General features: G+C 35.6%; 6 protein-coding genes, 2 non-coding genes and 1 pseudogene across 13 annotated transcripts; 3 read left to right on the forward strand and 6 right to left on the reverse strand.

Annotated features, from left to right (window-relative positions):
- The first annotated feature begins 1377 nt into the window (after positions 1 to 1377).
- On the forward strand, positions 1378 to 6894 carry LOC113347461 (LRR receptor kinase BAK1-like). Its single transcript, XM_026591120.1, has 11 exons — positions 1378 to 1834; positions 2367 to 2499; positions 2628 to 2699; positions 3439 to 3582; positions 3980 to 4051; positions 4153 to 4224; positions 4317 to 4426; positions 4562 to 4696; positions 4779 to 5120; positions 5604 to 5998; positions 6342 to 6894. Exons 1-11 carry the CDS (start codon positions 1738 to 1740, stop codon positions 6654 to 6656), a joined length of 1887 nt encoding a protein of 628 aa, XP_026446905.1. The 5' UTR covers positions 1378 to 1737; the 3' UTR covers positions 6657 to 6894.
- Positions 6895 to 7288: 394 nt separating this feature from the next.
- On the reverse strand, positions 7289 to 10452 carry LOC113347463. Its single transcript, XM_026591121.1, has 6 exons — positions 10202 to 10452; positions 9788 to 9920; positions 9419 to 9522; positions 8922 to 9093; positions 8695 to 8835; positions 7289 to 8612 (listed from the first exon to the last, which is right to left on the reverse strand). Exons 1-6 carry the CDS (start codon positions 10249 to 10251, stop codon positions 7599 to 7601), a joined length of 1614 nt encoding a protein of 537 aa, XP_026446906.1. The 5' UTR covers positions 10252 to 10452; the 3' UTR covers positions 7289 to 7598.
- Positions 10453 to 17829: 7377 nt separating this feature from the next.
- LOC113347464 (transcription termination factor MTERF4, chloroplastic-like) lies at positions 17830 to 21145 on the reverse strand. 2 transcript variants are annotated; one of them, XR_003358986.1, is made up of 3 exons: positions 19423 to 21144; positions 18900 to 19325; positions 17830 to 18145 (listed from the first exon to the last, which is right to left on the reverse strand). XR_003358986.1 is itself a non-coding variant. In XM_026591122.1 (1 exon), exon 1 carries the CDS (start codon positions 21093 to 21095, stop codon positions 19422 to 19424), a length of 1674 nt encoding a protein of 557 aa, XP_026446907.1. In that variant the 5' UTR covers positions 21096 to 21145; the 3' UTR covers positions 19334 to 19421. The 2 variants fall into 2 exon arrangements, 1 of the variants encoding a protein (XP_026446907.1); XM_026591122.1 differs by lacking the exons at positions 17830 to 18145; positions 18900 to 19325 and having other exon boundaries at positions 19334 to 21145.
- Positions 21146 to 26074: 4929 nt separating this feature from the next.
- Positions 26075 to 33872, forward strand: LOC113347465 (phosphopantothenate--cysteine ligase 2-like). Of its 4 annotated transcripts, XM_026591127.1 has the most exons (12): positions 26075 to 26313; positions 29948 to 30022; positions 30845 to 31002; positions 31115 to 31238; positions 31327 to 31371; positions 31457 to 31545; positions 32004 to 32056; positions 32180 to 32239; positions 32415 to 32516; positions 32736 to 32855; positions 33185 to 33439; positions 33628 to 33872. In XM_026591127.1, exons 3-11 carry the CDS (start codon positions 30855 to 30857, stop codon positions 33419 to 33421), a joined length of 978 nt encoding a protein of 325 aa, XP_026446912.1. In that variant the 5' UTR covers positions 26075 to 26313; positions 29948 to 30022; positions 30845 to 30854; the 3' UTR covers positions 33422 to 33439; positions 33628 to 33872. The 4 variants fall into 4 exon arrangements, with proteins under 4 accessions (XP_026446912.1, XP_026446908.1, XP_026446911.1 ...); XM_026591123.1 differs by lacking the exon at positions 33628 to 33872 and having other exon boundaries at positions 33185 to 33614; XM_026591125.1 differs by lacking the exons at positions 26075 to 26313; positions 33628 to 33872 and adding an exon at positions 29165 to 29183 and having other exon boundaries at positions 33185 to 33614.
- An 8209-nt stretch (positions 33873 to 42081) lies between these two features.
- Positions 42082 to 45951, forward strand: LOC113347467 (annotated as a pseudogene).
- Positions 45952 to 46186: 235 nt separating this feature from the next.
- On the reverse strand, positions 46187 to 48682 carry LOC113347466 (pentatricopeptide repeat-containing protein At4g19191, mitochondrial-like). The gene has a single exon (XM_026591128.1). It carries the CDS (start codon positions 48504 to 48506, stop codon positions 46533 to 46535), a length of 1974 nt encoding a protein of 657 aa, XP_026446913.1. The 5' UTR covers positions 48507 to 48682; the 3' UTR covers positions 46187 to 46532.
- A 120-nt stretch (positions 48683 to 48802) lies between these two features.
- Positions 48803 to 54260, reverse strand: LOC113347468 (transcription factor TGA1-like). 2 transcript variants are annotated; one of them, XM_026591130.1, is made up of 10 exons: positions 53923 to 54260; positions 53448 to 53522; positions 52049 to 52229; positions 51874 to 51948; positions 51539 to 51598; positions 51372 to 51449; positions 51208 to 51262; positions 50441 to 50712; positions 50117 to 50344; positions 48803 to 49503 (listed from the first exon to the last, which is right to left on the reverse strand). In XM_026591130.1, the coding sequence occupies exons 3-10, from the start codon at positions 52208 to 52210 to the stop codon at positions 49351 to 49353; spliced, it is 1083 nt and encodes a 360-aa protein (XP_026446915.1). In that variant the 5' UTR covers positions 52211 to 52229; positions 53448 to 53522; positions 53923 to 54260; the 3' UTR covers positions 48803 to 49350. The 2 variants fall into 2 exon arrangements, with proteins under 2 accessions (XP_026446915.1, XP_026446914.1); XM_026591129.1 differs by lacking the exon at positions 53923 to 54260 and having other exon boundaries at positions 53448 to 53743.
- Positions 54261 to 66242: 11982 nt separating this feature from the next.
- TRNAI-UAU lies at positions 66243 to 66316 on the reverse strand. The gene has a single exon. It is a non-coding gene; the product is annotated as a tRNA-Ile (tRNA).
- A 412-nt stretch (positions 66317 to 66728) lies between these two features.
- On the reverse strand, positions 66729 to 66802 carry TRNAI-UAU. Its single transcript has one exon. It is a non-coding gene; the product is annotated as a tRNA-Ile (tRNA).
- Between the last annotated feature and the right edge of the window lie 3980 nt (positions 66803 to 70782).

The raw sequence follows: 70782 nt of genomic DNA on the forward strand, positions 1-70782 counted from the left end.
AAGCCCTAGAAATGAGATTTCTTTAGAATTAATGCTTACTAAGATGTACTTTATCTGGAAAAAGAGATGCAACATGGTTTTTGAAGATAAATCTAAAACAGTTAGGAATTTGGCTATAGAAATACAATGACATATTGTTTTCTGGTCCAAAAGAGTAGTAAACCCGACAAAACTAAGAAAAGGTAGAAGAAAACACCACAACATGTATAGCAGGCACCCTAGAAGGACACTTTCAAAATTAACACTGATGTTGCCTGGATCTCTGACATATTACCTTCAAGTTATGCTATAATTTTGAGAAATAATGCAGGAAATACAGGAGGAGGAAGAGCAGGACAATCACAAGCTCAAACCCAAATAAGCAGGCGCTATAGGAGTGCTGCAAGCAGCTGTTTGGGCACAGGAGAAAGGCGAGAAATTCAGTATAGAGGGAGACTGTGAAGGCCTTTTCAACTATCTTCATGGAAAGAACCGAGATATAGAGGGAGACCGTGAAAGACACTTTAACAAAGTTTGGAAGGAATTAAAAATCAACTCTTTCTTGAGAAACTATTCCTCCCCCATGTATTCAACATCATCTATCAGTAGATAAATCTAATATTCAGAGATCTCCCAGAAATCCATATTAGATGGCTCTACTTCATTTGTAATGCAAGCTCCATGTGAGTTTTAATTTGTTTTAATGAAATGCCTCATCTGAATAAATAAATAAAAATATCCTCACGTAATTCTTCGTATTCAAATCCAAACCAGATGTTCTTACAAAAACCCATTTTAATAAGTACCGGTTACACCCTACTGATCAGTGTTCAAACCTACTTTTAACTACTTATAATTTTCGATACCTTAACACCAAATTTTGTTTTTTTAAGGAGAAGAGCCTCTGCTCTACAGTTTGTATATATAAACAAATGTCTTAGAAAAGAAAAACCGAAGCTATTACACCATAAAGTGATGGATAACACAGTTTTAATGTTTCATTACTTGACAGCAACAGAAAGAAATATAAAGAGCCAAAGAAAAAAACATGTAAATTTCGTAACAGTACGTAAAAACGGACATATTATTCCTATTTAAATTCTGTCGGAAAATAGTAATCTAAAATTCTAACGTTCGCTTTTTTCCATAAGAAATAATATTCCACGTTGGAATTTAATAACATGGACCCCACTTTGACTGAAAACGGGGTTTCTGGGTTAGGTCCCTTTCCACGAGTAGAAGTGTTTAGTTTTGACTAGGGTTCGGTCAGCCGAGCAGACATTTTACGGGCAGCTGTAAACCCACTGCACGCCAGCCTCGCTATTCACAAACATCACTTAAGATCAACCCCTTCTTCATCACCAACAAATAAGATAATAAATAATAAAAATAATAATAATCAGAGAATTTTCTTCTTTTTTTTTTTCGGGGGATTTTTTTCTCTTTCTTTTTCAGAAGAAGAAAGGAAAAAGAAAAGTATAAAAATCGAACTGTATTGATGTAAATTTGGGGTTCTGAGTAGATCAGCTTTTTGAGTACTGATTCTATTGATGTTTTCTTTTTGAAAAATGGTGAAGATTTTGTGAAAAGTAAACTATAAAGTTAGGGTTTTACTGTGGAGTTTGTTTTCTTTTAGTGGATCTGAACAGCAAGAAGAAGAAGAAGATTGGACAGTTTGCTGATGATGAAGTAGCTGGAGTGTTGGACTTTTTTGTTTTTGTTTTTGTTTTGTTTTGTAAAGAGGAGAAATTTTGATTCATGAGAGTCATGGAGAGAAGAGAGATCATAACATCAGTATTAGTATGGTTGATCTTAGTTTTTCATCCATTATCCACGATTCATGCAAATATGGAAGGTTAGTCATCAGTTTTTGCCTCATTTTTGGATCTTCCTTTATTTGCTGTTGAATTGAAGAAATCTTGATAAATTTTCTCTTAAGATTTTCGAAATTTAAGGGAGGAGCTAAGTAAAATAAATGGTTGTTCTTATCACTTTGATTATTTTGTGAGCCTAGAAATTAGGGTTCCAGATAAGAACTGGATTAACTTGACTTTAATTGACTTGAGAAATTTGCTTATAACTTCATAGTTGGCAATCAGGGTTGTTATAGTTACTGTTAACAAATCAAGCTAAATGAAGTTTTGGATATTAGGATTTGTTTGATGGTGTCACCTATACAGTTGACTTCCCCGGGAGTTGATGAAATTTCTGATATTAGGTGGTGGTGCTGGTAATTTGAGCACCTTATGATAATATCTGTTGTAATCTGATCAATTTTATCACTTAATTATAGATTTTACCCTCAATACATCTTTAATGAGATGTGGGTTGGTGTTATCCATTTATGGAGAGGGAACCTGATGCTTGTTGTTAATTGCGGTTTGCAGGTGATGCTTTGCATGCGTTACGTCAAAATTTAGATGATCCTAGTAATGTCCTCCAGAGTTGGGATCCCACCCTTGTTAATCCTTGCACTTGGTTTCATGTTACCTGCAATACCGACAATAGTGTTATTAGAGTGTAAGTGAATATCCTTGCTAGTCATGTGTGCTTATGGTTCATTACTTAAATGGGCATGTTATTGCACTGCTGTTGTGATTGCTCGCCTTATAACAATGTTATTTGTCAATATGTCTTTTTACTTTCAGTGATCTTGGAAACGCAGCACTGTCAGGAACGCTGGTATCCCAACTCGGACAGCTTAAGAATTTACAGTACTTGTAAGTTTTGTAGTTTTAGTTTTGTGAAGTTGAACTGTTTTACTTGTTTCCGGGTCAAGGCGAGTTCTCTTGACTTTTTTTGTACAAGCTGGTATTCCTGTGTCAGATGCAATGCTAGGCAAGTTTACATTTGTGTACAGGCACACTTGGGGATCCTGATTATTTTTATTATGCTCTATATTGTTGATGTGGAATTCTGGTTATGAACACCTAATAGACTGGAACAGTTTGTGACTACTGTATATATGGAACCATTGTCGATTCAGGAATTTTAGGTAAAGACACATAAATATATGTGTCAATCAATCGTCTCCGAAATATGATAGGAGAATTGCAAATAATGATGAGGTACCCATGTTTTGTACCCAAGTTTTTCTGTAAGGAACATTGCTAGTTTTTTCTCCTAGGTAATAGGTAGTAGTTTCTGTGGGGCCTTTCTGCACTTACAATTCTATGGAATTTTCAGGAAGAATGTAATACCTGGCTGTTCAATTGGTTTACAGATGGCTAATGTGCATTCTGAAATCCTTTATTGTGGCTTGCTTTGACAACTTTCCTGTTAATTGACTGCATCGCTTGTCATTTTCCCCTCAGCTGGATGAATTTGTCGTCTGATCAATAACTGTTTTTTGCGTCTCCAGGAAAGCGAGTGTATATTCAATTGTTTATAAATAGTAATGTTGAGACTCTCACGTTATGACACCAATTTAATGATTTTTTTATTCTTACAATTTTTCAGGGAACTCTACAGCAATAACATAAGTGGGCAAATCCCTAGTGATCTTGGGAACCTTACAAGTTTAGTGAGCTTGGATCTTTACTTGAATGCTTTAAGTGGTTCCATTCCGGACACATTGGGAAAGCTGTCAAAGCTCCGTTTCCTGTATGATTACTTGTCCTTTCATCTCAGTTCGATAAATCTGTCCCACTCTATGTACTCAATTAACATCTATATGTATTCATGGATAGTTTTCATATATTAGAACCAAATGTTGCTAGAATGAATAACCAAAAGTTTGACATGTGCGACGACTTCCTTCTAGGCCGATCAAGTATATTAGTTTGTTTTTTATCTTGACACAAGTATATTGTAAGAGAGAAAAAGTTCTCCCCTTATAATCTAGGCATGTTGATGCATCTAACAAATCTCTAGTTGTTTTTTCTGCTTGATTGTATTCAACATCACTGTAACACATGCACATGCCCACTAAGTTAATACTTGAATCTAGTTGTAGTATGTTTTGGAACTTAACAGCCTGCCTGTATGTTTGCAAGGATAGTCGGCTAAACAACAACACCTTGTCGGGTAGCATTCCTATGTCCTTGACAAATGTTACCACTCTCCAAGTTCTGTAAGTATCAAAATGTCGCGATCTATTATAGTTTGTTACGTAGTTTCTTAAATAAATTTGTTGGTTCAAATTGGGATTAACATGTACAATGCGGCATGCAGTGACTTGTCGAACAATCATCTATCAGGACCTGTTCCAGACAATGGTTCTTTCTCACTTTTCACTCCCATCAGGTATGTTTCTCGTAAGCGTGTTATGAATGGTCATTGTTTTGGTTGTTTGACTTAGATAACACATCATACTGACTATTATTCCTGCTTTGCAGTTTTGCTAATAACATATATCTATGTGGACCTGTTACTGGAAAACCTTGCCCAGGATCTCCTCCATTTTCGCCTCCGCCGCCGTTTATAGCACCACCAACTCCAAGTCCTGGTGAGTTTTTATATTTGCTTTCCTAGTCTTATATCCTCACTGAAGTTAATATTGTATGTATTATCTTAGCTGTTCTTACCTCCAGTTTTAAGATTTCTGCTAAACTAGTTTTATGTTCATTGTTTTGAATGGCAGGAAGTAGTGCCACTAGCACTGGAGCGATTGCAGGAGGAGTGGCTGCTGGCGCTGCTTTATTGTTCGCTGCCCCTGCCATTGGGTTTGCATGGTGGCGTAGGAGGAAACCACAGGAACATTTCTTTGATGTTCCGGGTAAGTGTTCTAATATTCAATGGCATGACTATGTCGGAATGTGAGATCCTTGAAGCTTATATCTTGTTCCTCTCTTTTGCAGCTGAAGAGGACCCCGAAGTACACCTTGGGCAGCTCAAAAGATTTTCTTTGCGAGAGCTTCAGGTTGCTACTGATAGCTTTAGCAATAAAAACATTCTGGGTAGAGGTGGGTTTGGTAAGGTTTACAAGGGACGTCTAGCGGATGGTACACTAGTTGCTGTAAAGCGACTGAAAGAAGAGCGCACACCAGGTGGAGAACTGCAGTTTCAGACAGAGGTAGAGATGATTAGTATGGCTGTTCATCGTAACCTTCTACGTTTACGTGGTTTTTGCATGACGCCGACCGAGCGTTTACTTGTGTATCCATACATGGCCAATGGAAGTGTTGCATCATGTTTAAGAGGTATTGTTAGCTCGCTTCTAACATTTCATGTGCTTTTGATTAACTTCACAAGTGTTTGAATAGTGGATTGGGATCATGGTTGACCTAGAGTTGGGTCTTTGCTAACATGAAAGGGATAACTAACTTAGAACAGTATGAGCTTGGCTATTTTTGCCTCTTATGTTCATTTAAAGTTTTAATTCATGAAACGGTAACTTGAAATTTTATATTGCTGTTTGATTTTTCATCTCATTGAATTGAGAATTCTACGTATCTCGGTGCACTTGTAGTGAACTTCCCTTTCCAGGTAACCTTTCAATTAATATATAGAACCAGATGGACATAATTTTTTCAGCAAGGGGTCTGAAAAATAAAGTATGATATTACCCTAGCTTGGTTCATTAGTAGGTTGAAATTTTTCTGTGGGATGTTAATTTCCTAGCTTTGACTAACTAGTTCATTTTTTATGGGATTACTCATGGATGAATTGTTGCATGCTTGCAGAAAGACCGCCAAATGATCCTCCACTTAAGTGGGCTACAAGGAAACTTATTGCGTTGGGATCCGCTAGAGGGCTTTCTTATTTGCACGATCATTGTGACCCAAAGATTATCCACCGTGACGTGAAAGCTGCAAACATTTTGTTGGACGAGGACTTTGAGGCAGTTGTTGGGGACTTTGGCCTGGCAAAACTCATGGATTACAAAGATACCCATGTGACCACCGCCGTGCGTGGAACAATTGGGCATATAGCTCCCGAATACCTTTCCACGGGGAAGTCGTCAGAAAAAACTGATGTATTTGGGTATGGTATCATGCTTCTAGAGCTTATCACAGGGCAGCGAGCATTTGATCTTGCGCGGCTTGCAAATGATGATGATGTTATGTTGCTTGATTGGGTATGCGTCTAATTTGCTTATTTCTTTGGTTCTTTCATTTATTACTCGTGTTTTTCGTTGCATTTCTTTTAGTTATATTAGAGTCTGGTTCATCACTACTCTTTTTTCGTGAACCAAGCAAGTCTTAGGATTCAGTGTGTACTTAGCTGTAAGCAATACAAGGTTTTGTGGTTCGCGTTACCTTTTCTTGCAGCCATCCTTAATTTTAGCAATAGGAGCTCTACATCCATAAATTGGAAACCTTGTTTATCCAACCAATGAAACAAGCAAGAGAAAGCTGGCCTACTATAGAAGCTTACCCAGGAATCTGAAACTACGTGTACCCTCTTTTTTTTGACATCAGGTTAAGGGACTTTTGAAAGAGAAGAAGTTGGAAATGCTAGTAGATCCTGATCTTTCAAACAACTACATCGATGAGGAAGTGGAGCAATTAATACAGGTCGCTTTGCTCTGCACGCAAGGATCACCAATGGAAAGACCAAAGATGTCAGAAGTGGTGAGAATGCTTGAAGGTGATGGCTTGGCAGAAAGATGGGAAGAATGGCAAAAGGTGGAAGTGGTCCGCCAGGAGGTCGAGCATGCTCCCCACCGACACCATGAATGGGTTCCTGATTCTATTGACAACCTTCACGCAGTTGAATTGTCCGGCCCTAGATAAGTTAAAACTTGCCATGGCCATAGTAAAAAGAAGGAATTGAATCATTCACGACCCCCTATATTATTCTTTTTTTCCTTTTCATCCCCTTTTTTGTAAGCCTGTATCCAAAAGTGCATTTACCCCTTTTGTGCATATGATGAATTAGTTGTGCGAATTGAATCAATTTGTAACCTTCAGCAAAAGCTGTGTTTCTTGGCTGACTAGGGTTTCTTAAATGATCCAGTGTGCTTGCAGTTCATAAAAACATACCTAATCTTAGATGAAAGCTTAGGCAAGCCAACAGCCATAATCAGAGAATCTTTTCCTTTTCTTATTGTAAAAAAAATTAAAAAAAAAAAAGATTCGTGTTCTTAATACGTATTGGGTGGTAGGATTTACCCACCATGGTTTCTTCACGCTAACATTGTACGAGTACTTTGAGCTTCCACATTCAAAACACGCATGTCGCATCATTCTGTCACTGAGTTTTTAACTGTCTGTAGTTTGTAAATGTCCCCATCCCCAGATAATGCAAGCATCAGCTGCCACTTATTGTGTGAAAATCGGAATCACCATTAATCCAGTTTAAAGAACACATGATTGCAATTGAGGAAATATTCTGCACTTCCTTTGGAATTAGTAATGGCGGAAAATGGACAAGAAACAATAACGAAAATCAATTATTACTGCAAAGTATCAGGTTTATAAGTAGAACACATGAAAAGGGAACCCCCAACCTTTTAAAGTCCCAATACCAAGATTAGGCAAGTTTAGATTTTGAAAATCCTAACCGGTAAGGGGAACTGAGCTGAAAGTTAACACACCAAGTCGCCCGAAAAACATGAGCAAATTACACTTTTAGAACATCTGGAGTTTGTATTACTTACAAAAGATACATATAAAGTTTACTTGAAACAAGAAAATACCCTAACAAAAAGAAAACAGCGGCCTGGAATAACCGAGTTAGACATTACCATGAGTAGGAGAATTATCTGCTGCATGATTCCCAGATCCAGGGTTTGAAGAATGTGAGCTGAATAAGTTTGGGTATGAATAATACGGATCCTCATCCAGAGAAGTCAACCTTTTAGGCTGATGATGAGTTGAAGATTCATGTTGGAGGACATTGTCATCGCTACGAGGTGATTCAAAACCCAACTTAGGAGAGTCGTAAGCTGGAGGGTTTGGTGAATCTGATCTTACACTGAATTTGTCATCTGGAAGAGGGTGATCAAAGGAGTAAGACCTGATATCTGTATTGTCAAAGGAATTCTGATGATCAAAATATGGAGTCTCCATATTAGCTGATTGATCTGGCATGTTGGTGTAGGATATCCGTTCACTGCTTTCTGGGGATTTATCATCCCTTTTTTTGATGAGCTCCGAGATTCTGATTTGTGCAAGGCTAGCTGCTGATCTAGCTGCTGTTGCTGCACGTTCAGCAGACTCTGCAGCGGCCTGTGCAGCAGCTAATACATCCTGCAAATCCATGTTTACTTCACTCCTGATCTCACTTTTTGTTCTTGAGAGAGAAGCAACCGGTTCACAGTTCCTTGCAGGATAAGAAGCAGAAGACAGTGATGGGGAAGAAATGAATGGTAGAAATTGTTTTTCTTCTCTTCTATCTGTATTGGTGGGAAGCTCTTGCGGAGAAGCAACCAAATTCTCTGGTATGACTGTCTCAGGTTCCACATATGGTTCATGAATAGTCTCGTCACTAAATCCAGACGATCTAGGATGCTCATTTTCAAATCCCAGATCCAGAGCAGTCTGACCAGGTAGTGGTAACATCTGTAGGGTAGGAGGGCTTGGCCGTAATGATACTTTTGGTACTTCAGGGAAATCTAATGAATCTAATTCTGCATCTGAATCAGATTGTTCACTGGAAACTTCAACAGGGGTAGAGTGCAAAGGTTCATCGTGCTTCTCTTTAGGGAGAGGTAACTGAGACCCACTAACAAACTGGGTTGGCCCATTCTAGCAGATAAAAGATAAAGGAATTAGCACCAAGGAGTCCAACACTTTTATTAAACATTTAAGAGTCTGAAGAGTCTCTTACCAGTAGATCCTCATGTGATTTGAAGTATTCTGTTTCTGAAGCAGCCGGATCCCATTCTAAATTGTGTTCTTCTGCAATTTCTTTTAATAACTTCAACTTTTTTTCAGCTGGAGGGGCACGGACAGACAGAAGTTCGATAACCTGCAAGAAACATCAGATAAATCCTTAAAAGATGATTCAGACTAAATCCTTAAAACAATATGCACCAAAAGGTAAGATTAAGCTACCTGGCGATTAACACCACAATCTGGCATCAATTCTGCAGCAGCGGTAATGAATTCTTTTCCATATTTGGAAGCAAATAACATTTGAACTTGCAGAAGTTCTGGTAAGTCCGCACATCTTGGAGCAGCAAAGCAGATAGTGGAAATTGCTTCTTTCAAGTCCAAAGGACATTCTCTAAAAAATTGTAACAATCATAAGTACGGCAATATGCAGTAAATTTAAAGTTTGCAGCCCAATGTGGTGCAAGGTCCGCAGAGATGGCAATTCCCGATGGAGCAAATGATATAAATAACTCATCCAATATTTGGAAGCATAATGAATTTCGGAGGATATATGTATTGACTACAACGGAAACTTCGAAATTACTTCACAGAACAAATTCAATTCTGCTATTTATATACTTTTATGCTCATGTCAATCAGAAAGGCAAGCAAATGTCACTAACCAGAAATAAACAAGCGAAAAAAAATCAACAAAAGCGTTTGAGTTGGTAATTTACCTCTGTGTTTCAATAATTGGAAGACGCACTGCAACAAGTTCAGAAAACAGCTCAAGAATCTCTTGTGCAGCCATCATGTTCTCTTCCCGGATGATATGCTCGACCTAAAGAGGAATAAAAGAACATAACATACATGAGAACTCAATCAACATCTAAATTTGGTTTTCAACTACGCGTGTGAAATCCAGTAAGCTCCAAACTCCAACTTCTTCCAAATAATTTTACATTAAATGTTAAGAATCACCAAAATCAGAATATAATATCATTAAGAAACATCCCAAGTCAAAACCTCAACAATCAGCTATGCCATATGAATCCCTCACAAATACTCAAAATTCTATGCATCACCAAAATAAGCACTCTAATTACCCGTATACGAGCCGTCGCCTCTTGCCCATTCTCGAGTAGCTTAGCAATGTCTTTTCTCATTTGCTTTAACTGAATTTCCCTACGATTCCTTAGTAGCTTTACTCGCGGAATCGTCAGCTTAAGCAAAGTTTTACTGAAAAGTTAAAATCAAAGTCTAGTTAAGCTCCCGATCCAAATGATTATAGCAAAACTAGAATTTTAAAAAAGATGTACAAATTCTAGATATATGTTTTTTCAATTCTCATCAACCCTAAACTGATTAATCTGGTAACTCGATCATGCATCAACAAATTATACATAAACTAGAAAATCAAAGAGGTGTAATCGAGCAAAATGTCTGATCTCCATACAAAAAAAAAAACATTGAAGAAAGTTAACAAAGGAAACCATGGAAAAATGTTTTATATGTATTACCATTTAGCTCCATTGAATCTCTTGCTGAAAAAAGAATCAAGCATCGACATAGTTGTTACTTATGACTTGGTAATCAGAAAAACCCTAGCTTTGCAACCCACCAAAGGATCTGAAAATTGTTAAAAAGGAAAAATAATCCCGAACTTTATTAATAAAACCGTCGGAAGTACTTATAGAAAGGGGATTAGGTTGAATTTGAATCAAATAAAAATTCTACTCCTAGCATTTAGTTAGATTATTAATAATTAAGAGATGACGCAGGATGGGATACCAGTAGTACCCACTATCTGTCTCCTCCACCGCGTAGATTTGCTGCCTTCCTTCCTTAATTACGAAGTCTCCCCTTTTGTGTTACGTGGCTCACGACCAAGGTAGTTAATTTCGGATTTCGGATTGTCTCGGTCGACACCGAGATACTGGTACAACTTTGTCTCGGGGAAATTCCGTTTTAAAATCTCGGTTTCATATTTTATATCCTCGTATCGATAATCACTTAAAAGAAACATAGTATTAGTAAATCTGGTTGTGCACCTTCCTCATCATCAACACCAAATAATAATTTTAGCTCAAGAAATTCAAACACAGCAACAAGCAATAATACTAGTGAGTGAATTAATCTTTTTAATTTTTGTACGTGAGATTAGTCCACTCAATTTAAAAAGAAAAAAAAATTCCGGCCAAGACAAATCAATTCCGACCGAAAAACGCGTTTCCGGCCGAAATTTTCGCAAAGATTTCTTCCGACCGAAATTAACAAAATCGTGTCTTCTTGGACCGAAATCCGGATTTTTCCCAAAATTTCTGCCGAAATGACCGAAATCGACTACATAGCTCACGACGTATCTTTATTTACTTGTTACGAAATATGCTTACTGGTTTTTTGTGGTCTTAGGAACCTTGTTTCTATGGATTTATTTAGTGTATTAGTTATTTGATTAGTAGAAGTTTTAGGGGATAAGTTCGACCGCAGTTATGTTTAGATAGTTTGGTCGGTTATTTGGTTTTCCTTATCTTCTGTGTATATAAAATGTTGTCGATCAATCAATGAAGGGCAGAGAATTATTATGTTAAACAATTGTTAGTCTTCTAACAGAGGTATTAGTGTCCCTTCGACGATACTAGAGGTCCGGCGTCCCTCTAACGATACATCAACTCTTTTTCTATCAATCCATTAACAAAATAGGTAGGAAGAAGAACCCTGTTTCCATTACTTCAAATCCATCTTCATCATCAAAGCCAAGTAAAAGATCAGTTACGCAAGAACGTAACAACTGGTATCCAGAGCCAGCAATGGAGGACAACAATAGGTGACATAAATTGGAGGATGAAGTCAAAAAAATAACAACACAGTAAGAAAATATTATCAAGAGCATGAAAACACAGCAAGAATATACGCTCAAGAGCATGGAAGGATTTTTTGAAGACTTTAATTCTCGTCTAGATAAACTCGTTGACAAGGAAGGCAAGGAAGGTGATGATGAATCTAATAGTGTTAACCGTAATGTAAGTTCTGCACACAACTCTAAGAATTCTTCTGCTGCAAAATTGAAGTTTCCTGAATTTAATGGTACCGAAGACCCAACAAGTTGGATTTGTAGGGCGGAACAATTTTTCGATCTTCACCAAACTCCAAAAAAAGAAAAAGTTGCAATAGCCTCTTTTAATTTGCAAGATGATGCTCAACTATGGTTTCAGATACAAAAACAAGAAACTCTTGTTATTACATGGGAAGATTTGAAGAAGTGTGCTCTTAGTAGGTATGGTGCAACGCAATACCAAGATTTTTTTGGTGATTTAACCAAGTTGGAACAAACTGGTTCTGTAAGAGAGTATCAACTCCAGTTTGAGAGATTACTAATTCGTGCCGGTAAATTATCACAATCTCAACAGGTGGGTTGTTTTGTAAGTGGTTTAAAGGAAAGTATTAGAACATATGTTCAAGCTTGTAAGCCAGAGTGTTTGTCTGCTGCGATTGGATTGGCCAGATTATACGAGTCTCGCAATGGTCAAGCCCAATCAATATTAAAGAATAGTGAAAGTGCTCCACAAAGTCAAACTTCAGCAACTCCTGTAATCAAGAAACTACTGCCTCTTGAACTTAATGAACATCGCGCCAGAGGGTTGTGTTTTAATTGTGATGAAAAGTTTAAACCCTGACATCGTTGTAAAAAGCTATTTCTCATTGAAGGCATTTTTGAGGATGAAGATGATTTTGATGGAATAGGAACTTGAAAAAGAAATATAAAAGAAGCCCTCGAGGACAAGTGCTGTTTTTAAGGGGGATGGAGTGTTATGTGGCTCACGTATATTTATTTACTTGTTACGAAATATTCTTATTGGTGTTTTGTGGTCTTAGAAACCTTGTTTCTATGGATTTGTTTAGTGTATTAATTATTTGATTAATAGAAGTTTTGGGGGATAAGTTCGACCGCAGTTACGTTTAGATAGTTTGGTCGGTTATTTGCTTTGGTCAGTTATTTGCTTTTCCTTATCTTCTGTGTATATAAAATGTTGTCGATCAATCAATGAAGGGCAGAGAATTATTATGTTAAACAATTGTTAGTCTTCTAACAGAGGTATTAGTGTCCCTTTGACGATACTAGAGGTCTGGTGTCCCTCTAACGATACTGCAACTCTTTTTCTATCAATCCATTAACAAAATAGGTAGGAAGAAGAACCCTGTTTCCATTACTTCAAATCCATCTTCATCATCAAAGCCAAGTAAAAGATCAGTTAAGCAAGAATGTAACATTTTCTTCCGCTATATTGTGGACTAGGGAAAGTATTGGTATAAGACAAACAGTTGGTCTTTGCATTATTGCATCATCATATTAACTAGAAACATAAAAGGATTTGCAATCCATTTAAAGATCAACTAGAAACATAAAAAGATTTCTAATCCACACTTAGATACACATCCGATGTTGTAGATTTCTTAGCCTTCACGGTAGTGATGTGTGATGGTAATATCCCAAAGAAGCTTACCAAAACCCTACTCCCTCGGTCCCTAAGAGCATCTCCAGCGGGTGTTAAAATTCCTACGTGGAAATTTTATTTAGACCCTTGTTTAGGAGGATTTGCATATTATTATATATATAGTTTCAAGAGAAAATACTTTGTTATTGTTATAGAGCTTCTGGCCCACCAAAATTATTTAGACCAATAGGAACCTTTTCTTTTTTCACACCAGCAATCTTGCGGGTATTTTCAGCCCCGCTTCTTTCTCTTTTTGCTTTTCACACCACCAATCTTGCGTATATTTTCAGCCCCGCTTCTTTCTCTTTTCGCAATATCTTGCGTTTTCCCTCTACTACTACCGCCGATTTACATCAAACCGTAACTCTACACCTCCATTGCTCTTTGATCACCAAATCACCAATGGTAAACCACAACGGTGGAAGGAGATATAATGCAGATGTCAATCATAACTCTAAAAGAGTGTGTGATGAATACCGATTACTAACTTCAAAACCTTCATTCACAACCTTAATTTATCTTTTTTCTCTTTTAGTGTCGATTTTGGTTTCCCATGTTCTCATCCTCGATAACAACTTAATATTAAGATTGAATTCGCTCACTATTACATCTCTTCTTACTACAGTTTAATTGCAGGTGATTAGAGTTTCTTCTTTATTCCTCTCATCCTCTTCTCATAACCCTAAGGTATTATCTTAGTTTGTTATTCAACTGAAGCCAAAATTATTGAAAATCAATGATGTGGTTGTATTTTTCAAATCCCAAATTTATTAATTTTTTTTATTTTTATTTTGGGATTTTTCTGTTCTATTTTTTTTCAGCATCTTATTTTGATTTTGATTTTGCAGGTAATAAGCTTTGTTAACAGGACTATGCTTTAGTTTTGAAGGTCATGTTTTTATTAGTTGTTGATTTATTTTTGTTTTCATCTTGTAGGTCACCAGGACATTAACACTTTATGAATATTTTTCTCCCGATATAAACAATAAAATCCCATTTGGTGAAATTGAACGAAATTTCGTTTGGAATATACGTTTTAGGTTATGGGTTTATGTGGATTTCGCATAATTTGAGTTTGTTCATAATTTTGTTTGTTAAAATCTCTAAGAGATCTGAGTATGTGTCATCATGGAAGAGCTGAAACTTAGTACATATCTCCAACTTATATGAGGTATATGATTTCTTCTTTTTCAATGTTCAATGTGTCCATGGTACCTGAAATATGCATGAAAAACTCTTCCATAATATGTACGAGATATGTACATTATGTAGCTTAAAAGAACAAATCCCAAATGAAACCAAAAAATAACACAAAATTAGGTTGTACCCGGGAATTTTACAATTTTTGATATGCTTAGTTTGTTAATGTACACATTTCTGTTTGATGTGGTTTACCTATACATCCACGTGCTTGCCTCTTATCCATCTGTGTTGATCGCATACGGTTCTTACGAGGAAGTTGATAGAACCCATTGCAGGTATCAAACATAGGTTGTGGAGACAAGCATAGGAAGTTGATAGAGTCATTTTTGTTGCCCACCCGATGTAAGTCTTGGCTGTTTCAACAGAGACAAGCATGCACAGGCTGGAATAAATATATGGGTTTGACTGGGGAAATTGAACAAAATTTAGTTTTGAATATACGTTTTAGGTTATGGGTTATGTGGATTTCGCTTAATTTGAGTTTGTTCATAATTTTGTTTGTTAAAATCTCTAAGAGATCTGAGTATGTGTCATCATGGAAGAGCTGAAACTTAGTACATATCTCCAACTTATATGAGGTATACGATTTCTTCTTTTTCAATGTTCAATGTGTCCATGGTACCTGAAATATGCATGAAAAACTCGTCCATAATATGTACGAAATATGTACATTATGTAGCTTAAAAGAACAAATCCCAAATGAGACCAAAAAATAACACAGAATTAGGTTGTATCCGGGAATTTTACAATTTTAGGTATGCTTAGTTTGTTAATGTACACATTTCTGTTTGATGTGGTTTACCTATACATCCACGTGCTTGCCTCTTGTCCATCTGTGTTGATCGCATACAGTTCTTACGAGGAAGTTGATAGAACCCATTGTAGGTATCAAACATAGGTTGTGGAGACAAGCATAGGAAGTTGATAGAGTCATTTTTGTTGCCCACCCGATGTAAGTCTTGGTTGTTTCAACAGAGACAAGCATGCACAGGCTGGAATAAATATATGGGTTTGACTGGGGAAAGTGAACGAAATTTAGTTTGGAATATACGTTTTAGGTTATGGGTTATGTGGATTTCGCTTAATTTGAGTTTGTTCATAATTTTGTTTGTTAAAATCTCTAAGAGATCTGAGTATGTGCCATCATGAAAGAGCTGAAACTTTGTACATATATCCAACTTATATGAGGTATACGATTTCTTTTTTTTTCAATGTTCAATGTGTCCATGGTACCTGAAATATGCATGAAAAACTCTTCCATATATGTACGAAATATGTACATTATGTAGCTTAAAAGAACAAATCCCAAATGAAACCAAAAAATAACACAAAATTAGGTTGTATCCGGGAATTTTACAATTTTAGATATTCTTAGTTTGTTAGTGTACACATTTCTGTTTGATGTGGTTTACCTATACATCCACGTGCTTGCCTCTTATCCATCTGTGTTGATCGCATACGGTTCTTACGAGGAAGTTGATAGAACCCATTTTTGGAGACAAGCATAGGAAGTTGATAGAGTCATTTTTGTTGCCCACCCGATGTAAGTTTTGGTTGTTTCAACAGAGACAAGCATGCACAGGCTGGAATAAATATATGGGTTTGACTGGGGATAAGATGGAGACTGCCGTCAACATTGGTTATGCCTGCAGTTACAGCAGCCGAGAGAATGGAGGACAAAATTGCAATTGCAAATGTAAACATCAATTCACTCCATCTATGTCTACATTTTCGTATCAAACCAAGAAAATTTGCCACTTTACTTTCTAATTTGATTATGTCTATCAGGATATTAATTTTAGTTAATGTAAAACTAAATTATACTATGCTGATTAGCCTTATTTTAAAAGGTGTCAAGGGAAAGCGTACTCTATCAAATAGATGAAGGGAAGGCACAGTTAACTTCTCCAATTGGTTGCATTATCATTGATTGGAAGTCGCTTGGTATTCCCTTGAAGACAATTTGAAGCACAAGTTTCAATTCCTTATAGTTGGTTGTGCATCCGTTATTTGTTGCCGATCATCACCTAAACATAAAGCACTTGTGAGTTCATATTATTGGTGCTTTTGTTAAGAAATGTGTTCATTGTTGTGCTGAAAGTTAGATACCAATGACCATCTTCAAGTTTTTGTAGCTATCAATAATATTTAGTGTTTATCTCATTTAAGACCAGGTGAAATGTGTGAAATTATTGAGGGTACCAGAGATGTTTACAGAAGAGAAATGAGAAGAAAAGCTGAGTTACACATGGTTAACATTTTGTGTAAGGGACAACGTCAAGCAATGATAGACTTAATTTTTGCCAAGGTTACTAATAAAAGTTTTGCAGATTGGTATGCAAATTGATCTGCTATTTGTGTTATATGAAGCAAGGTGTCAGGTACACTTCCTTTTTGCCATCCCCTCATGCTATCAAATATTTTAGGAAAATAGATCCAAGTGTAGTTGTTGTGCTAGCTAAAATAGCAGAACACGTGATTTTCACTCATGTAGTTGTGGTTTCAACTCCCGCACATGACATAATATTATTTGAAATGAAAACTACAGTAAAGCCCCATGCTATTATAATATAGTGCAACATATGTACATGAGAAAGCATGCCATGCAAATATATGCAACACTATGTATCATGGAATACTACCTAAACATTTTTTGTGTCCTTCGATCTTATTTAGTTTTTATTTTGCACTGACATTTACTTTTTTATTAATAACCAGGACACTGTAGTATGTTAATGCTTAAGTGTGTTTATAGCCTACAAAATGTTGTAACTAACAAAGCCAAAGCCTAAGCTTGATATCTTGGACAAGAAAGGATATTAGAACACATAAAGGGTAATATCAATTTGAATGAAATCTGCTTCTGTTATCTGACAATAGTTGATGTTCAGATTCTACAAGTTTCTCACTAAGCATTCAAAGTGGAACTACTGCAGCTTTGGTGGGCCAGAATGAAAGTTGAAGGTTTGCAGCGAGATTTTATGCTCCTTAAGCTAGTGAAGTACATATTGACGCTGTTGACAGGAAGGAAGTACAACCTAAGTGGGTTAGCGACTTTGCTTATATATGATTCCGAGTAATCATGTAGCTCATATTTACTTGACATGTACATATCAAATAGTCCAATAAATTATTTCTCAACATTTATTATATTTCTTCTGTTTCTGAAAAAGAGTTACTAATATTTTTCCAGTGAGCTTTCCAATTTGAGTATTTTCAATTAATTTTATATTCCCTGTTTTTACTACTTCTCCAATTGTCATTCTTAGTTTTTTATTGTCTATTTTTCTCAAATTTTGAATCCAAACATGTTTATTTATGTGCAAAACATCTAGGCCCGTGCAACGCACGGGCATAACACCTAGTATAGTATTTAAAGTCATACTCTCAATCAAACTAGTTGTCTGCAAGATTGTTTTTTCAATAAGTGAACCACCAACGTCTGCAAATTTGTTTGTTCCGGAAGTAATCCTTCGTAAAAATATTGAATGATTAATGTTGGAGATATATTGTGGTGTGGACAGCTTGCCAACAACCTCTTATATCTCTCTGAACGGATGTTGCTTTGGAAGCAGGAAAGTATTTCTTCAGAAATAGCGTTTTCATCTCGTTGAAACACTCCAAGGAAGGTAATAACCATTCTTCTGCTAAGTCTGTCAACGAAAACGAGAAGGCTTGCAGCATAGCCCTATTACCGTCTTTGGTTCCTTGCCTAAGACTTCATGGTATTCTGAAATTGTTGAAGATGTCAGTTTGGATTCTCTCCTGCGAACAGTAGATGATGAATTAGATTCGACTTCATCTCCGATTGGAAAATATTGGAATAGCACTAGGGATAGCTATGCTGATACTGGTGAAACTAAAAATTTTGGTCCAAGGATCTAAAGGGGAGCAGTGAGAAGGGGTCTCGCAGAACACATGCATAATTGAAGCATTACATGCTTGGCATCAACTGCAAATTTGTTTCCCCGAATTGCCATCAACTCCGATAATGGTCGAAAAAGTCTCTGCGGTTTCTATTATTTGTTTGCAGACCAACATGAATTTTATACGATCCAATAATCTCCAAGCAAAAATGATTAAGGTGTATGGGAATAAATGCTTCATAAAAACTCATCCGACTTCAGAATCAAATCATGAAAATGATAAACTACCACTCAGTCAGTCAGTTAGTCTATCATGTGACAGATGGGTGAAATGCTGCAATTGACTGAATGTAAAGCAAAGTCTATCACTACAAGCTTGTATATTGTCTATGCTGTCATTTTATATTTGGGTCTATTGACAATGTAAAATTAGCACAGTATCAGAGAGCCAATACTTCAGAAGAAAATACTAGTCAAAGCTTTACTTGAGCCAAAAAATTCGCCATATGTATGTAAATCCCATTCATGTAAAAGGTAAAACTGATTTTCCAGGGAGTCTAACAGTGTAAAGGTACACTAATCTGCTATCCAGCATCCACATTGTACAACCCTGATAAACTACTTATAACCACATAAGGAAAAATGGATCTTACCCCTTCAATCATGGCATCCTTCTGTTGAGTAGAACTTTTAAGACAGTACCCCAGTCGGCAATTTATGACTTGTGACTTTCCATGGATATCATTTATCACAAGCCTCCAAATCTCGTCATGTTTCGTCGCATCAGTTTATTAAGAAATAAAGAAAGTAATATTTGGTCGCTGTAACAAGAGTACTGCATTTACATAGCTTCGCAGCGTCGATATGTATCGGCAATGGCTCTCGTGTTTGACACTGCTCGACACCACTACCTGCACTATAGTCTCCCTTATCCTCTAAGGTTACACAAAACAGAATGAAATTTAAAGACAATGAAAGGGACTAATTTGCTCCGGGCTTGAAGATGCTGAAGGGACCAATTGGTTAAAGACGAGCAATAATTTGTGTTTGAAAAGAAGATAGACAAAATTGCATAAAGTCTGCAAGATAGAAAAATTTAATTTCCATTAATTAAAGGATACTGGAACAACTGTTTATCGCGAAAAAAAAAAGAGAGAAAAGAATGAACAATCTTACTACAAGGAAACAGTACGTCTACAGAGAACTTCACCGTCACTCTCATCTTCATCCTCGTCAGAGACAAGTTCACCCCCTGGTAAATCTAACTTCCCTCCCATAAAAAATGAAGGCCCTTCACTTTCTACCTCAATATAATCAGCTTGTAACCTCTCTTCAAATCTCTGATTGCTACAGTTAAGAAACCATGCCAAACTACATCTAATCCCTTTATTCGCAAACCTCTGATATCTAGGTTTTATTCTTGAATCCAAGCTATATGTGAAGTATTCAGGGAACTCTATAACCTCTTCGAACGCTCGCTTCATTTCACACTTGAGGAAGTGAAAACTGTTCTTCATGGACTCAACTTGAAGAGCAACCAACTGTGGGCATTTGATAACCATTCTTGCCACATCTTCTGCAAATATGCCCCTTGCACGAAGGAACTCAATGGGTCTCAAAATTACAGTCTGGTTAAGACTAACTATCTGTGGCATCTTCTCAATGACCCTTGCAAATCCTTCCGGATCAATCTTAAGCTTCAGATTGAAAAAATATTGCTGCGAAGACAATTTAGCCTTCAAAGGAATCCCCAGAATCTGCGGGTATTGAGCAATAACTGATGCAAGCATCTCCCTTCGTATGCCAAAACTAGCTAAACAATCCACATTCGGTTTAATAGTCTCTTCAAGATCATACCCAAGAACATTAGGCCGTTTTTCAAGCATCCTAGCCAGAATCTTTTTCGGAATGCCTAATGATACCAAGTAATCAACAGTCGGTTTAATCCTAGTACCAACTCTCATTCCTAAAAGATAAGGAAATTGAGTTACCATTGGTCCAATATCTCTAGGATTCACACCAATACTAACCAAATAACCAACAGAAGTACTCATTGTTCCTTCAAGCTTAAACCCTAAAATCTCAGGATATTTCATCAATACATAACCAATATCTTGTCTTTCAATATCTATACCACGAAGAAATTTAATCACCGGAACAAGCTCAACAACGACACTAGCATGAAGAACTTGAGGATAACTCTTAATAAACTCTCCCAATTTCGGTCTAGAAATTCCAACTTTTTCTAAATAACCTAAAACAGGTATAATATTTTTTCTAACACTACATCCTAACATTAATGGATAATCATTTATATCATCGATAGTTAATCCAATCTTTTGAAGGAATTCAACTCGTTCTTTCATTACTTCAATTGTTGATGGTAATTCTAGATCCTCTAATTCATCAGGTATTATACCTAAACCTTTTAGATAATCACAAATAATAACTCTAGATACCAGCTTTTCTTTTCTTCCTTGTACTACACCCCATGTTACTGTTGGCATTTCATATTCAGGAAACTTGTTACTTGTCTGCGTAGAAAAACATAAACGACTACTTCTTGATAAAACCCTAGAACTTGAAAGTTTATGACATAAATTTTCTAGGGGTTTTGAAGAATGAATTGGTTCTGAAACATGAGTAATCAAAGAAGTTACATAAAGACTTCGATACAATTGCAGACTTGATGAAGACTTTTTTCTAAAGATTAAGCTCATTTCATCAACGCACCTGAACTTGGAGAAGAAATGATTGCCGCTGCTGCTTCTCCACCAAGGCGATTGCGAAATGGGAGTTTTACAAACAGCTATACTGCCATCAAAAACAAAAAAGCGTAGATTTATCATTGGCTGTGTCACTTAAAATAAACAATTGGATCTGTGGCTCAATGGTAGCGTGTCCGACTCCAGAACAAATGGTTGCGTGTTCAATTCACGTCAGGTTTCATTTTTTTAAAACTCTAAGGAAACGAGTCGTATATCAATTAAACTAACGATTTTATAAATCCCATGGTAGCAGTGATTTTATTTTCGAAAAGCATTACAGGGAGAAAAATTAAAACTCTAAGGAAACGAATCGAGTATATCAATTAAACAACCTTTTTTTTCTTAAAGCATTATGTCTACAATATCCTTCCCCAGAAAACGATTTTATAGATCCCATAATAGCGGCGATTTTATTTTCTACACGACGCCGGTAGCTTTCGCTTACAAGAGGCTTATATGATTACCATGCATAAATTTTAATATAAGTACCATTGCAGTATATAAACATTTTAAACATGAAATCGTGATACAACAATACAAGAAACAAAGAACTAAGCTAAACAAAGAACCAAGCTACAAACAATTGAAAAGAATTGATGGAGTCGGACATGTGTTCGAACTTTAAAGTTTTAATAAGTCAATTCAATTAACAATTAGAAGCATAAATCTCATTGTCATTTATTTGCATCTAACAATCGAGTTTCATTAAGGTGGGTGTTTCTATATTCAGATCCATGATGTTTTTATATCTCTGGATCGAGATCGTTTGGGATTTTTTTTTAGGGAGAAGAAGAGAATCAGTAGTATACGATAGTTTTCTTTTTGAGGTAAGGGCCAAGAACAGTTGGGTTATCAAGGGTATGATATGTGTTACGAAATACTTACATATTTTAAATGCATTTAATTTTGATCGTACATTGACTAAACTTTGGCCAAAATGTTTCCCTCTACGTATCCATTCATTTTCTCCTAATAACAGGACTCCATATCATATGGGGTTGCTCCTCGCACCAAAAAGCATAAATAAACACATACCAAAACAACATTTCCCACCCATCCAACATATAGAGTCTCGACTTTCAAAGATATGCCTCAAGGATGTTGACATATGACCCCACCTCATATGATAACGAGCTGCTTTGTGGAAATAACATATCCATGTTATGCAACCAAAACGCTTCACGACCACAATCAAACTTCACTACTTCCAAGATATCAATCATTTCCTTATTGACATCTTAGAAGGCTCTCAAATTCCTTTCTAGATTCCAATAATAGCGGCGGGGAGCACTTTCAACACGATTATCATCCTATTCAAGTTAGATCCACTAGGCCAGCTAGAGATGAGAGTTGTGATATCACATTTGATGTTTAGTCCTTAAGAAAAAGACACCAAATACACAAGGCCACATTGTAATGGAAAAGAAGATGCTTAGCCATTTACCTTCCTCTCTGGTGATGACCATAAAATGCAAAGGAACAATATCGGCACCCAAAAATATATATAGTTGTTACAATCATGGATATGCACAATTTCCTTCGACGAAATACACAAGGCCGAACTAAGCAGATGCTCATAAATTATTTTCACAAATACGTTTGACATTACTAAAACTCTCACTAAACACTTCTAAGACAACTTTTTTCACTAAATCTCCATGTGTTTGTGAATCATGGTTTAAGTATTGAGTTTCCAGTGTACACGGTTCCAGAAACCTAGACCATTGTGTATATCCTTCTATTTAATTTCAAGACGAACTTCTCACACGCTTACATGAATTTCTAATAAGAGTTTCATCTAAATGAGAAAGTGTTTGCTTGAATACGAAGTTATCTTAGCTTGAATGCAAATCTACCTAGAGCCTTGAAAATTTATAAATAAAAAGACTCATAGTAAATGATTTATTAATTGCTGCCACTTTTGTATCCTAGCTTCTTGCTAGAGCCTAGAGTCGTCCAACAAAAAAATCTAGGTTCCCTCTGAAAAAAATAATTAGGTTATGACATAAAGACTTCACTTAGGGATTCAAGAAGCCTGGTCCGACTATCTTTTACCTGATAGTTCGTGTATCCTGATTTTATTCTTATTGATCTTCGAGGTTCTTGTTATCTCAGATTAGGAACGAGATAGATAGAAGTCATAAAGTTCTTTTCATTTTAGATTTTGTGATTCCTCAAGCTATGTATATATATATAATTTTCTTTGATTTGTTTGGATTGTTCTTAAGAGATGGCCAGTAATCCAGGATTCTTAGCTAACTGAGGGTAAGTATTCCAGATTCGTGAGGTTTTTTAAGGACCCGCAAGTTCGTCAACGTTATTTGGTCGGTCAAGATATGATTTAGCCGCTAATGACTTGATTAATTAAATATGAATTTTATAGTAGTAGATCGAAAAAACTGGAGATGAAACTAGTAGCATTGAACTTATGCGAAATAGACTATTTGAACATGTTATTTGGATGTTGGACGAAGAATAAATCATTGAGTCAATAAAAAACTCAGACTCATCTTTTTCTCTCTTATGTTTCCTTGTTCATTTTCTTCTCTGACGATTGAGAGAGAGATTTGTACATTGAGTTACGAAAATTAAGTGACGAGGTAGAACAAATTAAGAAACGTGTGATGTTGTTATGAATCGTTGTTGTGAATTGTGAACAGAAATTCAGAATCTTGTCCTAGGGTTTCTGAGAGATGATTTTGTGATTGAGATTGATAGGATGGGAAAAAGATCAAGTTATGGTTAATTCGAATGATTAGATCAACCTCGAAAGAAAAGATGGTATTTACACGTTCAAGATGATGATGATGAACGACACTATAGACTTATAGATGAAAAATCTTGGAGTAGACGTGGTTTGTTATCAAATCATGTGGAAACTCTTATAAGTTTCCATTAATCATTGAGTTTTTCTTTATATGCGAGCATGGCGCGCTTTACTATATGTGTGCATTTTGGTTTTGATGTTTCTTCATATGTTGAAGTGTGTTTATTATGGATTATGTGGTTTTCCCACAAGGAGTGTCTGTGATTCCCTACGGCTCTTGCTAAGTTGAGTAAGACAGATGGTCTTCCACCGGTAATATTAATTAGTAGGGTGGATGCTCATTCGTTTCGATATTACTTAGTAGGGAGGACGCTCTTCCATATCGATATTATATATTAACTATTAGTAGTAGGGCAGACTCTCTTCCGTTTCGATATTACTTAGTAAGGTGGATGCTCATCCGTCGATAATATCATATATATACTATTTATTTTGGGGAAATCACCCGTTTGTATATTACACTTGATTATCTAACTTCCTGATCTTGATGGTACTACTCTAAATCATGGAGGACACTTCATGTGGATGATGTTATTATTATTGATTAGGGTTGTTCTTGCGTCATCTTCTCCAATGAGTTTGACGAGATACACTAACTTCTTGATGCATAATTTGTTGAATGCTTTAATTCATTATAATTCTTTAAATTACTTAGTCTTAGTCAATTTCATTTAGTTGAAAATATTCTAAAGATATTTAATCACGATAAGGATAAACCTGTTTCTACTCCTTTATGATCCCACTTGTATTTTGAACTCTGAAGCATGTTAGTGATTATTTAAGAGTTATATATATTTCCACTAAGCACCCCTTTGGAATGATGTACTCACTCGTTATCACTTCAGTTTTTTCAGTTGCCAAAAAAGATGGTGCACGTGAATATATTCGTTTTCGTAGTTTAAAGCTTTAGCGAATTTAAGACGTTTATGTATCGTTTATATATGTTTTTCTATGTGTATTTGTAAACAACACATTGAGAGATTCTCATTTATAAAGTACCAGCGTGTTTGAGTTTATTTTTGTTTACTTATGTAATTATGATTCTTATAATTGATAAATCTAGATTTGGTACTTCAATTAAGCTGTAATCTGGGTTTAATATTTGGAGCTTCACAGGTTTTCTGGACTTTTTTTATTGCAAACATATTTTCAATCCTAGATTGAAAGATCAAAAGGGAAATTAAATAGGCGTATTTGTTAGAGGCATATTGGTACCAAAGTCTTCACTTTGGTTAAAACAACTCTTAAGCTGTAAATGACGTCAGCTAAGGGAATCAATTGCGCAAAGCCTTGTGAGGTTCAAGAGATGTAAGGAGCACGACTGCAGTTAAATTGCTTGGAAGGTTAATTCGTTCTCAACAACATTCCAGTCCGAAATATGTTAGTAGGCTAGTGTCTGTCGCGACTTAATACAATTTGGTGTTCAAAGCTGGACGAGATCCCGGGTTTTTTCTGCAGGTGCAATTTTCCTCGTTTAGAGAACTCTTGGTGTCTTGTGTATATCCATTTGTGCCTTATATTGTTTTATCTTTTATAATAGGAATAACACAAGTAGTACGTAATCAGTCTAGGTAGTTAAAGTTCTTATTAATTGCGATCAATAACGAGACTTGTTCTTGTTGAATACGTATCTTGAAAGATAGATTATAAGATTCATACTTGTCAGATTTCAGATCTCGAATACGATTAAATTGATCTTGAATATCAATTTATGAGATCTTCCAAGAATTCTTCTATACAATCACCAACTTATAAGTCTAAATATATTGATTGTGGAATAAGTAGAAAAAAATTATGCTTACTTCATTTCTGAATGTGTGATTATGGATAATATGCTATGGTCCAGGGCCCAGGCTGCTGTTCCCGATGAAAGGTGAACCGTCGAACATGCTGATATGAGTCTAATTCTAAAGGCAGTGGTTCTGGACGAACCGAGGAAAAAACAACAGAAACAAAACCGCCTCTCACATTTTCCACAAATTTTGTGGGTCCCACTGGGCCCGCCACTCAGGAGTTTAGCAGGGACCCACAGGTAATGTGTCTGTCCGTTTTTTTTTTTGTGGTTTTCTCGCTCTGTTCGTTAAGACTTTTTGTTCTAAAGGTGTGTTATGTCTCGGTCATTACTCATTACGTGCAACAGTTAAAAGAGGACTTTCGAGTAGGCATAACCGCATAAGGTAGTGGCACTTTTAGAGAAATAGTGGTAGACTGCTCCACTATCCTGTGGCCGCTATCCAATTTGCTTTCTATTTCTTCTGCTGTATGCCCAACCCAAGACAAAGAGTTCCAGACTAGAGGGAATTTTTACTTGCAGTAAACAGTCGGTTTCTTTCAATTTCTAGATGTTCAGCAGCACCATCGTCGAATCCCATATTATTTCAATCTGAAAAAATCCCTAATTTATCAATTTGTTTGAAACCACATCGAATTTCTTCTGGTTGCTCTTACTGGAGTCCCTAACTAAACAAGCAAGTATGTCTCCTATAATTCTCTATCTATTCTGTATCCTAACTAAAACCTTCAACAACTATACAGATTTTCATGTTAATTTCTTTACAGATGTTATCAATTTAATAATTATAATCATGATTCATGAACTCTAGACTTTTGAAATCCATTCTAGGTCGTAGTTTATCTGACCTATTTTGAAACACTTACGTTTTTGTACAATGCTCAACCATTGATTGATAAAATGCCTCAAAGATGTGCTTACAGTCTTTAAAAGGACTACATTCCCACATGATAGTACCACTAAATTTAGATGTTAAAGCCTTGATGGCAACTTGAATAAACATAGGATTTAGTCCTTGGAATTCCAGATATTTTATTAGACTCTTTAGTATCCGTTGGCAGTTACGCATAACGAAATCTCAATCTTGAAGAGTGTAGAGAAAAGTGTTGATTTAAGTGGTGTGGAACCATAGGACTTGGTGGATCAAGGAATTTAATAATGCATTTTCTTTACGCTACTTCCTAACTTTCATGTTCATGTGTGCATATTCATTTATTGGTTAAACCTTGTACGGCATTTCCCAGTTTTAATTTGCAAAGCAGTTTGTGTTTATCAGAGTAGAACTGGAGGATTAGTGATTTGGAGGTCAGGTAGTTCAAATGTGCTGTTCAGGAGAATTTCCTACAAGCTTTCAAGTGTGCAATCATATACTGAACAAAGTAAAACATAATCCAAGTACAAATACTGACTCAAAATATATTATTTTTGATGGTGTCCGTAGTCTAGGAGTGAGTGATTCCGTCCATCACAAAAAGTACGTATGGATTTAAGTGAACTGAACTGTTTATTGTATGAAATAAGTCATTCTTATTTAGAGTCAGACATGCATACTTTTCTTCTTTTGCATGTTTTTCTCTTTTATACGAAGAACAATTCTTAAAATTCAGTTCTAGACCAATTGTTATATCTTAAGTTCTTAAGCAACTATCCTCCGAGGCCTAAATATAAGCAAAAGGACTTTGCAGTTTATATGCAAACCAAACGAGGCTGAATTATGATTGAAATAAAAAGGACCTTTGCAGTTTGAATGGAAGTAACACTTAACTAATTCATTTAACATGACAATGTTCATTAAGTATTAATACTTTGTTAAGATATAAGTACTGTGTCTCTTTTTATTTTCTTGTGATGAATTAAACAAGCTTCAACTTTTTCGGAACGTTTGAATATGATAAACATCAGCACTTATAGTGCCAGTTTCAGGTAAAATAGTATTTGCAGATGCTTATAATTAAGTAGCTTTATCAATTCCCTTGACACCTTGATGTTCTCACCTATTCAATTTGAGATGTTTAGCATGTTTAGCTTTGCCAATTTGTTTTTGAAAAATACACAAGAATCATGTGTCGTTTGCTAGACGTTTTATTGGGAAAATTATGGTTGAAATGGTGTTTTATAGGTGTTTGTCTGTGCAGGATTTCCAAGTACTGTATCATATATAACACATAGTCAGTTAGTCACATAAAGCACAATACAAGATCAGATATACCAAGTAGAAGATAAGAAACTCTTAACATGAACAAATTTAGTGCGAACCAGCTAACATTGCCTGTGATCGTTTTTCATAACAAAAACCATTATTCTTTGAGTCATCTGCACACCAAATGAAGATGCAGTAAAATTTTCCTTGACTTATGAGATTACTGCAAGCAGTAAAAAAGCCATTTTCTGGAGATAAAACCACCTGAACCGTCGGTGCTGAAGCTAGGTAAGATCTTACCTGCATTGAAGTTTAAGGGTTGAGTTTGGAAGTAGCCCAAAAACTGAGACACACTTTGGTCATCAGATGATTAATAAAGACCCTGTTGTGTCATGGAATGTAATGCTAATTTCGCAGATGATACACAGGCCGTCAAATCTTGTCACGGATGCAATAAGTCGTTTTGTTTAAATCTGTCTGTTGATTCTGCTAGATTAAAGCGTCGAATGGGTTTTCACTTCTGTATTAGTTTTTAGACGACTTTTTTTCTCTTCGGTTGTCCCTCCCAGTGTGCAAATTCTATTTTGTGGAATCCGTGGACAGATTTTTTGTTAAGGTTTGGTTGAGAAAGTAATTGACTTGCCTTACAAAATTCTAATATGAACAGAATGCATTTTCCTTTTTTGGTTTTCCAACTTTAGATTTGGTGTTCTACAATGTTAATGTTAAACCTATGACTCTTTATGTCTTCTTAGTTTCTTATTGTGTTGAAGATAATCTATCAATATGTAACTGGAAGTAGATAATTACCATGCAATTGTAACTATGATGCATATTCCGGTAGAGGCACCTAATTCTTTGGTTCACAGCAAATCTTTAGAAAATTGTAAGATTAAGAGAACAATATTGTTGGCAACGTGATGACTCAGCACACCTATTTAGGATTGAGGTATTTGTTGCAGTTGATTAAAGTTTAGATTCTCAATTCCTGAGAACAGTTGAATATTGAATTTTTGGCTCAGAACCTTTCTGTTACAGCTGAAATCTTTGGCTACCATTTCTTAAGTCGCATATACCATGTTTAAACCTGCAACTTAAGTCGCTGCAGTGAAGCGTTTGATATGATGCTTCATGATTCCCGTAATGTTAGCTCATAACTTTTGTCGTGCCCCCACCGTGCTAGCGGTCAACTAGTTTATTTTATTTAGGGTTCCTCCCAGGGCGGAGCCACAGGTTGACTAAACCTGGCTGTAGCCCCCTCTCCCTTTTTCCTGCAAAACCTGACCAAGTTCGTATAATTCACCCTTGTAAAAAAAAAAAATCAGTTTACTCCACCAAGCATAGCCGTTTAGTCCACCAGGAAGAACAGAGAAGAAAAGATAGGGAAAGATAGCAATCTTCAAATATTAGGTAAGGATTTTTCTTTTATACTTTCTAGTATCATCCACAAGAGAAATACCTAAACAGCTAGAAGTATTATTTTTGGTTCATGTTACTTAATTAGGTTACAAAAATCTTATGTTTTCTAGGTTTTTTTTTTTTTTTGTTTGATTAGATTCTGTCATACTGATTGGAAATTAAAACTATTCTAAGATTGACGTTGTTGTGTGGAATAATGGTGCTGTACCGATATTGAGGGTTGTGTGGAATCTTACACAAGACTTCTTAGTGTATCTAAAGGACATGGTGCAATTTTTTAGGTTTATATTGGTTGTCAATCAGTCTTTTAGCCATGCGGAATGTACCGAAGGTAGGACTCAATATCTCCAGATGATCATAACTATTGGCAAAGGCCAGAAGACATGAATTATCCCATCCAGTGCTAATTTTCATTATATACTCCAGCTTAAAGACAGTTACAAAATTAAGTTTCAGGCGGCCGTGTATATAGTTATAGCCTCCTTAGCTTTCCTTTGAGCCTTTCCAAGCTTAATTGTTTTAGCCCTTCGCACACTCGTTAACCGTCCATCAATTTGATCCTAGAGGCATTAAACCAAAATTTGATCAATATCTTTTAAATCCAGGAATTAGGTGTTCAAAATTATGAACTGTACAAGTCAGATTGCGATTTTTTATTTTGGTTAATGAAAAGTGAACGATAGGTTTCTGTTATAGTTTAGCATATAAAGTTGTTCTTTTACCAACCTAAGAGTTCCTGCAAATGATTTTTGCAGGAAAAAAAGAAAAGAAAAAGGAGTTCCTTGCAAATAATTTCTGCCCCCAGCTTGGATACCCCTAAATAGCTCCAGGTATGTAGAAACTATTCTCAATAGTGTGTGTCTGATCGTTTGGAGTTAAGTAAATAGCTAAGCAATAGCTCTGATATTGGAGCATTATTTGAGGTTTCAAAAGATGCGTGTGTGGTGGAGTATGCGCAATACATGTCTGCCATTTTCCAAGATCTTTCTCAGTTCACTATTGTCCTTTTCATTATATCACACTTTTTCCTCAAAAAGACTAAAACCTGTACTGATGCATAAACTCGTATTGGTGTTTTTGGCTTCAGAATTGAATTAATTAGAGAAGGAGTGCTTGCCACCATGTATTACTCATAGATAGTGCATAGAAATGTCTACATCCATGCACTCTGCAAAATGTCCTCAACTCTTCTAACTTCAGTTTTATTTATAACTATGAGTAATAACTCTTAACATGATACTGTTCTCACAACAGAAATTGTGTGTATTCCTTGATCTTTATGGATTTTAAAAGTGTTTAAAGGAAGCGTTAACTGCATATTCCTTGGTCACTTTTTGGTCGCTTTTTAGCCTATCATATTTTTCTTGTATCACTTTGTAGCACTCACTAATAAGCATCAGTTTCTTAAGCTCGGAATTACGTTAACTGCATATTTAGAGGGCAAACGCAATTCGGTTCCTAATCTTAGTTTCAACTCTATCTAACTATTTTAGATAACAACTAGGGTGCAGCAATTTTTTTTTTAGCGACCCTCCCCCCACCCCCCATTCTGGAATCCTGGCTCCGCCACTGGTTCCTCCGCACAAACTTCTAATGCTTCAATTGGTTAATATTCAGATTTACCTATAAAAACATTATGATTTTTGCCTTAGGTATTTGTCCATGGATTCAGCCAAAGGATCGCCATCTGAATGTGAATCACTTCATACGGATATCGAATCATTTTTTCAGACAGCACCACCATTGAGAGATCATCTTGACAGTAGTAGGAAAATTGGGGAATTTATCGAGAAAAACTCTCCAACTACAGGCAAGTAGGTCATTTGTAATATAACATGTGTTTACATTGTAACTAGACTAGTAAAGTCTTGTTTCTTTAATTTTATGATTATTGACGAGGTTTATCTTTGTGCAACCATTAGGAAATGGGATAAGTAGACGTATTGTATGTGTGACATCTGGTGGTACTACTGTTCCTCTCGAACAACGATGTGTTCGATATATCGATAACTTCAGCTCTGGACATCGTGGGGCAGCATCTACTGAGTACAGTCTTATATCCTGATCAAATACGTATTATAGTTGGTAAGATTTAGATTTTAAGCGAGTGTCCACTAATAAATTAATCTTTCAGGTATTTTCTGAAGGCTGGATATGCAGTTATCTTTCTCCATCGACGGTGAGTCTTGTGTTCAGGCCTTATTTTATATAAACAAGAACACATAGCCTGATTTTGTTAATGGCTTGAGCCTTCTTTTATGCAGAGGAACTTGTCAGCCATACTGTAGATCACTTCCCGAGGATTCACTCCTTGAATGTTTGGAGCTTAAAGAAGGGGAATCATCCATTCAAGGTTTGGAATTGTTAATTCTCCACTTAGTCGTCTTTCGGTGAAAGTTCCTTAAAATTTTATTTTCTTTTGCTAATGTCTAAGGCTAGGTTTTTTCGTGTTGTTCCTGGCTGTGTTGTGCCAAAGAATGTGCATTTGTAGTCCCTAATTGATTTCCCTTGGCAATTGCTTGGTCAGTGTGAAGGTCAATCTGCTTATTTGGTTACCTTGCTGCAAGAAGTTTTGCATTGGTTTTTGAGTGGGCTGAAGTGAAACTTTTCAAACATTACCTTAGTTTCAGGCTATATCAACCTTATACGATTTTTTACGAGGATAATCATATGTAAAGTATGGTAACACGTCGTCACACATCCAAACATGTTTCCGGTGTTTTATCTTTCCTTTAATGTCTCGTAATTCTTCTGTTATTGGCTTATTGTCTTTATATATAACGTATTATGGTTTGTCACTGAGTTTTACAGTTCGCGAGTCATATTCTGAAGATGTGAAGGGGGCAATCAGGCATAATCATGATGTATGTTCCTATAGAATTTAGTATTGTTCTGCCTTCATTTTTCGAACTTTTAATTATTGCTCCTTCTAAAAGGAGATTGTTGTTTGAAGTATGATAACTAATTACATGTTCTCTTTGGTGTAGGCTATAAAAGAGGGTCTCTTGTTGAAACTCCCTTTTACGTCCATCTTTGAGTATCTTCAGGTTAGCTCTAAAAATCTACATTTTATTCTCCGTATACATGAAATCTGTGCCCCTCGACTTTTACCAAAGTTTCTTTCTGTTTGAGCACTTTTCTCCATATTAGACATTCATTGAGAAGATACATGTTTGGTGTGCACTTTTAGGAGTTGAGTTTTGCTCTTTCTATTATTAACAGATATTGCGGATGGTTGCTACATCCATGAATTCTCTTGGACCTCGCGGAATGTTTTATCTTGCTGCTGCAGTATCGGATTTCTATGTCCCTTGGGAGACGATGGTGAGAGTGTTTTAGGTTTATTTAATTGTCCGCACTTAACAGTCTTGTGTTTCATGAGAATTGATTTTCACTGCCAAGCTTCACTTCACTGGTTACACTACTTCACTGTTTGTGGCACCCTGAGTATGCCTCTTTACAGTATCTATATGTGTATGCATGCATCACTTACAACTCTGGGTAAGCAACTAACTTCCTGTGATAACTGTTTTATATGTCTAGGCTGAACATAAGATTCAATCTGCTTCCGGTCCGCTAGATATGCGACTCGCTCAGGTACCAAAAATGCTTATTATGATGAGGAAAGAATGGGCTCCAGTGGCTTTCTGCATATCATTCAAGGTTCTTAAAAATCTATGCTCCTCTTTATTCCTCTAGAACCTAGTATCAGATGGATTTTATGGCATCCCGATATTCTGTGTCCTCCCGATATCTATCACATCTATGAAATGCCAAATGAAACATAAACTACATACAAAGTTGGTTGAAATATTTAACATTGTTAAATTTCAACCAATTTTCTATGAGGTTAGAAGTTTTAAATGTATCTATTTTCCTTTTGCATATCACTAGGACAATTAAGAATGTATTTCTTTTGGACAAAAGTAAAATTCTTATGTCAAGAGGTCCCATTTATTGATATACCTGCGATATCAAATTTCCTCCCACAGCTGGAGACAGATACAAACATTTTATTAGAGAAAGCTGATATGGCGCTGAAGAAATACAAAATGAACATGGTGGTAGCAAACGAGCTTTCAACTCGTAAAGAGGAGGTTATTGTTGTTGCCTACAGCGGAAGAATTACTGTTCGCAGAGACGAGACTAACGGGGATGTAGAAAATCCACTCATCAAACTCATTGTAGATAGACACTCGACTTATATTGAAGAATCTGGCAAAAACTGAGGGACAAAGAGAAGACTGGTAATGTATACTTCTGATTAGTGATTCCCACAAGTTTTAATTCAACCTCCAAGACCTTTCCAATTTATTTACAGCTGTTATCATCATAATATGATACCAAGAGATGATTTCTGATTCATAAGAATTTATCTTCTTGATAAATTTTGTATGAAATAACATAACATATTTCTCTGCACTATGTTCTGTAGGAAGAAGTTTAATCTTGTAGTTGGCTATTGGCAAATTGGTGCAGAATTCTACTTTTTCTGGGGGATGTGTTTGGCTCCATAAGTTATTGGATGTAGCTTGTTTTTTTAGTAACCTGTATAGGGGGGGCATGGTTTATTAGAGGGGCGGCATTCTAATTGGACAAAAAAGGTCATTACATGATCATTCAAGGTGTCCCTTATCAAAAAATACTGGAAATGACAAATTAATCCTCATAAACTCAAAATCAAAACCAAAATCAGATTTTTAGAGTTAAAAAAAAAAGTTTAGAGGAGAAGGTCAATCTCAATCAATTGAAGAAATTAACCAATAAAATGAAGAACCAGGACATGAAAATGATCGGGTATACTTCTAAATTAGTCCGAACTAGCTTTTTGTTGTTCTAAGTTATCTAAAATACGTAAAAAATTCATTTTTTTTACATTTTCAGAGCGAATTACGGTTGGAATTTTGCTCACAACCAACCGTAAATCGAAGTTATGGTTCGTAAAAGATGAACTACCAACCGTAACTGGTTAAATTTGAAGAAAACCCAATCGTAAAACCAGTTACGGTTGGTAACTAAATGCTCGATACCAACCGTAACTGAGTTACGGTTCGTAAACTAGAATGGTTACCAGCCGTAACCGAAGAAAATTCTCTGATATAAGAACATACGGTTGGTAATTGAACTATTACCAACCGTAACAACATCAAAATATCCGGTTACGGTTCCTAATTGAGTTAAAATCAACCGTAACTCACATAAACCCATAAATTTCAATTTCAATTTTCATCTAAAACCCTAATTTTTGATAGAAATTAAACTTAAATCGAACAAAATAAACCAAATCGTAACTGGGTTTTCAAAACATACCTCATATAAGTCATTACACTACACTTGATTAATTTTCGAATCGTCGATTAATCGAAGATGATGAAATTTTGAGTTTTAATGGAGGTTACGGTTGATGGGAGGAGGAGAAGATAAGAAGAAAGAAAACAAATTTTCAATTTAGCTTTGATTTAGGTTAAAAATGGGAAGGGTAATCTAGTTAATTTACATCCTTTAAAGAACATCCCCTAACCAACTAGAGGGATATTACTATCACACTGCCGCCCCTTTAATATGCCGCCCCTATAACAAGTTAATTATTAATGCTTCGTGGGATGGCTGCACGTGATATCCTCTCTTTATTTTTGTAACTTGTTATAGGGGCGGTATGGTTTATTAGAGGGGCGACAGTGTGATAGCAATGTCCTTCAATTTGTATTTATGTATATTTCATTAACAAAATATGTTTGTATTTTTTTAAGGATCATGCAAGGGCGAACAAATTGCTCAAGCGTCAAAGGGCTGGTTATTGGCCAATAGGTGAAGAATGTGGTGATGTTCGTACTCTAGTGGCAGCTTCAGGATTAGGGTCTGGAATTGAGCATAACCAATCGGAGTATGATAGTGTTATAGTCTCTGCCTTCAGGGAACGATTTTGGCCAGAAACCGATACGTTTCATCTCCCATTTGGTGAGATGACAATAATACCGGATGATGTGAAGTAAATTCTTAACTTGGAAGTTGAAGGAAAATGTTTGTATGAAGGTTTCGATAACAACATGTCTTGGAATGATCTTTATAGCCTTGTTGAAGAAACACTTGGGTGGAGTAGAGACGAGACTGAGATGGAGTTTATGTTTGCTGGTGGTTATGACCCCTCGGAACCAAACAAGGTTAACAAGGTAAAGAAGCTGTTGTTGAATAATTTGAGGACGAAGTTTGGAGACACCCTCAAAAAGCAAGAGAAAGGTGGGGTGATAGATGAAACAAGAGCTAGACATACCGCCACAGCGTATTTGTTGTATTCTATTGGGACCGTATTCATGCCCGATAACTCGGGAAATAGGGTGAATGTTCATTACCTACAGTTGTTGGAGGATTTGAACAAGACCAGAGAGTATTCGTGGGGCACCGCCACGCTTGCATATCTACTTCAAAGTCTAAGATAGGCCTCGAGGGTTGGAGCTACTGAAATTGCTGGAAATGTTGCGCTTCTAATGGTAAGTTGGTTACATTTTATCATTTTATGATTGCTTGTTATATTTATCTTCTGTAGTCATGTCTAAATTGGTTAAATTGTTTTATATTTTTCTAGGCATGGGTGTATGACAAATTTCCGAGCGTGAGACCTCCTACTGAATGGGGAGAAAATGATCATGGACCTACATGAAAGAAGTTTATGTTCACTGTTAGATAATTGAGGAACAAAGAGGCGAATCTCATTCAAAGGAGGGAGGAAATAGACGCTTTCACCGTTGAAGATGTTATCTTTGAACCCTATTTGAGGATTCAAAATGGAGTTGATGTTCGTCAATTCACACCGACCGCAGGCTACAATGGACCATTGTATCATGCCGCCGGTTATGTTATGACCAATCCTCGTCGAACTCTACGTCAAATTGCTCATATTCAAGAAATTGTCATTAAGGAAAACTTCAAATTATGTCAGGAGGGATTCGAGACAAAAGGCCCCACTATTGTACTCAATTACCGCCCAACTCCGACAGTTGATGTTTGGAACAACCGCCATAAAGAAGAATACCAACTCGCACTTGGAGAGGCAACGGCTTGTAAAAACACGAAGGAAGCCGTTGATGATTACACAGATTGGTATTATCATTTTGGACATCCACATGTGATTAATAATGATCCGGAGGCCCAGCCACTTATTCAAAAGGCAATTGAAAAAAGGTTGGCTTCCGAGGCGAGCAAAGAGACAAAGGGACTATATGGTATGACTTGGAAGAAACTATATTTCATGTCGGTACGTAAATTTGTTATCCTCATGACTTGGAATTTAGTTCTAATTTATATTATGTACTATGGAATAATCTCTTAAGACTCTTTTTTATGTGTGAATAGAAAGAGAGAGGACAAAAGTTGGCTAATAGATTGACTTCATGCATCCGTGCTGGAGCTGGGATTGAACCTCCTCAACAAAGGACCTTACAAGAGCAAATAATGTATATGCATGATCCAACCCAGAAGGAATTGTACGAGGGGTTGCTCACGGAAGAAAGAGGCTTAAAGAGGATCAGAAAGTCCACTGGAGGTGCGAGTACTAGCCATAATCAGCCGTTATCTAGCAGCGAAGAGGATTTGCATGATGTGGGTACTAGCCAAAGAGGTGGTCGCGGTGGTCGTAGGGGCGGTGGTTGTAGTGGTGGTCCTCGCACTCGTGGTGGTGGTACCACCAATAAAAGAGGTCGTGGTCGCAATGCTTAATTATGGTTGTGTGACATTTGATAGCAAGACAAATTTTTATTTCTTAGCTTTGTGTGGTTTGTTTTTGTAAGTTTTTAGCTTATGGATATTATCACAAACATGTTATGAATTGTGTGGTTATGGATTTTAGCTTATGAATTACTTATGAACCGTGTACTTAGTTACTACTTGATTTACAAAAAAAATGTCAATTTTCAGGGTAATATACGGTTGGTAATGAGTTACCATTACAAACCGTACAATACCTACGGTGTGTATTTTGTTTGAATTACAAACCGTAGGTTACCTACGGTATGTAATAGAAACTCATTACCAACCGAATATTTCCCTAAAACTTTTGAAATATGGTGAAGTTGGACATATGAAACTTACGGTTGCTAATTCCTTTAGCTTACAAACCGTAGAATACCTACGGTTTGTAATTGTTTTACTTTATCAACCGTATAACATCCTGGAACTTTTGATTTTTTGAGAGGACACACATACGGTTGGTAAAGAATAAAAATCATCAACCGTAACTCTGGTATAATTTTTTTTGCAGAGTTACGGTTGGTAATTGTAACTGAACAGTGACCCGTAGATCTGTAACTGGTTTTTGATCAGAGTTACGGTTTGTAATTGTATTTCAGTTACCAACCGTAACTCTATATTTCCTGGATATTCTCTACCTTATCTACTGCGTTGTCTTTGTCACATTTGGAAATATAGTCGTTGAAGCCTTCAACGACTCAATTTTCAAAAAATAGATCCGTTACATCATAAAAATAAAAGAATATATATATATATATATATATATATATATATATATATATATATATATATATATATATATATATATATGCTTATCCTCCTTACTAGAAGTTACACCTCCACATGAATCATCTCCTACCTTAAACTATATTATGGCTCCAAACCCTGAATTTACATTGAAAGAAGATTTATGTATTTGCTGCAACTATGTTCTTTGTTATCCAAAAAGAGGAGAAGAATGACGTCAATGTGGTTTTGTGAGTACAAGTTATTTGAGAACTCTTTTTGAAAACTTTTTTTTCCGAAACAGGTAACCCTAATCACCACGATGGAATTATGTTGTATGTTCGATATGCAACTATTCGAGATAACGTTCAAGAATTTATGGAATTAGTTCGTATTATGGACCAAATACGATTAAGGGGTGAAACTGACGCTGAAGTTTTAGAGAGCTCTATTCAAGAATGGAGACGATGGAAAAGGTCGAGTTTTCATATTCCTTTCTCAACCGTTCATAACCCGAAGGATCTCTTTTCTTTGATTCTTCTGCCAATTCCCTTGCTTTTTTATTTCCTACGTACCTCTTTATTTTGGTAGGAGGCCTCCCCTTACCCTTCCCCTTTGGTGGTTCATAGAGGTTAAACCTAAATTGTGGATACACGAAATCTCTCAAGTTACTCAACCATATTTGCCTTTGGCCCCGGCTTAGTGTAGCATATTTCTCGGCTAGAGCTTTTCCAATCTCGGTATCGCCAAACGTTCCTTCAAAATCTCGATCAATTATTGTTTCACGGAATGATAATTGTTGCCAAAATGGATCAACATCTCGAAGCGGAATCACTTTGTCTTGGTATGTGGCTATAACATGCCGACATGGGAGTCCCAAACTTGTCATGTTTGGACAAACACACTCTTCTTCATAATCCCCCAATTCAAAATGTTGTACTTCATACATTATCCTATCAATTGCGCGGTGCGAAACTTGAAATGTAATTCCTCTTAGCCACGAATTGTCTAACCATTTGGTGTGTAGTTTACCTTTTCTTTTTTCAAAAGACTACGTAACTCGATCGTGATCACGGCGGAAATACGCATCCATGGCTTCGAATACCGTAACTAACCCACCATTACTACTATGAAGTTTCTTCTTCAACAGGTGTGTCATCCTCCGATTTGAAACTCTCCCATTTTAGTTCCGCCAACTTGTCATCCTCCTTAAATTTCTCTTTGGCTTCCTTTTGTTGATCTACCGGTAGTTTCTTTATTCTATCAATTTCGCCTTTTTTGGTTGGACGGATAATGCACATGCACTTAGTTTCAATACTATTCCACAAGTGGAACGTGCAAAGAAGGTTGTGAGCTTCGGGGAAAACCCTCTTTATTGCATTCAATAAAGCTTGTTCTTTGTCGGTAATAATCACCTTTGGAGTGTATCCCTCTACGTAGAATAGCTTCACTTGGTTTAATGCCCACACATAGCTCTCTTCGAGCTTATTTTTCAAGAAGCAAAAACCAACACTAAAAGGAGCATTTTGTAGAAGTTTGCCCGACAATATTGAACAACGACATCTCAAACTTGTTGGTTTTGTATGTGCAATCCATTAGAAACACTTGATGAGAGCACCGTGACAACTTTACAAAATCTGGATGAGCCATCAAAAGATGTTTTATATTTCCTTTCTCATCTTCATCGTGGAAAACCGTGTAATTATGCGTGTCCCCCAAATGCCTTAATTGTTGCATTCCGTTCCTTTGTTCCCATTTCTTATTCTTCAATTTTGTTCTTGCGTTGTAGATGTTAGGCAAAGTAGAAGCATTTTGGGGGTTTCTTTCCTTTAAGTGAGAGAGGATATCAATGGGCTTCATACGAATTTGTGTCAATGACTCTACGATCTTCTCTTCTTCTTCGGTAAGGCGTCTAACATAAGCGTGTGTTAGCAAACTATCCGGTATAGGGTGGTTATGACTAACGCATACAACTTTCTCCAAGAAGAACTTTTTAGCCGCGTTCCTTTTAAATTGAAGCTTGAAGGGGCATCCGGTCTTCTTAGAGAAAGTAGTCATCTTCCTCTTTGTCTTTGGTTGGTGCACGGTACCTTTTTTTGCGTGACTTTTATGTTTTCCACTACACTCGCAAATCATTTGAAAGGCAATATCACTAGTGGTACTATTACAAACTATGATACACTTAATCAATTTGCCTCGTTCTCTAGCCCACTTCTTTGCATCTTCTTTGTCACCCCATGTCTCCTCAGTTAAATAGTGAAAGTTAGAATCTTGGGTGAGAATTTCATTTGCTAAAGGTTGTTCATCCATTAGGGGAGGTCATCAACGACCTGGACAAAAATATATCAACATTAGCCTAAACGAAGCAACAAAACGAAAACAAATACACAAATACGGTTGGTGAAGAAAGAGTAAACACAAACTGTAACACAGTTACGGTTCTTAACTGTAATCATATACCAATCGTATGTATCATACGGTTGGTAATTCTTTATTATTACAAACCGTATATCTAGCAAAATAAAATTTCAACACATAAAATATCTTACGGTTGGACACGAAAAGTCCTTAACAAACCGTAACATATATACGGTTGGTATCTTTTTACAACTTATGAACCGTAGCATGTGCAGTAAATACTTCCATGCACATGAAGAGTTACGGTTGGTAACCATAGCACTCAATTATCAACCGTAAGCTACATACGGTTCGTAAAGAAATAAATTTTACCAACCGTAACTGGTTTATTTCTGGGTTTCCCCCAAAATTGAACCAGTTACGGTTGGTAATCGATACATTACGAACCGTAACCTGCACTTACGGTTGGTCCCGAGCTTAATTCCAACCGTATGTTCTTCTGAAATTTTTAAAAATTTGATTTTTTTAGTACTTTAGATAATTTTGAGCAACAAAAAGCTAATGGGAACTAGTTTAGAAGTATACCTGATCATTTTCAGTGATGGGTTCTTCACTTTCTTGGTTAATTTCTTCAATTGGTTGAGATTGACCTTCATCTTGGGTTAAAACATCTCTACCATCTAACAAATACTCCATATCAGGATCTTCATCAAGAGGTATGTAGTACTTGTTTTCTCTATCATATAGAGATTCACCCATCTCAAATTTGCAACTGGAATCACTCATTTTGGTTGAGTAAATCAAAATCTAGGGTTTCACAAGTTTCACGAATATCACATAAATTTTTCTTTTTCTTCTCCTCTAAACTTTTTTTGTTTTTTAACTCTAAAAATCTGATTTTGGTTTTAATTTAGAGTTAATATAAGTGAAATTAATTAAGAACACTAAATTTGATTATCATCACTAAACTAGATTATCAATAATGAGGGTTAATTTGTCATTTTCAATATTTCTTTAATAAAGAATACCTTGAATGATCATGTAATGATCCTTTTCGTCCTACTAGAATGCCGTCCTTCTAATCTTATTTGATTAAAATAACAGTTACGGCTTTGCATGATGATATCAGCGCATCAACTACCCCATAATGATATCGCACGATCGCATCAATTACGGAGTATGATTTTTTTATTTTATTTTATTTTTATGAGCAAAGCCAAGTTCAGTGGTTGTCACTTCTCATTATTGTTTTTTTTTCTTCTTCTTTAGATTGGTTGGTAGAAAGACTATACTTTCCATTTGAGATCGTGCCCATTAAGGCATTAACATCCAATTTCTTCAATTTTGAGTTCAGCTGGTGTTTCCTACTTCCCTTCGCCCTCATGGGTCTAAAATGAGATATTTTACCAGGCTAGCTGAATTTGGTAAGTTAATCAAATATGTAATCACAATACATGGCTGCCTGAAAAGCCTGGATAAGTATGTACTAGATATAATTCGATGAAAAGCAAGGAAATAATTAATCCAAGAATCCTTTTTTGTACGTTTCTTTGAATTTGGTATCTTACCTGTCGACAAGATAAGCTAAAATACCATACTCCACGCCAGCATTTGCTGTTCTCCCAACTACACTAAAATTCTATCTTGTGCTCCATAGTCCATACTGTTTCAGAGACATACGCCAAGGAAAATTTTCTTCCACCCCATTTCTTTTGTTTTTACCATCTACTGTTTTTGCACTAATTTTTACACAGCCCACGCAAGTGCTTAGGCCTTAGCATAAAAATGATGGTAACTTTTATCACTAATGGATTTTTCTCGTTCGTGTCGTCAAAATGTGTATAATATCTGAACTGCTTTTGCAGATTTCAACTGCAAAAAAATAAAATAAAAAAACTTACCAGTTGGGTGGAAGTAAGATTCTAGTCACAAAATGATCGTGATTTGTAACAAGCATGGAAGCACGCTAACTATAGTACTCCCAGTCACACACAATTCAGGATGCATATACTAGTATAAAAGTGGCGCCAATTGTCCTCTCTCTCTCTCTGCTACTCAAAACTGAACTCTAAGGACTGTAAGATGATGATGTTATATAGAAATTTATGCAAGAAAAGTGTTGAGTCTACAAAGAATTATCAAAGATTACTACTTTGTAATTCTTATTCTTCTTCAATCACGACTCCGATCATCCGACCTTTTGATTATGAACCTAAAACATATACTGGTCCATCAGCTGAACAAATCTTTCAGAAAAGAAAGAAATTTCTAGGTCCATCTCTCTTTCATTACTATGAGAAGCCTGTAAGATCTCTTTTTCTCTTAAGAAATTATTTTTGTGAAATTTTAGTATGGGGTTGGTGATCTAGGGATTTCAGAAATTAGGGTTTAGTTAAAGATGCTGTGTTTGTTATTTAATTTGATATTCTTGTTAAGATCTAGCTTTGGAGTTATCTAATTTGCTGGATATATTTGTTGATTGAAGTCTTATAACCTAAGTTTACCAAAATGAGCTCTTTACATGTCAAAACATGATTCGGGTATTTGACATTTCTTGACCATATTGTGTTTGATCTTTGATTTTATATTCTAGGAATATCATTTCATCATCCGTATTTCTAATTGATATTCTTGAAAGGATTTTGGTCAACAGATTTTGAATAGGGTTTACTAGTAATGCATATAAAAATTCTATTTGTTATAGTATATGTTTTCTGTTGTCACTAGTTTGTGTTTTATTTGTTCTCAAACTTTGATCTTACATATTTGCAGCTAAATATAGTCGAAGGCAAGATGCAATACCTGTTTGATGACAGTGGAAGGCGATATCTAGATGCATTTGCTGGGATTGTTACTGTTTCCTGCGGACACTGCCATCCAGATATTGTCGATGCAGTGGTTGAACAAACAAAGTTGCTACAGCATGCAACTACGATTTACCTGCACCATCAGATTGCTGATTTTGCGGAGGCTTTAGCCTCAAAAATGCCGGGGAACCTGAAGGTGCCAATTATCTGGATTATTACATGCTTTTTAAAATTTAAGTGTCTTGTGCACATATTTAGATACTAAATGAAGCACTCCAATTTTTGAAGTACTGCAGACTTTTGTTCTACTTGGTCTCAGAAGAGTAGATTAAGCAATCATGACTCTAAATTATTCTTCATATATGTGCTTGGGGCATTGATGATAACAGTCACCATCAATATTTCTGATATATACTATGTGTGGAAAAAATTACGAATTCAGGCAGACAGTGAACTTTGGTGTTATAATAAGTAGTAAGTTGTTTGGTATGTAAGTTTCTATTTTAACTCGATATACATTCTGGAAAGTGCAGGTTGTATATTTTGTCAATTCGGGAACGGAAGCAAATGAGTTAGCCATGTTGATGGCCAGATTATATAGTGGTAATCTTGGTATGATTGCTTTAAGAAATGCATATTATGGTGGAAGTTCTAACACTATTGGCTTGACGGCTCTGAACACCTGGAAGTACAACATCCCCCAGGTGTGCATTTTATTGAATATTTTATGATAACTCTCGGATATTAGTAAACTAGGTACAGTAGCTAGAACTAACTACTTGCTAATCATCTGCTCGACTTAAACTAATTGTCTATAGGTTAACTTTTTATAAAAAAAAAAATATATACTCTCGACGATGTTATAATAACAACATCTCACTGTAGTTTCTTTTGACAAACTTCCGCAGGGGGAAATTCATCATGTTATGAACCCAGATCCCTATCGTGGGGCCTTTGGTGCTGATACCAGTCGCTATGTCAAAGATGTACAAGATCACATTGATTTTGGTACATCTGGTAAAGTGGCAGGTTTTATCGCGGAAACTATCCAGGCTAGAGTTGGCAATCTATTTCATATGAATATCTTAGTGCTTTCTGTCTCCAATGTATAGAGACTATACAATACAGTGAGAGTGATTTTTCATTTAACTACAGGGAGTTGGAGGAACAGTTGAGTTGGCCCCTGGATACTTAAAAGCAAGTATATGATGTGGTACATAAGGCAGGTGGGGTGTGTATAGCTGATGAAGTCCAAACAGGATTTGGCCGTACTGGAAGCCATTACTGGGGTTTTGAGACACAAGGTGTCATTCCTGACATTATTACTATGGCCAAGGTCAGTACCACCACTCTCACGTACTTCTTGATGCCTGAAGATTCAGATCTTTATATAGTTTGTTTGATTTGAACAAGTCTATATTCGTGTTAACCACCAATCATTCAAGTATACACTTTGAGTAATCTGTTCTATGAATTGAGACAGGGTATAGGAAATGGTTTACCATTAGGAGCAGTTGTGACAACACCAGAAATAGCAAGTGTGATGGCTCAAAAAATCCAGTTCAACACATTTGGTGGCAACCCTGTATGTTCGGCTGGTGGGCTTGCCGTTCTCAGAGTCCTTGATAAGGAAAAGCGTCAAGCACATTGTGCTGATATTGGCTCCCACTTAACAGAGCGTTTGAAAGCTCAGCAGAGATACGACAGTAAGCATCTGGTATCCTTAGATTACTTGATTAGTCTGTTAAACTCATTTACTTTATCTACAACTCTCACAGTTCCAATGTTGTTAATATTTCCTTTCTTCTGAATAATTATAAATTGCTCATCTTTTGGTTTACAAAGTGGTTATTTCTGGTTTCTACTTTTGTGTGGGCACAAATGTGTCAACTAGATTGCCATAAATCATGAATCTAAGGTTAGGATTTATAAAAGTACTGCACCTGTGAGTTTCTTATTCTTCATATCCACATTATTTCTTAACTTCCGGGCACTGTGTTCTGGAACCTATTCTGAGTGTTCCTACATGATCTGTGGAGATTTTGAGTTTGATGTAAATAAAAGTATCATGAAGATAAAGATCTGTGATTGGAGCGTTATAATGACAAAAAAAATAGATGATCCCAGCCTTGGATAAATAACATTTGCACTGTGGACCCTGTTTGTTACTTATGTAGTATGCTATCTTTTAGAATGTTTTCATCGTCCGGATACAGTAAAGTCTGCATTCTATGAAATTTTGGATTTTCCCTTGGATCTCATTTACATTTGCTCTTATTTCACAGTAAGTGGAGATATCAGAGGTAGGTGATTAATGTTGGGGGTAGAACTAGTAACTGACAGAAAAGAGAAAACACCTGCCAAAGTAGAAACTGCAGTGCTGTTTGAGAAACTCCGAGGTAAAAGGAATCAACCTAGTGCCGGATTATAAATTTGTTCTCTGTAATAGTTCCTTAACAAAATGTCTATTTTTGATTTAAGAGCTTGGTGTTCTGGTCGGAAAAGGAGGCCTACATGGAAATGTCTTCAGAATAAAACCACCTATGTGTTTCTCCAAGGACGATGCAGGTAATCTCACTCTCCACCTTTCAGTTCCATGGTCACTTTGGACTTTAGGTTTCAAGTGAATTTTCAATGGAGTCTTGCAAGCTACTAGTACTCTTACTATGGTTGCATAAGAGTATGCTACCCATGAATGACCATTGCTCTGTACCTTGTACTTAGTTACTCAAAAGAAATATAGTAATCTCCCTAAAAAGGTCTAAGCAAACTCATCAATTTCGAGATATTTCAGCTTTCATCTCTTTCTAGTCTTTACATTTTCAATCTTTTTGAAATCTATCTTGACTTCAATTGCTTGCAGATTTTCTGGTGGATGCATTGGACTACTCCCTATCAAAGTTATGAGGATGTGTCTGAAGTTTCAAGAGATAAGAAAAGAGGGATGTAGCTTGCATAACACCAGAATGTTGGGATACTTGCAAATGAATACACAATTCTTCCTTGTAGTTTCAAATGCTAATTTCAGGAAATGAAAGAAGACGAAAAGGATAGAAATCTGTGTAAATTTGAGTTGGTCCTGGAACTTTTTAAAAAAGATTATTGCATCTTCTTTTTCTTTTAAATGTGCAGTTCTTTGTACAAAGGCATATCTAGTGGGTTTTTCATAGACCCTTTTGAAAGGCTTTTCCAAAAGTCTGTCCAAATGTTCAATGTGATTCAGAAATATAGCTCTAGTATGTCAAGAACTATACTAGTAAAAGTGTTTCAACATGAGTACTTATAGAAGCTAGGTTTACCCTAGCCAGTCACCAAGATTAAGATCAATCATGAACCAGGAAGCTACCCAATCAAGACGTGACTGTATCCCATGGTAAAGAGAAACAAATTGTAGCATAATGTGGTTGTCAAGCAGAATGTGCTTTGCAGAACAGACGACATTTTCTGTCAATTCAGGTTAAGATGTCAGCAAGCTTTTCTGAAGTTGAAGAACTTCAAAAATACACTTCCAAAATGAAGTTCTGAACTTTCGCGAAACATCAAGATTCATATTTCTGTGTTAAAGTTATATTCTCGGCACGGTAGTAAACTTGGCCTGCATCACCCACTTCAAGTCTAACTAAACTTTCTATTTCTTGCACCACGATTTAATCAACCTGCTATTTTTCTTTTTTGGAATCACAATTATCTTCCAAATCCTGAAAGCTTACTTCTCCAGCTCGTGCTGATAGAGAATGAACTCCATGTGCTGTTCTAATCTATCTTTTTTCAATTGCAAAGCTAAGCCATCTAAGACTTCATATATCAATATTCCTTCTTGGTGACACCGATCTTCAACTGTGAATGAGTGCATCGCTCCGTTCACTTGAACAAAACTTTTACCAGGTGATTTTTTCACGCGATTGGATTTCATCATTTTACGTGTCTTTGCTACATTGTCCCACTTTCCTTTCGAGGCAAAAATATTGGCCATGGCCACATAAGAAACTGCAGCTTCAGGCTCAAGCTCGAAAAGTTTCTGAGCCACAAATTCACCAATTTCTATCTCATTGTGAATTTTGCAAGAGCCAAGCAGAGCACCCCAAACACCAGCGTCAGGTTTCAAAGGCATCTTCTGAATAAACTCTAACGCTTCTCGTAACTTTCCTTTTCTTCCAAGTAGATCAGCTATACAAGAATAGTGTTCTAACGTAGGACATAATTTGTAAGCTTTTTCCATCAAATCAAAATACTCCAACCCTTTCTCAAGCAAACCTGCGTGGGTACAGGCTTGAAGAACCGCAAGAAAAGTAACATGATTTGGTTTTACACCGGAATCTAACATTTGTGAGAAAAGATTCAGAGCTTCCTCAAATTCTCCATTCAAACCAGAACCTGAAATCATAGTTGTCCAAGAAACAATAGTTCTGTTACTCATGGACTTAAATGTCTCGTGGGCGCTTTCCATACTTCCACACTTTGCATACATATCGATTAATGCATTACAAACCATGACAGTCTGTCCAAAGTTGTTTGAAATTATGTACCTATTAATCCATCTCCCAAGTTCTAAATTTCCTGTTTGTCCACAAGCAGATAATAAAGAAATCAAAGTAACCAAATCCGGCTTTTCACCAGCTTCTTCCATGGAACCGAACAAATCAAATGCTTCGACTAAATCCCCTTCCTCTGCGTACCCATTAATCATCACCGTCCAAGAAACACAAGTTCTTTCCAACATGGTGTCAAATAAGTAACGAGCAGAGTCCATGTCTCCACACTTTGAATACATTGAAATCAGTGTATTAATCAAAGAAATGTTGGAATCACAGCCAATCTTGATACCGTGAGAATGGATTTGTTTACCTTCTGAAATTGCTTCAGGATGAATGCAAGAAGAAATCAAGCTGGTAATTGTGCACAAATCAGGTCTTTTTTCTTCATGACACATGTTTCGATAGAGACTGACAGCCTCATAAAATCTTTCAAACTGAGCATATCCTGAAATCAAAGAGTTCCAAGAAATTACAGTTCTTAGACCAACTGAGATCTCATCAAAAACCATCTTAGATGAACACAAGTCATTAAACTTCGCATACGCAGAAATCCAAGTATTAGAAACTGAGATATCATCTCCTACCCCAATCCGAGTTCCTAGACAATGAACAGCTTTTAACGCATTCAAACCACTTGCACTATTACAACTCGATTGTGTCAGGGCTATAACCGTAATGGAATCAGGTTGAAAATCCGATAATCTCATTTGAACCAAAAGAATCAAAACCTTATCAGAAAGACCCATTTGTGCAAAACCCATCATCATGGCATTCCAAGACGCCATGTCTCTATCAGGCATTTCCTCAAACAATTTGTAAGCAACATTTAATTGATTACATTTACAGTACATATCCAGGAATGCTGTTTGTACAAAGATATCATAACAAAATGGTGATTTTACAACATGGGTATGAATGATTTCTGCTAATTTGCAGTTGGATAGTTTAGCACAAGCTTTAGCAATGAATGGAAATGTCAAAAAGTTGGGTTCAAATCCTGATTGCTTCATTTGGCGGAATAAAAGAAAAGCTTTAGTAGGGTTACCCTCATTGACACTCGCTCTAATAGCATTGTTCCATTGAATAACGGTTGAACAATTCAAAAATCGGTTAAGATTAGTTCCAGTAATAGCTTTCGTAACCATGTCTGAGTTTACCAAATTTCATAGAATAGCTTTGCAGAGGCTTGGGTACCGCTATTGAGTCACTTGGCAATTTTCAGGTAGTGAGGCAGACTTTGCAAAGACACATGCGCGTATCTTATGTTTAAAGGTCTCTGGATAATACCATTGACACCCGTTTCTACAAAACATCCGCAAATAAAAAATCATCAAGAGCAGCTTCCCAAAGGAATAAATGACTTCTTGAAGTTAACCGTTTAACATTTGTAACATTTCCTTTTCTACATATCAGAAACCAAAGAGCAACCTCAGAAGATCACTACAAGAAGCAAAACGATTTTGATAGATACACTGATGTACATTACATATGTTTTCATCTCCCAACACAAAACTCAAAACACAGACGCACAGAAACAACGCCACCACAATAATTCCCCAAAACTTTACATTACATGTCTTACTGGTACAACATTTAACTTAAGACTCAAAAGAAAACAACCCCTTCTATAATCTTCTCCTTATTACGTTTTCTGTTTCCGGCAATGCATATAAATGTGCAGTGAGGTTCTATTAACAAACCCACGCTCTTGATACATGGACACTTGAGAAAGATTTTCATATATACATTCTTGGATGTTTTTTTTTTAATTATTATTTTGGAACAAAAAAAAGTCTTTCCAGAAGCATTAAAATATCACTTACCGGATTAACAAGTAAACAAAGACTTACCAAGGGAAGTGGTGACCTTGATAAGCGAAGCTAAACAACTGACTTTACTTGCTATGCTTTAATTTCTTCTACCTCTTGGCTGATGATGAGTCTTTAAAATATTTAGTTGAGGGTTTTGTAAGTTCTAATTGTGTGTAGATTATGCTGGTTCACGTGGCCTAGCCGCCCAAAGGTTACTCAGGGCTCGAAGCCTTTGGAAATAATCACCTAGTGCAAGTAGTCCTCTAGCTGTCTGACGAGTTGTTAAGATACGAGACATTTGTTGCAGCGTCTGTTGGCGAAGATGGCCCGCCTAACAGAATATTAAACGTTAATTGTCTGTTTACTGAGCAAAAGTGGGTCAATAAGAAAGTAAGACAGGGTAAAGATGTTTAACGTTCTACAATAACAAAAATGCTGCAGTACCTAACGACTGCATTCAATTGTGCTCAGTTCACTGATAATGTGAGATACACCATACAACTACCTAATTGCTAGTGCCGTAGTTCAAGGTACATCCCATGTCGTCAAGCCATGGGAAGGTGAACTGTTGTTTCTCCCCAGATTCAGAAGTGGGCTTAAGAACCCACACTCTCAAGGACCTGTTATCAGGTGAAAGCACCAATTTCCAACCTTAAATAGTTCAAATCTAGTCCCTTTCAGCGCTTCCAGCATATATATACATGGCCTTCATATTACAGTGTGGCTTTCTTGCGTTTACTGGCCAGCCCATAGCAAAGAAGAAGATAAAATTGGTGCATTTTGACTGTACTCAGCCATAACAAAAATATCTCCTTAACCATGCCTAGATGCTTGATGTTCAAAATGATGTAGAGATATCTCAAGAATGATAGCATGAAGCAATTAACTAAAGGAAGATTAGTTATGGAGTATAATCTAATCAGTATCGGGAGAAAATAAGGTACCTGATTTACAAAGCTTACAAGAGCTTCTAACTTCTCAATTGCCGAGGCCATTTGTGCCATATAATTCCCTGAATTCAACAGATCCGCCGCCAGTGTATCAGAAACAGTTTCTTGAAGTTTGTTCATCCCTTGAGAAAGAGCATCTTCGGCTTGTTGACATGATTGTTGTAGACTATATACATTCACTAGTTGTTGCTCTGTCAATGGATCAAGTTGTGGCGTGAGGACCTGATAGGAGTAAGAGGAATTAAACCCATAATTTTTGACAACCAAAGAAGAATAGAACAAGAATAAAGTATGTTGATGAATTGAAATTCCACTAACCTTTAGAAGCTCTGAAGGTCGGAAACCACCAATCCACTGAAAAAAACGTTCTGCTGACGTTTTCCACATACCCGACATCAAGTAGAAAACATCAGCCTTTGCAGCAGTAGATTTCATGCGAAAAAGATCGAAATAGTGATTCATGGCACCATCAACAAGTATACGGAGCTCTATATCAGTTACATTAGCTAGTAAAGCAGATCTTAGTTCACGTATTTGTCTGTTTTGTTCTTCAACCCAATGACCATATTCCATGTCAAAAGTCGCAATCCCTACAAGAGGAAACATCTTCACCAATGAGGTGAAAGAAAGCAGTGCATGAAGTGGTAAGCAGAGAAAGAGGGAGAAGTGGAATCTGGTTGACAACACGTACGTGGTCATTAGACCCAGAAATAAGGATGGCCGGATTCGGGCTCTCTTTTTATCAGTGCCAAAAGTTGGCTGAAAACCAACTTAAAGAAATACCTGGGGGCTAAGGATCCTTAAAATTATTAAAGGATTAACTAAGATGAGTAAAAGGAATGAAAATCTCATTCTTTAAAACATTGTTCCAAACTAGAGTAGTACTTTGCATTTGACTAACTATGGCTCAATGATTACCTTAAAGTTGGAAGCTTGAAGAGTATACCTCGTGATAAATTAGTGACGGATTTTCCAGGGATGTTAACAAAAGAATCACGGGCCAAAAAGCAATATTTACAACGGCCAAAATACTGTAAGAATGAGATGATCAATGAAATTGGTAATTGGTACATGCGACAGCTTACCTGAGTTAGCAGGTCCAGAGAACCCCAAATGACTAGTATCGCCAATGTATGCACCCTGCAGCAAGGCAGTCACTGCTCCTTTAGATGGGAACTATTACTTTCCATTGTCTTTGCTTTATTAAATAAAACTGAAGGAGATAAATAGAGAGAGAGAGTCTGCAAACCTGCTGTCTAGCACGATTAAGGTCCTGTTCTATTTGTGATAACTTCAAACGACTTGTTTCCAATTGTTGAACATACGCCTGCAAAGTTTCATGTTGACGGGTCAAGCACAAACAATAAACACCTCAAAAGCTTATACACTTCTATCTGCTTGAAAATTTCTCCCAACCTTTTTTCGCAGGCGACTTTTCCGTGCAGCTTCTCGATTTTGTGCAAGACGTCTCAATACCTGTACATTAGAATACAAACTTATTCGAAACTGACCAACACACTCATTGAGAAACCAAATCATACCAAACTAAAAACATATATAACTGGTTTTGTATAAGGTATGTAAATAGTGTTTGTGGTGTGTCTGTGTATCTTTTTAATGCAGAAGTTTATGGTCAATAACAGCAATGATCTAGTCTAATGAATACAAAGTAGTAGAACAGCATACCCGTGTTTAAATACTGTAATCAAAGAAAAGGAGCAATCAAATCATCCAAGGACCGTGACTTTTACCTTCTCAACAGGCTTGCTTGCCTCCTGATCATACTTCTTCGATGATCCTACTATTCCTTGAGAAGTATCATCGGACTGTTAAAAGGATGATGGATATGTGAGATTTAGCACACAACTCGGTAAGAAAAAATATTGAAAGATAACGGAACCATAAAAAATTTATAATGCTTCTCACCTGGGTGCTGTCCAGTTTATTGTCGATCTCTACAATCATAGATGCGGCTGAATTTGGACCATTATGGATTTTGAAAGCATCAGTCCACATGCTAACCTGGTGGGGTGGCTCGTACATACCCATCCTTCTAGAGGTGGCAAATTGTGTTGTGGGAGAGTTCATACTCTTTTAGTGGAAATGTCTGCAGGAACGAACAAGTGTTATGACAGAAAATGTAAGAAGATCTCAGCTATATTAAATAAGGAATACCAAAGGAAATTCCTGAAAAAATATCAAAAACAAAACTAGACCTTAAGAACTTGACCTGGCATAGCTAGAGACTCTGGAGAGAAACTAGGGCACGTTTTTGTAGAAGTTGGATTGAACAATTGGGCGCATCATGCATATGGAAAGTGTTTAAGATAAATGGAGGTACACTGGCCTTAATCTAGGAAAATTAAAGGTAACAAATAAAACACATTCCTTCCCAAATCGCGCAAGCTTTTGTTTCATTTTTTACCTTCCTTCATACCATTCTTAAGCATCTGATGTTTTTCAAGTAAAGCTACTGAATAATGAGATTCTAGTACTGAAGGGAGAAGCTTATGATTGTCTTGGAAGTAGTTTTGCAGAATATTGGACATTTCTTCCACCCCTCACTACTCAAGCATTTCAATTATGCTGAATCATCTAATCCACATTCAAATTCTTCAACCATTGTGTAATGGAAACACATTCAACTACAAAGTTGACAAAACTGGATAGGCATAAAGCAAAGGACTTTCTTGCTTTTAGTAAGAGAGTCGCCAATTTAGTTGATAAACTAAAAGAAAGCTGCCATTCACCAAAAGTTGATTTTGATACCAAAAAGTTTCCAGACAGATGGCAAATTCCGACACCTGAAGAAGCGATGTGCTTCCAACGGACGGCAAATTTTCTAAAACTAGTGCGTTCATAGCATAACAAAATCAAATCACTACAACTTAATTATTATAGCAGTCGAAGTGCAACCGACAAATACGATACAATATCGGACTGTACATTTAATACATCTCTCTAAATAAGAATACAATCTCTGTCCATATCAATGATTATGAACACTGCTTGATAATCTATTTCTACCAAGTATCAACGAATACCCAGATCTTAAATGAATATATCTCAACAAAACATAAATTATATTCAGAGAAACTAATGAAATGAAAACTTTTAACAAAAATTTAGTCCAAGTAAATGATAGCATCAAAGTCCATTTCTCATTCCATGAGCAACATAAACACATGCTTTCAGATTAAAAATCAAAACCAGGTGACTTTTTAATAATTTATTAGTCAAACTTAGAACCCAGATTCATCAAAACTTAAATAAAGATCAAAAACATTTAAACTCAAAGACTCGATAAACTGAATAAAAACCATACCTTTCTTTCTTTCTTTCTTTCTTTCTTTCTTTCTTTCTTCGTTATTTCATCGGAAGACGATTTTCCCGCTCAAATCTAATTAAGTACAAGTAGTAATCTTTCTTTTAAACCCATGAAACATATGAATCAAAAAGTACAGATATTCTACAGCTTCTTTTCCTCTGCTTCTTCTAAGTACTTGTTTTAGACATAAAAACCCTAATTTTTGGAAGCAACAACTCCTTGACCTCCTCTCACTTAGAAATACACAGAATCAAACAAGAAAAGATTAAAAGAAATTAAGAAGATAATGAGGGATACAAAAAAGTGATTAAAAAATCGATTAAAAATATTTTTTGAAGTTCTTGACCTTTTATGCTCATCTACAGTCAACGATTAATTATTTCGTCATACTTCCACCAAAACAAATAAAATTTAATCTCTTGGAAAAATATACACTACTAGAAGAGATAAAATGATATATGAAAATGCGTACCAGGTCATTCCACTTTCTTAACATGCGCCACTATCTGTGTATTAGCCTTTACCATTCCTATAGTTTTAAAAAGGATGTTGGGTGAAGATAAACATCAGCAGTTAAAAAATATTAATGTTAGACACTAGCAAGACAAATACCAAGAACAGTACTGGTACAAACAGTACTATATACAGTGGTGATATGCTTGTCAGTTAGGGAGAATTTTAATACATGCATGCCAATCCTGAAACAAACTTTTTATCTTTTACTGTTAAAAGAGATTCAGATTCCTGATAGTTGGTCAAAAGTGATATTTCCCGCCCATTCCCAGAGACGATGGGTTGTGTTCAGAGTCCAGACCAGACAGCTTGAGTTCTCTCAAATTAGCAAGATGGGATTTTATGCGGTTTGCAGTACAGGATTCTAGAGGCAAAATGAAAGGGTCGTTTAAGTTGCGTAAGCGACTGCCCTGCCCCCTTCTTCTTCTTTTTGAATGTTTGTTTATAGATTTTAGATTTTAGGTGCGATTAGTGATAGTGTGTGCTCGGGAGGATGACAAGTAACTGACAGTCAACCCAAGTCAGTTAGGTCAACATCACAATCTTAAGCTTTGTGATAACAGAACCAAACCTGGAATAGATGGAAATTCGAAGTTCCTGCCATGGGTGGATGCTAAAGACTTCTCTTTTTCATTTTTTTTTTCCTTCTTTTCTGTATAATTTGGTTTGGTTTCCATCAATAATTTAGATTATCTTATTATGGGGAGGACCTTGCACATCAGCAGATAGTGATATTTCGTCATCTTCTAACAAATAATTTAGCGAATTTCATTTCAATTAGTAAAGTCTCATGTGATGCGTCTCCTACTTTCATACTTGTGATTACGTAACCCCTTTTAGATTGCGCGCTCTAGATTTGGTAATCTTTTAAGCGCACTCCAGTCTCCGGTATTCACCCACCCTCGGAATCAACTGGTGGGTAATTCGTTTCTCCTGTTCATTTTTTTCTTACTTAGGCTGATCAAAAGTGGCTTATCGCGGAATAACTTTCATAACCCTAAACATCCAAGGCTTAGGCCGTATAAAGTAAACACTCTTTATTCTTTTATTTTTATTTGCACTAGTTAATTCATAAAGTGGATGAAAACTAGATAAGATTAGTAAAGAGATCACCAATTATAGTACTGTATGTAGTTTAGTTTGGTTTAGTTTAATCCATCCCTACTTTAATACCAAGTTGGTCCTATCAAGCAAAGATTACCTATTCGGAGTTCCAAGGGAAAAGTAAAGTACGCTAATTTAAAATTGTCATTATCTCCATGTATTCTATTACTAACTTATTCAACTGAACTAACCCATGGAGAGCTGGTGGTTGCTATTTTGGCTGAGCAACAAGGTTAGCTGCACCCTATTACGATCTAAACACCTTTTCAATTTTTGACCCCGTTAGCTGGTGTCAAAGAAATCTAATCACTTCTGATCAAAACCAAAAAAAAAAAAAAAAAAATCTAATTACTACAAGGGAAGGATAAACAGGTATAGCCATGGCTGCTAATCGGGTGTCGGAATACTAGGAGAGTACCAAAACACATATTAGGACAACAATGAAAATCCTTTATCCTATATGGGTTTTGGTATTTTTCCCAGTAATTCGACACCCCATTAGCAATGTTGTAGTCCAACGTGCGCGTGATGTGATCAGGGATTGCAAATTATTATTTAATAATTTTGTTTTTTTAGAAGTGTAATATTTCATGATTCATGAAGGGGATATGAGTATTAGCGCCTGATTTATATGATTCCATATAGGACAAAAAGATCTCAAATGATTCTAATCGTTGGATCGACCAGATGGTATCCCTGATTCAGCTCATATAAATCATGTAATTTTGTACGAAGAAAAATAAATGATATACATGTAGATCACCTTGCAAAAAATACAAGGCTTAAGCTTGATTCTATTTTTGGATTAGTGACCATCCTATATGGCTACGATCCCTTGTAAGAAAACGGATCGATGTTACGTTTCTTTAAGACTTTCAATAAAAAAAATTTCCTAGTAAAAATAAGAAACGAAATAAGTAATTTCAGTTTTGTTTTTTCTTCAACATAACTGACTCATTTGAATTCAATTATTATTGTATTTGGATTAAATGATTTTAGTATAGATTTCACATAAAAATCTTCTATATTTTAATAGTCTTTTTTCTTTTTTGAAAATTATACCTTTGGGTTAAAAATCAAAAATGAAAAAAGAAATAGAGAGACTATACGAGGTAATTTACTATGTCGTTTGTCCTTATCTCTAAGACATTGAACGAGGTATGAAAACTCTTGATATAGATGGATACTTTATTGTCTATAACATAAAAAATAGAAGATTCGGTTTCACCCATCTGGGTCTTGTTAACTTGTATACCCGTATACATGTTAAGGTTCATTAAAACAACAATTTCTTGCATTGGAAACAAGATTTGTTTGTTTTATTACATTGAAAACAGTAATTCTTTGCATTGGGAATAAATAATATTGTTTTTAGTGCAAGAAAAACCAATTTCTAGTAGAATAAGACAAAAAAATACAATTTTTAAAGAAATAAAATAATTCTTTATTAAACCTTAACATGTATACGGGTATACAAGTTAACAAAAGTCCATCTAAATTCTATCTATCAAAGGAAATATCACAAGGTAAGAAGTTTGGCATTTGATTCCATATGTGTATGTGAATTCCTTGATTTCTTGTTCTTTAACCAGCACCATCAACTACTTTATTACTACTTCTATGTTGGGACTTAGAACTCGAAAATGACTTCCACACATTCATAAGAAAGCTAAGCACAAAAATCTAAACGGACGCAAAACAATTGTCATTTGTACCAATTGTAGCTTCCAAAAATGAATTCAAACACCGAAGGGATATAGCATGTCATATTTAAAGATTTTGGTTATAAGGAAAATAAGCGTTATTTACAAATTTTGGGAACAAATCACATGTACTGATATCAGATAACTTTATCACTCTCCCGCAATCAACATAGCAAAACCGCTAATGAGATATCATGTTATTGGGAAGGGTACCAAATAACATATAAGACAAATAACTTTTAATTTATTTTATATGATATTTGGTAACCTCCCCAATAATCTGATACTATTAGCAATGTTGCAACATAGTGCAATACTAAAAGCAGACAACAGATTGAAATGTCAAACTGTACTCCATCCCCTGTAACATTAAAAGTAAACAACAGAGTAAAATGTCAAACTGCACTCCATCTCTTCAAAAACCAAACAAATCTTCCTTATTTCTCATTTTCTATCTTCTTCTTTCTTCCATTTGTTTCAAAACTTCATTCATTGATTACACAATGATAGAAAAACCTTTGATCATTTAAAATGAGGGACAAGATAAGTGTTAACGTACTATGTTAATATTGTTGCTTTAATACCTCATTTAATTGGGGGTCCCTAAAAATAATTAGGGGCCTCACATTACAAGACAAAAAAAAGTCATGAAATAACAATTTGTGGTTAACCCTTATCCCAATATTTTTTAAATGTCCGAACTACCCCTAAATAATTAGTGTTAATTGAGTTGTTAAGTTAACATAATTAGTTTGTTTAAATTAAAATAAGATTTAAGAGTTAAATTGGGTGGTGGGGGGGTGGGGGGGGGGGGGGGGGGGAAGAAGAAGAGGAGTTTTTCTGTTTTTGGTGCAAATGAAGATCACATTGCTCAAAATGAAGGAACCAACCCTCAAAATGAGGAACCCGAAGCTCAAAACAATCAGGTAAACATCTTATACCCTTTATTTGTCTGTTTGTTGCTCCAAGTGGTCGAATCATCCACACTATGGAACAACTCAGTGTAAGGGTCGTCATAGTCGGGGGGGGGGGGGGGGGGGGTGTATATCCAAACGACTCTCCAGTGTCGTCACTTTATTGGCATTACCAATAACGACTCAAACCTGCAACTTTTCCAGGTTATGAAAAATCGTTAGGTTGGTCTGATAAACATTGATGACTCACCTTTCCAAGTTATGAAAAATCGTTAGGGTGGTCTGATAAACATTGACGACTCCAGCTAGCTAGCTAGGTCACTTAGCGTCGTTACTTTGTTTTGTTTATACCAAGACGACTCTAAAACCAAAAACTCTCTGTAAATGTAACTCTTAGGGTCGTCATTTGTGTAATCATATTCAAGAACGACACTAACCAACCATTTCATATATAGCTTAGAGTCGTCATTCCCGACATCTATAACAATAACGACTATGAAGGAGTCGTTATTCTGCTATATATATTGTTGACGACCCTTAAGCTGACACAATATAAAATCTTATCAGCTTCAGAGTCCTTATTCATTCTAGCCAACATTTAAACAAAGAACTTCTTAACAACGTTCTAAAATATTAGGAAAGCAAAATAATTTCAACAAACCATCCAAACCAAACCCCAAGTACCTAATGGACAAAATAGTTGCATATAAGAAAAGTTAAGAAACATAAGTTCAAGTCAAAAGTAACATAAAACATAAGTTCATTTCAACAGCAACCTCTAGTACCTCCCTGATCGGCTAACTTTCCATCTTATATTAGGACCCTGAGTTGCACAGCCCCCTGGGGAACCACCATCTTCTCTACTTCGTTGTTCATTAAGAGGATGGTGGATACCTTGTCCCTGTTCAACACGTTCTTCTCCTAGTTGGCTACGTGTTTTCTTGGTCCTCTTACCTTCCTTAGCCAGCTCAACAAACATTTTCTTTCCATTGGGATTTTCAACGTGTCTGCAGTAATCAGTGTACCGACGTTGTTTGTCAGGATCAAAAACTTCCCCTTTGTCGACCGAGCAACACAGTGCGTTTGCAAAAAGATTCATTCGTTCCCTCTATTTGCATTCAAATACAAATTCACATTAACAAACTTATATTTGTACGTAGATGACAATTACAATTACAAAAATAAATACTCACCACAAGCTTAATAATGGTAGAATCATCCTCTTCATCCTCCTTATCACCAGCATCATTACCATCATCATCATCATCCTTATCACCACTACCACCACCATTTTCATCATCCTCCTCCTCATCATCATTGTGTTCATCCTCCTCCCCCTCAATCTCCAAATCCTCCCTACCACCACCACCATCACCTCGACCAGAACCACTATTACCAGCATGATGACGATGATCATCATCATCATCATCACAAACGACCCTTCAACATAAATGAGGACTCCAAATTAGATCATGACGATTCTCAAATACATAACGACGACTCTACTTCTTTTAGATGACGACCCTTCTGATTATTTGGAAAGTAAACAAGTTATTTATAATACATAGTCGTTAGGTTCTAAAAATGGGTCTTCATAAGGAATCGTTAATGGTTTATATATTAAAAATAACGACCCTTTCATTATTTTGGACAAAGAGGTAGTTTTGTATAATATAGAGTCGTTTGGCAATAAAATAGGTCGTCAACATGAATCATCATCGGGGTACTTAAATACATCCTACTCTCTAACCTAGGGTCGTTATCTCCCTCAGCATAAACATTAACGATTTTTCATAATATCAACATGCAGATGAAAAATCGTTAAGGAATAAGGACTTAGATTATGACGACCCTGGAAATGAAACTGAAATTTTGCAGTTGATTTCATAATATCAAAATGCAGATGAAAAATCGTTAAGGAATAAAGACTTCGACCATAACGACCCTAAAACTGAAACTGCAATTTTGCAGTTGAAAACCTAATTTTTCAATCAGAAAATCAAATCAAACGCAAACCCAAGTTAGATTAGGGGGTTATAGTTCACATACCTTTTGATTGGAGCCATACGTTTTTCCGATTTCGCCTTAGTACGTGCCATTTTTGTAGTAAAATCTAATCGTGTCATGTTTGAAAGAAAAAAAAAATCGGACCGTTAATGGCGGAGGAGTGAGCAGAGAGAGGAATAGGGGAGGAGAAGAAAAGTTTTTTGTTTAGATAGGAAATGAAACTGGGGGCCTTGGGTTAAGGGCAGATAGGATTTTTAGGTTAGTTATTAGGAAAGGGCATAATAATATTTTCGCCACCTTTTAAAACCCTCCTATAACTTTTGGTGTGGGAAACATATTGGTCAGAGCCCCTAATTGTTTTTAGGGGCCCAATTAAACGAGGCTTTAGGCTTTAATAGTGTTGTTAAAGGTGACCTTTCCCAAAAAAATGTCGACCGCCAAAGTGGTCTCACTTAGATTCTCATGTGCTTAGCTTACCTAACATTTGGTAATAAGGTATATTATTTTTTCACAATACAACTCTACTTGGAAATTTTTCCACTTCAATTTTATCTTATTTTTGAAAGGCATACATGTATTCTATCAACACTTAGAATGAAAGAAAAAAAATCACATTGATAGTGGGGAAAACGGGAAAAAAGAGTATATAAAGAAAATAATTCTTTTCTAGGGGTGATTTATTTTAGTGATAATGCAGTTGAGATGCTAGACAACCGAAGTTCTTACTTCGTTTTATCCCGAAAGAGAATCTGACGGCTAGCACAATGCGTTCGTAGCGGAGGGATTAGTATGGGAAGGTGTGGTACCTACCACCCGGAGAGTCGGTGTAAATTTTGGGGTTCTTCCCTCGGTACACCTAGAGTTATTGAATGAAATTAGGATCTAATCTTTACTGTGTACATAGACGAAAGAAGAAAATCTCATGCGTCAATTATGAGAATGTTCAACTTTTATTTGAATTTTGGATAATTGAGATTCCAAATGCTCCAGAATACGGATAAAAAATGACGAATGAAGATCGAAATAAACGTAAATAATATACAATGTGAAAAAAATAATAACAAAAAAAGGAGATATACAGAGATACACAAGCTACAAGCCTACAACCACAATACAACATGTACATGATACTAAAATCAACTCAAAATCTAAAGTTTGAATTTGGCTGATAATTCGCGTAAAACTAATAAAATTAAAATAATAGTACATAATATTATGATCAACTCTGAATTTGGAACATTGATCGATGATATGAAAGAACACTGTGACTACTAGAATTCCAGTAAGTTTACGTCATATAAACATCTTAGAGGATGATATACTAAGTAGTAAAAACACATCAGTTGAGTTGATGTTTCTAAGTAAATAAAAGGCGTTTAAGATAAAAATAGCGAGAAATATAAACAAGATAATAAAGTAAATGCTACTAAGTTATCAAGAGACACAAAAATAACGTGGTTTGACTTTCGTCTATGTCCACGGGGTAATGAGTGATATTATGTTTGGGAGTGAGGTCATAAGATCTTAAATGCTCTTATACGTAGTAAGTAAAACTTATATTGGTGTTATACTAAATCGCATAGCATTTAATAAGTATAAGCTCTCTTTCTAGTTATATATTAGTAATTGTGTGTCATGTTTGGAAGTGAAGCTCAGCATTTATAACGCCTTCCCCATTAGGGGAATATTCGTTGTCTCTAGGTCCATCGAGATCCGATGCTCCGTACATCTTGTACCTTCGTTGACCGCTCACCTTCCCCGGTCAGACTATGCCACATAAGCCCAATCCACGTTCCTTAAGACCACACGCCTAGATGGATACCCATTGCATTTAATGCTAAGTGGACGCCTCAGTTGTCTTAATTTGACTTGCCGACAGCAGCCACATCCCTAGGCTAAGGCCTAGTTCTTCATCATCACTGTTGATTGAAGCCTCCTCGTGATGATATAAAGTAAACTGAGAAGGGATTCCCTACTTCGTGGGTATCACACATCACTGGGTCTACTTGGTTATTTTACATAAGCTTGCCCTGATGACGACACGTGTATGCCAGATACATGATATTCACAAACATAAAAATAAATTATTTAAAGGAATGCCCAAGTCAAAGTGTAAAGCTAAGTCGGATGAAATTTTTTGGTCGTCTAACGATACCACTTTTTGGTCAATTCCAATTAGCAACACGTTGTACAATTCAAAGGCTATAGTTGCTTAACTGATGAAATCATATAATGATTTTATTTTGATTTTTTCTTATATAAATTTAACTTTTTTGGTTCAAAAAAAAATCAACTCTAAATCTAAAATTTTCAGGCAACTCACGTTAGCAACATCTTATACAGTTAGGAGGCTACAACTGCCTAATTGATGTAATCATGGAATGGTTTGATTTTGATTTTTTCCTATATAAATTTAACCTTTTCAGTAAAAATAAAGAAAAGAAACATCAACTTTATGTCTAAAGTTCGAACATGGATACTGGCCTCTGTAAGACAATTAAAATTAAAATAATGATCCAGAGATGAATGCTCTCGACTGATAGCCTTTGTAGGACTATTAATACTAAATCATTCTAAAGTTTGAACATGGTTATTGGCCTCCGTAAGACAATTAAAATTAAAAAAAATAATCAAGAGATGAATGCTCTCGACTGATAGCCTCTGTAGGACTATTAATACTAAATTAAGACAATAGAGAAGATGCATGCTTCCGGTGGGGCTCGAACCCGCGACCTTCGGATCATAAGACCAGCGCTTTAACCAACTGAGTTACGCGAGCACTTTTTTTTTTAAATCACCTTTTCCTACCATTCTTCAAACTAGTATCATATATTCTCTTCCACACTTTCTTCGCGATAGCTGGTAACAACATCAAAAGATCAACTTTTTTAGTTACAATAAAAGAAAATATCAACTCTAAAATTTTCAGTTATTTCTTTTTACCGACATCTAGAATACAAAACATAGTTTGGACAACTTAGCCTAGATAAAGAGCGGCCAGGATGCATTCTGGGGAAAGTTAAATCCATGATTGTGGTTTGCTCTAATTAAAATTAATCATTATGAGTACTTTATTAATTAGTGTATCATTAATCTCTCTCATAATGAATAATTTATTAGTAAATTTCATCATTAAATATCCTCTTAATTAATATAATAAATATGTATTTTTGCATTATTAAATAATTTTGAAAAAAATTACTATATCAATAGAAATTAGTGGTTAGTAGTGGAAGAAATAGTGGCTGGTAGAAGTGGTGGTGGAGGAGGCGATAATATCAGTGGTGGTGGAAAAAATAATGCCAATGGGTGGTTTTATGATGGTGATGTTGGTGAATAGTCGTGGACAATATTAGTTTTGTATATTTACAACACAAGCAACATTATATCGTGAAAGATGTAGTTGGTCATCACGATTGACAAAAACAAATATCATATTTTTAGGATGATACCAGACCATTTCAAAAAAATATGATCATAACCGCTAGATTACCTAAACGATACCCTTGCTACCTTTAGCACTCGGTTGTATAAATCATGGTTCTAACTGTTAAAATAAAATTAATTGCAATACAACAAAGTATATAACAATAAAAAATGTAACGGAATAAATTAATTAACGATCTAAGTTTGTTCAACCTTAACTTTACCCATGATGTTTGTGATTTAAAAATTAGAAGTACGACAAACGGCCAACGGGAGGTAGGCGGTGGTTGTGGTGGAGAAATAAATGATTTTATATATGGTATTGTAATGGCGGCGACGGTTGGTGAGTAGCAATAGACTATGTTAATTTTGTATCCCTAAAAAATTAGTAACATTATAAATTAGAAGTTGGTTGATAGTCTTATTAATAAAATAAAATAAACTCGGTTAAAATACCTGAAAGATCAAAGAAAAACAAAAAAAAATCACAAAATGTCACGTTATATAATTACTATAAACAAACGGGCACAAGTCAAAATCAATACAATTTTTTTTACTTATTATCGAGGTGTGTCGTTATGGTAAGGGTTGTACCCTAATTGTGTATACTTTTATGCCTATTTCTTTGTACTGTATTATAAAATGAAGCTTTGATAAGTTAGGAAAGAAAGACCAATTCTGATTTTTCCTCCCAATTGGTGAATTCATGGTTTCGTTCGATCCCATGAACACACACTTTGATTGAAAAAATTCATTACATATTCTCTTATTCCCATCTCAAACTCTAAATCAAAATGGAAAAATTTGATCAACTGAAAATTACAAATCTACCTTCCCATAAAACTGAACAACTGATTCTCTCTCACGTTCGGTATGATGAGTGGGTTTGAAAAATCTAATTCGTTACTTTGGAGCAAACGAAAATCAGAAATGAAGTTGGGAAGGGAGATAGATTGCAGAAAGGAAAAAAAAACCAAGAGTATAGTTCTGCTCAATCTTCTTTCAATTTTCTCCCAATCTTTGTCCACCAAAACGTACATATGTGACCAGTCAAAATACTCTGAGCTCATTTGAGAAAATATTTTATTTTTTACATTGTTTCATGTATGAATGTTTGGGGTTTCTATCATTTTCTTGAATATCATTTGTTGTATATTTAGCTGAAGTATACGTTTTAAAATATAGCCTTATTGATTACAATAACCTCATGGTTAAATTTAGGGGTGCATGTATTTTGTGATTAAAATTTGGCTATCACAGGTCATCGGGGTTTCAATATATTCACAACTTTTTGGTTTAGAAAGATGATTTTTTCAAGAACCAATTTTTCGTTTCTATTTGTTTAGATATTAGTGGAAATAGAATTTTGATTTCATCTTGATAGATAGACTTACACAAAAACTTATAAGATTATTCAAATTACACGTTATAATTTGACAATAAATTGGTATTTGCAAAATGATCTTACATATATAAAAAAAGCCCTTGTTCTTCGGGCTTCTGTTTCAAAGTCCAGAATAATTTGACTAGAAGCTATTTTCAATAAATAATCTGACATGATTATACGTTATTTATACAACATCCACGCCATTATGAATTCATTCTTGGAAAAGCTAAATTTATGGTTGTAAAATGATCAGTTTAATTAACTTTCAATAATAAATGTTCTATTGATATTTCATAATAAATATTTTTTAAATTAATCAAATAAATATATTTCCATTAATACAATACATGATAAATTTATTTTATATTAAATCAATAGGAATTAATGGTAGTTGTGATGGTGGGCAAGGGTGGTGGATCGACGCCGGGGATAATGATGGTGGGTGTTGGTGAGAGTGGTGGAGTGACGATGTTAATGGTGGTGGTGGTAGTGGGATGAAAAAGGTGTCCTAAGATTATTTAGTTTCCCTTATTGAAAAAAATTATTTGATATTAGTTTTTCAGGAAAAATCCATTGAGAGAGTTTCTTTTCAATTTAATAAAAAAATAATTACACAACAAGCAACAAGTTGCGCCGCGAGCTCTTATTAGTTTTTAAATTTGTTTTTTTTTCTTTTTTTTTTAAATTAAAATAAATATTAAAGGCCATATTTTTCTAGGGAGAAGATAAATCAATAGCTATGGTTTTGAGATTTATCGGGTCGCGGCAGGTAAGAAGATAAAACCTATAAAAAAAAATTGACCATATACAAGGCTACACGCGAATCAATTGTAATTGATTTAGTTTATCATATCTCTCTATTCCCATTTTTTGTCATCGTTGTTTTTGCCATTTCTCCTCGACTTCATATGATTATGCATGCTTGATAAATAGTTCATGGTAATAGGCAAAGAGAGAAGATAAGTAGATAAAAAACGAAATGGATCAAGAATTACAGATTATTAAACTTTAGGAAAACACAAATCTATGTAAATTTAGTATAATTTATATCACCAAAGGGAGAAAAATAATCCTTGAAGCTAACAAATTTTGTAAGATCAATCTGATTGATTTTGAAGTAATTTTGTGTTTCAGATTTGTTATAAATTTGGTGAACGACCTTTGATGATTTATTTTTTTTTCGAATAAGGGACGCTATTTTGTTTTGAAGAAGTTAATGAAATGGTTTTCTATTACCCATAGGCCCATAGGATTTTGAAGAGTTGGTTAACGTTTAACTATATTTGTCCTAAAGGATTGTATGACTCACAAATATAGTATTAAAATATTTGAGACTAAGACATGTTTATTAACCAACACCTCAAAAACATTTAGACTTGGATCAACTTGATCGATTTTTAGCAAACAATTATGATATGTATGAACCGATGGATATATTTGAAATACATATCATTTTCCGTGCCGTTACGACACGGGTTAAGCCCTAGTCTTATACAATTGGTGCCTATAGCTATTGTAATCATGTAATAGTTTGATCTTGACTTTTTTCTTATATAAACTTAACCTTTTCGGCAAAAAAAAAATAAAAAAAAATCAACCTTAAGTCTAAAGTTTGAACATGGTTAAAAGCCCATGTAGGATCATAGAAAAGAAACATCAACCTTAAAAGTCTAAAGTTTTAACATGGTTTAAAGTCAATGTAGGATTAATAAAATTAAAATAATAATCAAGATATAGATGCTCTCGGAGGGTCTCGAACCCGCGACCTTCAGCTCATAAGACAAACGCTCTAACCAACTGAGCTACGTGAGCACTTATTTCTTAAAAATCAGCTTTTTCTACCATTCTTCAAACTAGTGTCATATATTCTCTTACACACTATCTTCGCGATAACTAGTAACAATGTCAAGAGATCAATTTTTTTAGTAAAAGAAAATATCAACTCTAAAATTTTCAGTCAATTATTATTACCAACATCTTATACAATTGGTGCATATACCTGTTGTAATCATTTAATAGTTTATCTTGATTTTTTCTTATATAAACTTAACCTTTTCGGCAAAAAATAAATGAAAGAAAAATCAACCTTAAGTCTAAAGTTTGAACATAGTTAAAAGCTCATGTAGGATCATAGAAAAGAAACATCAACCTTAAGTCTAAAGTTTTAACATGGTTGAAAGTCTCTGTAGGATTATTCAAATATAAATAATAATCAAGAGATGGATGCTCCCGGCGGGGCTCGATCCCACGACCTTCGGCTCATAAGACCAACGCTATAACCAACTGAGCTATGCGAGCACTTATTTCTTATAAATCAGCTTTTTCTACCATTCTTCAAACTAGTATCATATATTTTCTTCCACACTTTCTTCGCGATAGCTGGTAACAACATCAAGAGATCAATTTTTTTAGTTAAAATAAAACAAAATATCAACTCTAAAATTTTCAGCCAAATCTTATTACCAACATCTTATAAAATTGGTGCCTATAGCTATTGTAATCATGTAATAGTTTGATCTTGATTTTTTTCTTACATAAACTTAACCTTTTCGGCAAAAAATAAATAAAAGAAAAATCAACCTTAAAGCCATGTAAGATCATAGAAAAGAAACATCAACATTAATTCTAAAGTTTTAACATGGTTGAAAGTCTCGGTAGGATTATTAATATTAAAATAATAATCAAGAGATGGATGCTCCTGGCGGGGGGCTTGAACCCGCGACCTTCGGCTGATAAGACCAACGTTCTAATCAACTGAGCTACGCGAGCACTTGTTTCTTAAAATCAACTTTTTATACCATTCTCCAAATTAGCATCATATGTTCTCTTCCATACTTTCTTCGTGATAGCGGATAATAGAGTATAAACATAAAACACTCGAGAAACATGATTCAGGGTAAAGTCGTAAATCCAAAACACTAGAATACCAAAATTATCCCTTTTCAAGTTTCCCTTTTGTACTAAAATCGATCATCAGAGTAACAATTAGCCTTTTATTATAAAGAAACCAAAAACCAAAACACAAGGTTTTACCGGTCTTTTAGGTTGGATTTCTTTATAGCTCTGATTTTAATCCTTTGTATAAAGATTAAAACTTGACCCTTAATGAACCTTTACTTTAGGAATAGGTTTTCCTACCTTTTCTGTGAAGTATCTAAACTTTAGGAACAAGTTTACACAAGACAAAGTTTTGACCATAACTCAATTCCTACACCATCAAATAAACTAAAAAAATTTCACCTTGAATGAAATGACGAGGGTACCAATTGTTTGGTTAACATACAACTTGTTACAATGTTATTACTTTAATTATAAACATAAAAATAATTATAATGCAAAAAATGTAGTAAAGGCACATAACAAGATTTTGTCAAAGAGTATGCAAGGAAGAAAAATCTTGGGACGTAATCCAGTTTTGAATACGCTCAAAATTAATCCACTATAAAAATACTACTACGTACAACTTCGTATAGTTGATACCACAGTTCCTTTGGTATCCCTGCGTCTACAACCAATCTGGTCTACGCACGTGAAACCTAAGATAAAGTTTACTAACTTAAGTCGCTTCACCTTATGGGAAGACATCAGTAATTCAACTTCTTTGGATCGTAATCCGAAACAATAAAAGACTAATTTGTTTCAGTAACCTCTATATCAATATCCTAGATCAAACAAGTTAATCAGAGATATATGAGTATAAAGGTTCTTTCGTTTAATCGATATAAACTCATTTATCCGGTTACATAAACACAAATATATCAAAGATAAACACAAAGATAGATTTTTGATATGTACAACAAGATTGAAAGTCTATTTGAAATTAACAAGCTTGTCAGATCCCAGTCAATCAAGTATGCACGAAGTAATCACAAAGATCAGAATACCAAAAAAGAAAACTCATAATCTTCAATCTTCAGTATTCAAAGTACCTATACAAACAACTTGATTCCAATAATGATATATCACACATATAACGAAGTTTGTTAAAAATGGATGATGAAAAGTCTTATCTTCAGATGCAGATGCAACAAAGCAGATCTGAAATCGTTGATCCTTAAACTAGTTCGAGTGACCTTAGATCAGAAGAGAAAGATCATGGAATAAACAAACTAGATCTATCAAGGTTCAACTTAACCGTTATTCGATCAAATCAATACTCGAAAACTAAAATAACAATACGATTCAAGTTTTCCGCCAACGATACCACTAGTGCCTCTTTGATCCAACAAAAGTCTACAAACGAAGCGCACATAAGAGATTTCACCTAATTAGGATTCTCTCCTCTTGAACGAGTATTACAAGAATACACCAGTGGGATTCCCATATAAACAGTTAGCTCAGTGTGTCCAAGGGATAAGTTGGTAAGAATTACAAGCATCACTATTTATAATGACCAAAGTAGTTTGGATAACATGGAATTACCAAACCCGTAAATACTAAAGATATTCAATAAATGCTTATTTTTGGTTTTGTTAAAAATTCCAACTGTAATCCAACTGATGTACCGAAATCTCTCTTGGATGACAACTAATATTAGCTAGCATATAACATATACTTTACTAATATAGCAACCAGATCCACTGGGTATGAAAAGCATATAAAATCCGGATATCAAAAAAATATTTAGAATATTTCATTTTTGGGATCTCATCTTGAGTATCAAGGAAAATACTTGAACATTAAGTAATAAGAATTTAGCACATGTCCAAATAATATGTCGACATCTTATGGAATTTCCATATTAACTAAACTACATTTTCGATAGTTATGCATGAAAAAGCGGGGATCTAACAACACCACCCAATATTTCGCTTAACAATCTGTATGGACTAACTCCGAAATACTTTCTAGAGAATCAACTAGACAGTCAGACTCAATTTAGGTAAAAGTATCTCAAGGAGTTAATATCTCTCTCTTGTTTTGATTTACTCGAGCTAATAGAAATCATCGAGTTTTTAATCAAACACAAGGAATAACTTGGATGGTACCAAAGACCAATATCCAAGGATCAATCAATGACAATCAACAACCAAAGGTTGGATTACTCTAATTCATGATCTAACACACAACCTTTATTATTTCAATTATAAAGATAAAACAATATATTGCGAAAATTGAAATAACACAGACACCGGAAATTTTGTTAACGAGGAAACCGCAAATGTATAAAAACCCCGGGACCTAGTCCAGATTGAACACATATTGTATTAAGCCGCTACAGACACTAGCCTACTCCAAGCTAACTTCGGGCTGGACTGTAGTTGAACCCCAATCAGTCTCCCACTGATCCAAGGTACAGTTGTACTCCCTACGCCTCTGATCCCAACAGGATACTGCGCACTTTATTCCCTTAGATGATCTCACCCACAACTAAGAGTTGATACGACCCAAAATCGCAGGCTTTGACAATAAACAAATATATCTCCCACAGACAAGTCTATCAAAGGATCAATCTGTCTCCCACAGATAAACCCTAAAGGTTTTGTTCCGTCTTTTGATAATAATCAAGGTGAACAAGAACCAATTGATAATCCGGTCTTATATTCCCGAAGAACATCCTAGAATTATCAATCACCTCACAACAATCTTAATTGTATGGTAGCGAAACAAGATGTTACGGAATCACAAACAATGAGACGAAGATGTTTGTGATTACTTTTTATATCTTGCCTATCGGAGATATCAATATCAAGCCAATAAATCTGTTTGTACTCGTACGATAGAAGATGCAATATCAGATCACACAACTACGATAAAAGTAGTATCGGTCTGGCTTCACAATCCCAATGAAGTCTTTAAGTCGTTAACCTGGTTTTAGAAGAAGAAAACCAAAGGTTAAAGGAGAACCGACTCTAGTATGCAAACTAATATCACACGTAAGGTGTGGGGATTAGTTTTGCACAATACTAGATGTCTCCTTTATATAGTTTTTCAAATCAGGGTTTGCAATCAATGTTAGCTTAGTAACAAAGCATTCAATATTCACCGTTAGATGAAAACCTGATTTAGATTCAAGCTAATATTTCTCAACCGTTAGATTAAAAACTTAGCTTGTTACACACACTTGACAATGCACGCTTCCAGGTTTGTTAACCGTACCCAAACGTATGCACTTGTTGGTTCAACAATAGTTAACAAAAAGGTTAGTCATATGAGCATTTCATATCAACCACGTTCTTCTTCACCATAACTAGTTCAAATGACTTAAACTAGTTAGAGAGTTGTTCAATTGCAAGGAAATCTCATGTACTACACAAGACACAATTAAAGCAAAGATG

The sequence above is a fragment of the Papaver somniferum genome, chromosome 2, assembly GCF_003573695.1.
Source record: "Papaver somniferum cultivar HN1 chromosome 2, ASM357369v1, whole genome shotgun sequence".
NCBI classification, from domain to species: Eukaryota; Viridiplantae; Streptophyta; class Magnoliopsida; order Ranunculales; family Papaveraceae; genus Papaver; species Papaver somniferum.

What these genes read in the sequence shown, in the direction of transcription:
- LOC113347463 (XM_026591121.1), bottom strand. Translation starts at nt 10,251, where the DNA reads ATGTCGATGCTTGATTCTTTTTTCAGCAAGAGATTCAATGGAGCTAAA. An exon ending in AGGCGACGGCTCGTATACGG is followed by an intron (nt 9,523 to 9,787) that starts GTAATTAGAGTG and finishes ATTCCTCTTTAG; the next exon opens with GTCGAGCATATCATCCGGGA. An exon ending in CCAATTATTGAAACACAGAG is followed by an intron (nt 9,094 to 9,418) that starts GTAAATTACCAA and finishes ACAATTTTTTAG; the next exon opens with AGAATGTCCTTTGGACTTGA.
- LOC113347461 (XM_026591120.1), top strand. Translation starts at nt 1,738, where the DNA reads ATGAGAGTCATGGAGAGAAGAGAGATCATAACATCAGTATTAGTATGG. An exon ending in GATTCATGCAAATATGGAAG is followed by an intron (nt 1,835 to 2,366) that starts GTTAGTCATCAG and finishes TGCGGTTTGCAG; the next exon opens with GTGATGCTTTGCATGCGTTA. An exon ending in CTTAAGAATTTACAGTACTT is followed by an intron (nt 2,700 to 3,438) that starts GTAAGTTTTGTA and finishes ACAATTTTTCAG; the next exon opens with GGAACTCTACAGCAATAACA.
- LOC113347466 (XM_026591128.1), bottom strand. Translation starts at nt 48,506, where the DNA reads ATGGTTACGAAAGCTATTACTGGAACTAATCTTAACCGATTTTTGAAT.
- LOC113347468 (XM_026591130.1), bottom strand. Translation starts at nt 52,210, where the DNA reads ATGAACTCTCCCACAACACAATTTGCCACCTCTAGAAGGATGGGTATG. An exon ending in GACCTTCAGAGCTTCTAAAG is followed by an intron (nt 50,345 to 50,440) that starts GTTAGTGGAATT and finishes TACTCCTATCAG; the next exon opens with GTCCTCACGCCACAACTTGA. An exon ending in TTGTAAGCTTTGTAAATCAG is followed by an intron (nt 49,504 to 50,116) that starts GTACCTTATTTT and finishes ATATTCTGTTAG; the next exon opens with GCGGGCCATCTTCGCCAACA.
- LOC113347464 (XM_026591122.1), bottom strand. Translation starts at nt 21,095, where the DNA reads ATGATAAATCTACGCTTTTTTGTTTTTGATGGCAGTATAGCTGTTTGT.
- LOC113347465 (XM_026591127.1), top strand. Translation starts at nt 30,855, where the DNA reads ATGGATTCAGCCAAAGGATCGCCATCTGAATGTGAATCACTTCATACG. An exon ending in GTTATCTTTCTCCATCGACG is followed by an intron (nt 31,372 to 31,456) that starts GTGAGTCTTGTG and finishes TCTTTTATGCAG; the next exon opens with AGGAACTTGTCAGCCATACT. An exon ending in CCATCTTTGAGTATCTTCAG is followed by an intron (nt 32,240 to 32,414) that starts GTTAGCTCTAAA and finishes TATTATTAACAG; the next exon opens with ATATTGCGGATGGTTGCTAC.